Below are 72,089 nucleotides of genomic sequence, written 5' to 3'. Positions count from 1 at the left end.
GGGGTTGTTCACAGTGACCTTTCAGGGGCTCTTGGTCCATCAAACCACATTAGCCTGGAAGGATTTCCCACGTTCTCATCCTCTGTTGAAAGAAGTGCAGAACCTCTTTTCCAAAGCTGCATATCCTTAGACTCAAATTCTGAAGTCAAGATACTTTTATGTTGGTTTAATTAGCAGCCCATACAATGAAATGTCTCTCTGTACTTAACTCCTTCATAGTCAAAAAAATTCAAAGAAAACACAATAATATACATAATCCAGACTCTCTGTGTATATTCCATCTTTACATGGCTTATTTTTCTAATTCTATTACTTTTTATAAACTTAATATTTATTTTATTATCTTTCTTCCTTTAATATATGACTGTGCTCTTTCATATTACATTTACTGTCTCTTTACACTTTTTTTTTCTCTCTCCCAAGTCTACGTACATTTTTAAAACATACTGTGTCTCATTTACAGGTCTTTTATGTCTGAATCCATCCTATTGTGTATCTGCAATCCTTTTCTCTGTAGGAGCCTTTCTTAAAATGCTAAGTGTCATTCATTACTAGGACTAAAGCTGCTTTGCCTTTTGACTGCACCTAGTCCAACATGTTAGAAGTCTGTTCAGCATAAGCCAGGCTTACAGGCCCAATTTCAGGCACACAGCAGGTTTTTGTAGCTATAGAGATGTATATATATTATAGAAGGGAAAAGGTAAGTAGATAAATATATAGATGATTGATAGATAGCTAGATAGACAGACAGATAGATAGATAAACAAACAGAAGATAGGTCTTAGCAAATACAGTTATGATAAAGCAAAGGAAATCAACAGGTATGAATTAAATCTAACAGCAGTGTATAATTAGGAATATTTTTTCACAAATATAAACTATTTGGGGATTATTAGATATCTTCCCTAAATATAAGAACAATATTTTCCTGACTGTCTAGTCCATCTTGAATTGATAATGTCTATAATCAAGTCTCTGAAATTCTCACTTGCTGTTTGGCTTTGGATGAGTCCTTTTGTTTCCCAATGTCTCATGTTTAAGTTGTGGAATAGATTTAGCATGTCAATAAGTTATATTAAGCAGACTGTTTTTGTGGTACTTGAAATAAAGAAGGCATCCAAATAGTTAGAATTCCTATAAGCTCAGATATTCTCTTCAAAGCTGAGGACGTGATGTCTGGCTATCCTGGAAATGGCTCATTGTATCCTGTTGAGAAAGCTGCTTCTACAAGTCTAGCTCCATCTCCCCCCTCTTTTGAACATAAAAAGAGGTATGTTTTAGCAATTTTGCAAAGATTCTGTTAACATTAAGTGGAGTGCACATGACCCAGTAGAGCTTAGATTCTGTCTGTAGGAAACTAATTAGAAAGGTTCCTGTTGAAAGAGTTGTTGCTTTAGAGATATTGTCTGTCAGCAAGAGCTTTTGTTTTAAGGGTTTGTAAATATTTATATTTTCAAACTACTATGAAAGGAACAACAGCTATTCCACATGAATGGGTTAGGTTAAATGTACCCAGAGCCTGTAATTCAAGCTGTCAAATGTGAGGAAATACCAGACTTGAGGCTGCCATTCCAATCCACTCAGAATAAATAAGGACTTTGGGCAGAGCTCTCTAACAGAATGGCTCACAGACATATGGAAGATGTTACTAGGAAAAATGACTGAGGAAAAAAAAGGAAAAACTCATTAAATGAATTCAAGAAATACCTAGTCTTTTCTCAAGGGAGGGAAGGGACTGGAACTTGGGGGAGAAGGTTGTTGGCCTAGGAATTTCCTAGGAAATGGATTAACATTAACCCAAGAATGAGACGTGGCATGTAGAGGCCTTTTCTGTTCCTAAAATATTTGTCTGGTTTTCATTTATTGTTTTGGGGGTCTGGTGATATGACAACAATATAGGAGTTAAAATATGTGTTTTAACATGTCAGGTAAGAGCAGGGATTTTATTTATTATGGAGATTCTGCATTAAGACTGAGAGAGAATTTGCTGACACTCCACGCAATCAGAAGCTGTGTTCATTTAGTTGGAAAAAAACAATGTAATGCAAAGAGAACAAACAGCAGATCATGTAGATCTCATTCAGTTCTCTGCATGTGTGCTGGATTCTTAGGTTCTATCAGTCAAAGGCAAGGATGCTTTAGCGCAATTTGACTTAGTAGAAAAAAAGGTCAAGTTTTAGACCTTGCTCCAAGTATCATAAGGAAATTCCTTCCTCTTTCTAAAACTCAGCTTAGGGTATTAATCTTTCTTCTTTTTAATGAATACAGATTAAGTTGGGTTATTTGGCTTAGGTGAAGGGCTAAATTGCATTGCTAATTCATTGATATCTTTCACATTGTCTTCCACATGAGGGAGAGCTTAGGTGTACTATTGAGTTCATTAATATCTGGTGTCTTGGTCTGGTATACACTTCCAAACTCAGGTATGGGCAGATGACTTCTACCTAAAATTAGGAGGAAGCATCGAGGACATACCTAACTGGAAATTTCCAAGGCCAGCGAATGTTTTCACTATTTCTGCTTTTACCCTCTCTTCTGCCTGATGTCCAACAGTGGTCTAGATAGATCATAACACTCTGTCTGAATGAGAGTAACCCAGAATCATGGTACACACCATAAATGAGAAGTTGAAACTTATTCTCCAAAGTTGCTGAGATGTAGTGAGAAAGGGGGCAGTCTCTTTTCGCAGCAGTTATAGCTATTCTTACTGACTTGTACTCACAGGACAAGAGAACATTCTGTTCTGCACTGTGCAGATTTTTGCTTTGGAATGTGTTGAGTAACACTGTGCATTTATATCACACTAGCTCTTTGCACAGAGTGGAAGAATGTGCAACTAGTGTTTGCAGTCTTGTCTTTCTGAATTTTTACAAATGCATGTGTCTATGGTGTGTACACATGTGTGTACATAAATTCACATATATGTAGGCGGGCACATGTATGTGCAAGTTCTTGTGAAAATGTTTGTGCTTTGTGGAGGACTAAGGCTAACCTCAGGAACCCTCCTCAACTCTCCTTCATTTCAGGTATTGAGGCAGGGTCTCATTTCACTGAAGAAATTTTTTTTCTAAAGAGAATGAGTTGAAAATGGTAAATACTGCTTTGATTCTAGAATCTGTTTTAGAGTACCATTAGTCATATGGGCCTGTCTTTTACAAGCATGTTTACTCTATTCAAGATGCATCATAGAAGTGCCCATTTATGGCCCTTCTTGTAAGTTTGTGGGAATTTTACCAGAAGATAACATTCATGCTTCGTGGGAGGTGTCCACAGGCATGTGAAGAATCAAGGATTTGATCACATTTGTTCATTGTTTTGAGAAAGAAGGCTGTGCTTTTAGACAAATGTCTGGAGGAATTCAACAACGCTGAGTTCAAATTCTAGCACCACCATTTTCTTCCTGATTTGCTTGGAACAAGAAACTCAGACCTATGGGGTCTGTTTTCTCACTTTTAAAATTAGGTATAGTAATATCAACTTATAGAAAGTGTTATGATGATCCTAGGACTTAATCATTGTAGTCTGACTGGAGCAAAATGGATATAACAAAAGTTCAATTTTTCAGTCCCTTTTGTTCCCCACATACTACTTAAGTGGTGTGGAATGTGACTGCTTCTGCAGGACACTCTTGAATGATATTTTTTTTTTTTAACTGGTCAGTTCACCCTTTAATTTGGGGATTCCAAAAACAGTCTTTCATGGTAAGTCAAAGAGATTTTTACCACAGAAGAAAACAAAGGAGCCAAACATTCTGTTTTACTTCCCACTGAAAAGTAGCACGAGTTTGAAGGGCATTGTGCCTGGAGAACAAATGACTTAGATGAGTCTCTGTTCAGGGTAGGACCTGGCAACAGAATCCATTCTCACATATCATGTACTCTATTGTTGGGGAACGATGTGCTCTGTGGTCCAGACAAAAGAAATCTGACCAACAGATCAAAGCTAGCATGAGGTATTTCTCAATTCAATTCACTGGAGCTAATAGTTCCACATTGGCTTTTCAGAGGTTGTGAGTATTTGCACCAGACACAGTCAACATGAAGTTAGGCAAACACCAGCAAACTATTGACAAGCTGGTGTTTCCACACTAATGGATGCCTGTACCAGATGCATCTCAAAGCAACAAATATGATGATAGTCTACAAATAAAAAAATAACCTAATGTAAGAATAGATTCAAAAAAGAATCCATTACTACTGTTACATATACATATTGAACTTTATTTTGTTTCATTTTAGGCTAGATGACATGATTCAATTTCTCTCAAGTATTAGTAACCTCATTCCTTGGTTTGCAAATATTATTAATTGTCAATTCTGTGTACTGTTTATTCCAATCAATCTATTTACATAAAAATATCTAAGGAGTTTCCTTATGAAGTGGCCATGCAGGCTTGAGACTTGACAGAATCACATCTTCAGAGGAAACTGAAATTTAAGGAAATAAAGTCAAAGTAAAAATAATTTCAAAACATATTTAATAGAAAAGTGAGTTATACCATAAAGATAAGTTAAATATTGTATAACTTGGCTTCTAGAGTCGATTTAGACAAGAACTTGATGCCTAAATTTTGTGATCCTTTACCTTTCAATAAGTCTCAGTGGCATTGTCTGCAATATGGGATTGAAGTTGGAAGTTTCCAAGTTTCTTTTCTGTATCAAAAGCTATTATCATGTTAAACATATGTTGAATATGTACTAAATGTGTTTGTCCTATGTGGGCTGTTAAGACTTTCATTCCTGTGACAAATACTTGAAGAAAACAGAAAGGAAGGGAGGGGAGGGCTTGTTTTGGTTGGCAATTTCTATCCACAGTTACCAGACGTTTTTGGAGAAGAGGGATTGTAATGGGGCTGAACCTCGTGGTGGAAACAGTGGAAAGCTGTTTGTCTCATTACAACCTGGAATCAAAAAGCAAAGAAACAGCTAGGGTCAGATAATCCTAGACTCTCTCTCTCTCTCTCTCTCTCTCTCTCTCTCTCTCTCTCTGTGTGTGTGTGTGTGTGAGTGTGTGTGTGAGAGAGAGAGAGAGAGAGAGAGAGAGACTGAGGCTCCACCTGGGGCTGGTTAGGAACCCCACACACCACTCACTGTTAAATAGTACCTCCAGATAGACACAAAATCACAGGAATATATATTGTGTGTGTATGGGGGAATGATGATGCTAATACTTCAAACAGCAATATGTATGGCATATAATCTGAAAACATAAGAACAGAAAGCAACAAGACAAAGTGGAAGAATTTATTAACTCAGGGGTCCAAGGTCATTAAGTATATGGCAGTGATGGATGAGATAAAGACTTGTGTATGCCAGGTTCTATGGATGAAGATATAATTTGAGGAAAGCTCTTGGATAGGGTAGCATTAAGAATTTACATACCAGAATAAAGTAGAAAATCAAGTTGAAGCCCCTAAAAGACTCTTACATATATTTAAAGTGTATTTTTTAAAAGGTATGTAAATATGTAAGATAAATAATAGTCAAAACATATTTCATAGAAATGATTACTGAGTAACAACTTTTGTCATAAGTAGGATTTTATGCACTGTGTCTCATTTAGTTCTTTTCCAAAAATTAATAGGAGATGGTATCATTCTCATTTAACCTTTATGGGTCATGAAATGGGGTACTTAAATTGTTAAAATTACAATTCAACTGTCAAGAGAATGGGTAACTTAAAGATGGTATTAGGGAGGACTTTGAAGCTGTGTTTGGTGACAAGAAAGAATAAACAAGAGTGAGCACCATCAAAGTCTATTACTGAGCCATGTGGGAAATATTATAATAAAACACCATGTACAGCTAATATGTGCTAACAGAAATTTAGTAATTGATAAAGGTGAATTATAAGAATGAAAATAATATGCTTAATTATCCTTATAAAAAGTATCATTCTGTAATGTTTATATACCAGTGTGATGGAGGTGGGTCTTGTATTAATCTGTTGCTTTCATTGGTTAATTAATAAAGAAACTGCCTAGGCCCATTTGATAGCCAACCCTTAGGTGGGTGGAGTAAACAGAACAGAATGCTGGGAGAAAGAAAGCTGAGTCAGGAGTCGCCATGATTCTCCCACTCCAGACAGATGCAGGTTAAGATCTTTCCTGGTAAGCCAGCTCATGGTGCTACACAGAATATTAGAAATGGGTTAATCTAGATATGAGAGCTAGCCAGTAAGAGGCTGGAGCTAATGGGCCAAGCAGTGTTTAAAAGAATACAGTTTCCATGTAATTATTTCGGGGCATAAGCTAGCAATGTGGGCGGCTGGGTGCCGGGGAGGCAGCCCTGCCACTCATATTACAACAGAGTGGCACCCAACGTGCTAATGAACTCCACGTAAAACCTGAGAGGGCTTGAAAAGGAGAGAGAGAGAGAATTCAAGACAGCTTTTTGCTGTTTGTGGGTTGCATGCCGCAAAAAAATTGTCCTGACTCAGCAGCAGGAAAAAAACTGGCTGTTTTAAAATGCCGGCTTTCTGGGCTGTGCCGCCATCGCGATCTCTGTCTGGCTCCTGCTGGAGACAGAGCTTTTGAATGGAACATTTGGAGTAAAGTGCTACAGCTTGCTTGATGGCAATGTGGACTGCTGTGTGCCTGGAACTGTGTGTGGCTCAGGGGCACCAAATGGCTCTGAGGCAGGAGGGCTCAGCTCCACCATGCTGAACTGTGCTGGTCTCAGGCAGGAACTATCGTAATTACTGTAATAACAGCACAGTAAGGTTTCCACTGGGCAGGACTTAGGCAGTACCGTATTACCCCTACATGGTGCAACTTAAGTTTTTGAGAAGTGCTTAATATTTTAAGAAATGCTCCTGGATAGTAAAAAAATTACAGATTCACAATAGAACTGATTCAGACACTGTTGGATGAATGTTCGTAGGCTTGAGAGAGAGAAAAATATATATATGAAGAATAAATTTAATGTCTTAAAAAAGGGTAAAGTCTTTAAAGAGACAGAGTACAGATAGTTATAGATTAAAAGAAATAAAGAAAAATAAGCCACGTAAAAATGGAAAATTCACAGAGAGTCTGGATTCTTTGTATTATTGTGTTTTCTTTAAAATTTTTGACTGTAAAGGAGCTAAATGCAGAGAGACATTTCATTATATGGGCTGCCAAGCTAAACCAGAATGGATATAAGGGTATTATGATTTCAGAATATGGGTTTAAGGATATGATGCTTTAAAGAGGGTCTTCTTTTGTTTTCACAGAGGATAAGACTCTGTGGATTGCATCTATCCCAATATGGTATGATAGACCACGCCCTCCTGAAAGGTTGCTGTGAACACCTTCAGAAAATTACTTCACTCAACTGCTGACTGAGATGATCCTGACACACAGGTTACACCATGAAAGATCTGAATACAGCGCCCCCATTCAGCAGGAAGCAGTTTGGAGAAAAAAACTGCGCCCATGTTCCCAAATATGGTTTATAAATGTTCTTTTACATTTAAAGGGGGATATGATATAGATATAAATAATTTGCATTGGTATGGATTATAAGGTCAATTTTGTTATATGTATATGCATATTTCTAATCTTGATTAAGGTATTGTGATTGTATAGTTCATTTAAAAATGTAATGTATATAGGTTGTTAATGGATAATCATCGATAATTGTCAAGCTTTTAGTCATGCTAGTTAGATTTTCTAGATATGCATAGATATATTTCAGCTAGATAGGCATTCTTCATATCTTTTAAAGACTGCAGAATATGGCATTTAATGTTTTAATAACTTAGGGCTTTTCATGACAATGAGACATGTCTGCTCCTGGCAGCACCAATCTACTTCAAGAGGATGATGGGCATCGAAGAGGCTCCTTATGGAGTTTGATAGCCATTTGGGCATGAAACTGCTCATGCCTGGACTGTTGCATAAACTGGACACAGAGAACCCGCAGAAAAAGGACTGCTGAACTTGCCTAAAGGTGAGATGGTTTTTCGGGGTTCCTGACTCATGAAAGAGTCTGCAAGACATTCTGCAGGACACAGCAAAAAGTGACTGAACTGTCTTTGGAATTTTCCTGCTTCAGGGAAATGTCTGCTGAAAACTATGGGCCTGTAGGCTGAAGATGGATGCCCCAAGGGTACAGAGGAACTTTGGGTGACTGTCCAGGCAGCAAGATGTCTCTGTCATTTCTAGAGTTTTCTTATTTGTTGTTTACTAAGGTAATATTATATCCTTCTGGAGTCTTTGATGGAGTTGAAGAATAAATAGATAGTTATAGTTTTTCTTAGTTATGATAAAAGATAAAGTAGATATAAATATTGTAACTAATTCTTGCTTGATAACTGTTTTGTTATATGTAATCTTACTATGTTAAAGTGAAAGCCTTTATTTTTTGTTTAAACAGAAAAAGGGGAAATGATTGAGGTGGGTCTTGTACTAATCTGTTGCTTTCATTGGTTAATTAATAAAGAAACTGCCTAGGCCCATTTGATAGCCAACCCTTAGGTGGGTAGAGTAAACAGAACAGAATGCTGGGAGAAAGAAAGCTGAGTCAGGAGTCGCCATGATTCTCCCACTCCAGACAGACGCAGGTTAAGATCTTTCCTGGTAAGCCAGCTCATGGTGCTACACAGAATATTAGAAATGGGTTAATCTAGATATGAGAGCTAGCCAGTAAGAGGCTGGAGCTAATGGGCCAAGCAGTGTTTAAAAGAATACAGTTTCCATGTAATTATTTCGGGGCATAAGCTAGCCATGCGGGCGGCCGGGTGCCAGAGACGCAGCCCCGCCGCTCTTATTACAACACCAGTGCTTTCAAAAGTAGGTTCAGGTCCCTGCTCTTCTCCTATTAACAGTCTAGAGTAAAATGTGAGGAACAATAATTATGGAAGATCAATGAAAAATCCAGGTGTGCTGGCATGACTGTAAGCCCAGCCTTCAAGAAGCTAAGAAGGGAAGAGTACAGGTTCAAAGCCAATCTCGGTTTTATCATGAATCTCGCTTTGGAAAACAGCAAGGAAGTCAATCACCCTGCTAATAGGACTTGGCAAAGAAATGTGGAGAAGACAAAGAGTGCAGTTCCGGGTCTAAGTGAGTAGAGGTGATGCATGTTTAATGTAGTAAACCATGGTGGCCTTGAGGAAGAATTAACAGTTTTGTAGCCACAAGTATTTCAGAGTTAACATTGGCATAGAATGTAGACATGGAAACATTTGAGAAAGCATATCACTATATCAGTTTTCAAATTATGAATCTTTGTGACACTTTGCTTTAATAATAGAACTCTTTCAAAGAGACACAAAATTTGTGACTTCAGATCTTACTAGAACCATCTCAATCTGAAGAGATTTACATTTTCAAATTACAAGAATTTAAAAGTTCTCTACTCTTCTCAAGCATCTACTGACTCTTCCTGTCATGGTTTAATAGGTAAACTGTAGCAAAAAAGCCTGAGTGTATGTGCAGCTTGACATGGATGTGTGATCACTAATGAGATTCTTTTCACACACAAAATTCTTTTACAATAAATAAGTGATAAGTGGTGGGTGGTCTGCTGTGAAGAGTTGAACTCATCAGGCAGACAGGAAAGCTGCAAGACTCTTTGTATCGGTTCATTGTATGGTCTAGGAAAGTTCTTGCTCAAATACAGAGAGTTTGATTCTTTTAGGTTATTGAATTACCAGAAATCTATTTCTTTTCTCTTTCTTTTCCTTTTCTTTTATCTTATCATTTGTTTTCTTTTCTTCTCTCTTCTCTTTTCTTGCCTTCCTTTCTTTTTTCTTCTTTTCTTTTCTTTCTCTTCCTTTTTCTTTGTGGGCCCCAAGTCCTTAGTAATAGAAATTAGAATTTAGCATCTCTTCCTATAAACATGTATGTATGCTGTCACCGAAATTAAATTATTGCATTTTTCTAGGTGAAAAAGAAATATGAAATTTATGACTAATTGAACTAATTATATAATATGAGATAATTTTAAAATATGAAAAATAAGTGAACATAATTTGTAGATTGGTGTTAGTCTGCTCTCCAATACTCAAGTATTTAAAAACCCTTTTCCAAATACATTTGTGAAATCAAGAAATCTATATAAAGCTAATGGAAACAGTATTCATTGAAGAGCACAGAGAACAGTGTTCATAAAATTTTGCCTTAACTTTTTTATGTATATTATACATTGTTGCCTTACCCTTGCTGAGGAGTGGATTGAGGGGGGAACTAAAGGGGAGGGAGGTAGCTGTGGTTAGTATATAAAATGAATAAAAATATATTTTAAAGTAACATAAAAAAAGAAGTGGAGGAGAAGTGGATGCAGGACAGAGGGAAGGTGTGGGGGGGGACTGAGAGGAAAAGAGGGAGGGGAAACTATGGCCTTGATGTAAGATAAATAAATAAATTTATTTATTTATTTTAAAACAAGATTTCTTCTTATCATTTATATTTAGAACTGTTTCTTACCCAAACCATCACAATTGACTCATTATCAGCCTGACATAAAACACATCCCTTATTCAACTGTACCTTTCCTTTCTCATTTATCCCCAAAATGTCATATCAGTTTCAATATCTCCATATAAAACACACTTTGACTTTTAAAAGTCCCATAACATTTAAAACATTAGTCTTTTAAAAACATCCAAATTTTCTCTAAAATATTGATCACTTTAAAATATGCACTGCCTGCCTTCCAAAGTCCTACATAACAGTGCACTGAGTTCTCAGTACTCGGTGACTTTTCAAGCCCAAAGTTCCAAAGTCCTTTCCTATCATCTCCAAAACATGGTCTCTGTCATAGCAATGTCTCAGAACCTGGCTTGGTTATGATTTTTCTTGATGTGATGAAATACTACAACCAAAAGCAACTGGCAGAGGAAAGGGTTTCTTTGACTTACAGGTCACAGTCATTGTTAGGGAAATCTGGCTATTGTTAGGGAAATAGACTGGCTATTGAGAATCCTGCCCCCACAGGCCTCTTTCCAACTGAAAACACTAGAAATAAAAAAATCCTTAAAAACCATCCTTCTCAAACCTAACCCATCCAATGAAACAGTAAAGACCACAAAAGGACCATGACTTTGGTTTCCAAAGCCACAAGGCAATTCGGTGCATTGTTAGGAGCAGCCACAGGTCCCCACAATGCAGTGTGTGACCTGCATTACCTCCACAGTGATTAAATCTGACACCAGACCTCACAGAGAGTGGATGCTTTGTTTTTCTGTTCTATTGTGTTAGTCCAGAGCATAGAAGTTTTACTCTTTAATGGAAAAGGACCACTCTTATTAAAGAATAAGTAAAATGAAAAAGGCAGAATAATCATAGTACACCTGCAGATATTGGTATGTCAGGACACTGAGTGCATACAAAAAAAAATCTTCAATGCTGCTATAAACATAGTTGAGCATATACTTTTGTTGTATGATAGGGCATCTCTTGGGTATATTCCCAAGAGTGGTATTGCTGGGTCCAGGGGTAGGTTGATCCCGAATTTCCCGAGAAACTGCCACACTGCTTTCCAAAGTGGTTGCACAAGTTTGCATTCCCACCAGCAATGGATGAGTGTACCACATCCATTCCACAACCTCTCCAGCAAAGGCTATCATTGGTATTTTTTATTTTAGCCATTCTGACAGGTGTAAGATGGTATCTTAATGCTGTCTTGATTTGCATTTTCCTGATCGCTAAGGAAGTTGAGCATGACGTTAAGTGTCTTTTGGCCATTTGAACTTCTTCTGTTGAGAATTCTCTGTTCAGCTCCTTGCCCCATTTTATAATTGGGTTGATTAGCCTTTTACGGTCTAGTTTCTTGAGTTCTTTATATATTTTGGAGTATATGCTCAACTATGTTCATAGCAGCATTGTTTGTAATAACCAGAACCTGGAAACAACCTAGATGCCCTTCAATGGAAGAATAGATGAAGAAAGTATGGAATATGTACATATTAGAGTACTACTCAACAGTAAAAAACAATGACTTCTTGGATTTTGCATGCAAATGGACAGAAATAGAAAACACTATCTTGAGTGAGGTAAGCCAGATCCAAAAAGAGGAACATGGGATGTACTCACTCATATTTGGTTTCTAACCATAAATAAAGGACATTGAACCTATAATTCGTGATCTTAGAGAAGCTAAATAAGAAGGTGAACCCAAAGAAAAACATATAGACATCCTCCTGGATATTAACCTTCATCAGGAGATGAAAGGAAACAGAGACAGAGTCCCACATTGGAGCACCAGACTACAACCCCAAGGTCCAAACCAGGAGCAGAAAGAGGGAGAGCACGAGCAAGGAACTCAGGGCCATGAGGGGTACACCCACATACTGAGACAATGGGGATGTTCTTTAGGGAACTCACCAAGGCCAGCTGGACTGGGTCTGAAAAAGCATGGGATAATACCAGACTCACTAAACATAGCGGACATTGAGGACTGCTGAGAAGTCAAGAACAATGGCACTGGGTTTTGATCCTTCTGCACATACTGGCTTTGTGGGAGCCTAGGCTGTTTGGATGCTCACCTTAATAGACCTGGAAGGAAGTGGAAGCTCCTTGGACTCCCCACAGGGCAGGGAACCCTGACTGCTCTTAGGGCTGATGAGAGAGGGGGAGTTGATTGGGGGATGGGGAGGGATATGGGAGGCGGTGGCGGGGAAGAGACAGAAATCTTTAATAAATAAATAAATTTAAAAAAAATCTTCAAGGAAATTAGTTACTATCCAAAAATACCAAATGCTTTCACTTCCTTCCAAATAAATATATTCCATCAAAAATATTTAAGGTCTTCTTTGACCTGTATTATAATATTTGAAGAAAATGAGAGATCTTAACAATACTGAATATTTATGTGAATAGATGCTTATGGTCCAAATGGTAGAAACCTCTCTAGAATTATGTATTTTGTTTATCAAGGCTATTCTACATTCTGTTTTTTTTAAATGACAGGAAAGAAATTCATAAGATACGTGGATATAAAGTTATAAAATGTTATAGCAGACATGTATAAAGGAATCAAGAAAACCCAGGGCTGTGTGGAAATAAAAAATGTATAAGCACCCATTACTGTAGGAATTGGAAGACCCTCTTTGGGTTTCTGGTCTTCTTACTAAAAGAATTTGGAAACAGACTCAAAAGGATGACCAAGGAACATTTATATAAGAGAAAAACAGGGCTGGCAAGTTGCAAATCTCAGCAGTTGCCAGGAGAAAGGAGTAGAGGAAAAGTGAAAGACATGACCTTAGCAGTTGATGTTGTTAAGCCAATGCATGGTAAAATAACAGGTATTTCAGAAAAATGAAAAGCTCAAAGCATCAGCAAAAGCATACCCTGGCTATGGCCAGTATCCAGAAGAAAGAAGAAAAAGGAAAAATTACACTTCCACAAGTAACTCGAAATGTAAGCAAACTTTCTAAAGCTACATGATGAAAGCATTGTCCCCGTTGTCACCAAGGGAAAGGCTCATTAAGGGGATAATTAGTCCTTCCTTCTATCCAGTATGTCTTCAGAAGAATCACATTTCCTCTGCTGGTGAACTCAGCAACATAACTAACAAATCTAGTTCCGTTAATTTTTATAAGGGGAAATAGCATGTAATGCTTAGGATATCTTAGAATATCAAGGCCAGATGTAGAACTTAGATAACATTCCTTTGACTAAGTGCAAGTAGATTTCTTTTAATGTGCTTCAACAAAACCCAGATACTTCCACCATTTTATATTGTAATAAAAATTCTAAAGACAGGCAAGCTGATATTTACCCTTCTAGCTTTATCAGGAAAAGCAGGAGGTGGTGTCAAATTTCACCAAGGGTAAGTAGTTAGTTATCAATGAGCTCCAAGACTGTTAATATCTATAATAGTACTTACTTCTACTTGCCAAGGGAAATCCTTAGGAATTTGCCTGCTATACTTCTTATTATCACACTGTGGACTAACCATTAATGTCCATTACTCACAAACAATGAAGCTGAGATGTGGCAACAAAAATTTGGGTATCCATAGTCCTTCCTGCACACGTAGGAGACTGGAATTCAGAGCTCTAGTACTTTTTAAATATTATGTTTTTCTTCAGTTCTTATATTATTACCACTAAAGAAATAAGGAATGTTTATATTGAGAGGTTGAAACTGTCTATGGTAGAAGGAAATGCTTTCTTCTCTTCAAACTAAAGGTCGTCACATTGAGGAGATTTTTATCCCACTCCTTCTTTGTATTTCAGAATGTTGAGCAAGAAACAGAAATGGATGTAATTGTTTTAAAGGCGGCTTCCTAAAGGTAAGAAATGCATAATATCAGATCATTCTGCCCCAGAAACCATACACTTTAAATAAGTTTGGGCAAGAAGCTAAGAAAAGTCCTTAGGGAACCAGGGAAGACTGAAGTCTTATATGGGACTTTGGACTGAGAAATCTCTAGGAAGACATCAAACTATACATTTCTATGATTGATCATGCAATCTGTAGCACTTAGTTGCACATAAGAGGTACATTCAATTCCTGTAATTTTAGGTTACTACGTTTTGTCCAAATGCATATTTTTGCAAGGGGAAAAATGTCCTAGGCAGTGCTATATTATGGCTTTTGGCTGAAATTGCATGCCTCAAACGTGTGACTGAAATATGGTTTCATGGAGGAGCTCCAAGTATTTTCAGAATTATGTACTGTTTGAGAGGGGTCAACTGCAGATCCATACATCTCCAGCGTCTTCAAACATTGTGAATTGCTGAGGTCTGCTAAAGCAATTTGGAATCTTCTGGAATGGGAGGTCCTTTTGGCTTCCTCTCCTCAAACTGTTATCTAGGAGAATAGGAACCAGAAACAATACAGACTTACTCAAAGACACCAGATTGGAAACATACTAGCATTAGCAGCAGGTAGGCCCAGGAGGTCTGTCAAGTAGGTGAGATTCCTCTTTTATGCTCTGTAGCCTCCATAAAACCCAAAACTATTGGAAGTGAAAAGTCCTCAAAATATATGTTCCTTTTCTTTTTATTTCAGCTGTGAATATTAAACTGAGGCTCAGAAAGGGAAAGAAAATTGTTTAAGAAAATGCAGTGAGTTTATTCCTTGGCTTGTTTGGTGATCAAGGGTTTACAAAGTTTCAGAACTTGTTGCACCACTTGAACTCCTGTAATTAGTAAAAAGACTTCATCTTATAGGAGCTTTCATTGGTCAAGAAAATTTTGGAACAAGTGAATATGGTATTTAGGTCCTGTAGATTTGAAGAGAGACTGACCAATAATTTATTAAGGAATGCAATGGAAAAATAGATTCACAAATACAGAACAAGGTAGAAGCTGATGATGATTCAGCTGCCATTGTCCTGCCATTCTTCCCAAGGGTGATGAGGACCAATTGCAAGGTTTGCTCTTGCTCTGAACATGAAAAAGAGAGGGAGGGAAGAAGGGAGGGAGGGAGGGAGAGAGAGAGAGAGAGAGAGAGAGAGAGAGAGAGAGAGAGAGAGAGAGAGAGAGTTCTTTCGTGGTTTTATGTGCATGTATCCAAGGAAAACCATGCCCAGAGGGCTATTCAACCCAGATATCATTGGAAGAAAAGGATTGAATCCCCATTACACTTCCTCCTTTTTGTCTAATTAAGAAGGTTCTTTTCCTAACATAAAACTGTATGCAGTAAGAACAGCTATCAAGTATTGCTCAGAAGAAAGAAAAGGTAATAACTTAAACAAAAAAAAAATAGATTCAATTCTTATAACAGAGATTCATGGCATTTATTGTCAAAGCCGTGAGCTGTGTCACCGAAAACAAAGTTCATTTAAATTTTCACTCTTTCCCAAACTCATTCTGTCCTACTGACATGCTGAAAACACATGATATTTGCAAAACATGGTTTAGAAATATGAGGTTTGGGCATTCCAACTCAATGCCTGGTTTCTCTACCAGTTGAATCATCATTTAAATGTCATATTTGATGTTCACAATAACAGGATATTTACCTGTCTCTGCTTCCCCCCTTTCAAGTTGTAAACTATTTGAGCACATTATTGGGGTATGTCTACAATTTTATCTTCCATCTAAGAAAACAAGTTACTATAATCATTGCATATAATTCAATAGGCAAGCTTGGTCCACTTCAACAAGCTTATCAGAATGACATCTTACATGCTTCAGCTCCAGCGGGCTTGCTGCAGCCCAGTTCTATTCAGAACTGACATCATCTCTATATAGATTATGGCTCTGCAAAGATGGAAAATGCTTATTATCTTACTCCCCTTCTTTCATAGGCCACTTTGCTAGTCCTGTACAGATTTCATCTAGCATGATCTCAAGATTCTTGGCAGCTAATTCTAGTTATAGCCTCAAATTTTTGTATAATTCAGTGACTACCCTACTTGGTTTATGTGTAAAATTAATAAAAAGAATATATGGCTTTGTGAATTTCAAGCTTGCTACTTCCCCATGAAATATATGTGCTTCCTATATGTTTTGTAAAATGAACTCCATAAAACTGTAGTGAGAAAGAAAAAATAAAATATACTTGTGGTATATTTTTTTTTCTTTTTTTTTTTATTCTTTTTTAATAAAAATTTCCACCTGCTCCCCGTTTCCCATTTCCCTCCCCTCCTCCCAAATATTGCCCCCTCCCCCCACTTCCCTCCCCCTATCCCCACTCCTCTTCTCCTCCCCCCACACCATTCCCCCTCCCTCTCGATACAGAAGAGCAGTCCAAATTCTCTGCCCTGCAGGAAGACGAAGGTCTTCTATCTACTTCCAGGAAGGTGAGCGTCTAAACAGGCTAAGCTCCCACAAAGCCGGTTCATGTATTAGGATCGAAACCTAGTGCGATTGTCCTTGGCTTCTCATTTGCCTTCATTGTCCGCCATGCTCAGAGAGTCCGGAATCAACCCATGCTTATTCAGTCCCAGACCAGCTGGCCTTGGTGGGCTCCCAATAAATCAGTTCCACTGTCACAGTGGGTGGGTGCATCCCTCGTGGTCCTGAATTTTTGCTCATGTTCTCCCTCCTTCTGCTCCTCATTTGGACCGTAAGAGCTCAGACCGTTGCTCCAAATTGAGACTCTGTCTCTACCTCGATCCATCGCCAGATGAAGGTTCTAAGGTGATATGCAAGATATTCATCAGTATAGGATAGGGTCATTTCAGGTTCCCTCTCCTTAGTTGCCCAAGGTACCAGCTGGGGACATATTCCTGGACACCTGCGAACCCCTCAAGAGTCAAGTCTCTTGCCAACCCTAAGATGGTGCTCGTGTTATAATGCTGTTCCGTTATCCCATTGTCTTAAGTTCTTCAATCTTCCTAATTTATGGGTATCTACTCCAAAATGGCATAATTTATTCCTAACTATACTTCAAATAAGAAAGAATAGAAGGCACAGCCAGCAGAAGCAATTGGGTCCTTCTGTTTCTCACCACTTCCAAAGAACCAAGTTGAAGTTTCTCCACATCTTATGGAATTGAATTTGAATTTCATTTTTCTGTGAATAATTCACAGATGTTGTGAGACCATTCCTCAATAAACCCTTCCACATAAAAATCCACTTAAAATCCTTTTGCAAGATACAACACACAGAATATGAAGAAGCGTCATGAGGACCTGTGATGAGCGAGTGAATAAGGGATGAGATAGGTGATTTCACCTTCTGTAAATGAAGAAAATTTAATGACACAGGCATTCCTTAACCTTTGTTAATTTAGCACCTCTTCACATCAATTCTGTTTTTCCCCCCTGAGGATGTTGAAGTTTTGTGAACTTGTAGCTATAGATAAATGAAAGTAAGCACTCATTGACTTATTAGACCAATCCTATTTGTGTTTTGGGATCTGAATACCTCATCAATACAGTAGGAGACTCAAATCAGATATTTTCTGAAGGATTATGTGATTGTGTCCCTTGGAGGTCTTTTTGTGCAATTAATAAATAATTATGATAAACTACATGATTATTGTGAAGATATAACAGAAAGTTTGCCAGGAAAAGTCTTTAATTTCATAAATATTCCAACCTAAGTAGTATAATATATAATTATAAAAAATATGAAAATATGATGGATCCTTTCTACTAGAGAATGCCTGGTATTTTCAATGCAGTAGAAAGGGCTGGGCATGCAGGAAGTGACGCAAATATTCCACTGAGAATGTCCTTATTGCTGAGGAATGAAAAGTGAGCTATACCAAAAGAAAAGAAAAGAGATTTCAAAAAGAAACATGAGGCACAAAATTAGACTTCAGTATGACTAATTTGAGCAATTGAAGGCAATTATTGCAAAGGTGTTCCTTTTGTGTGGTAATTATGAAAATGGCAATGAGCATCAGAATTATCTGAGTCAATTTTCACTTACTCCAGAATAGTATGCACTGCTCGTAAGACACGTGCACCAGCATGTCTATATCACCTCCTACAAGTATAGATTGTTGTGCCCCTCCAAAAACATACTAAATCAGAATCCCACCAGTTAGGGACCAGAGCGTGCCTTGCAATAACCTCTCCAGCTCATTTTCATGCATTCTGGAGATTCAGAATCATTGTATTATATATTTCAGGAGTTTAAATGCCATTTCTAGAATATTTTATTCAAACCGTGCCATTTAAGGCTGTATTAACAGAGAGACAATCAAACACCTAGTCAGTAACATTTGTGCTGAGAAGCTTTGTGTGTAGAGCTTGAAACTCTTGCAATTCCCTAAAATTCTTGAACAAAACTGGACCTCACTGTAGTCTAAAATACAGCTCTTTAGAGAGCATGGTGTTTATAGGATTCAGGAATATCAATTATATGGCAAAGACACTATCCTCTCTGCAAACCATCAGCAATAGCTCTGTTCCTCCAGAAATGTCACTACCAAGGTGGGGCAAATATAATTTGGTTGGTGTTGCTCGATGAAATGCCTGTTATGCATCACTTTAAAAAAAAAAAAGGAAATGAAATAATTTAGCTTCAGCCTTATCTTTTTCATTAACATATTGGAACATAGGCCCAGATAAGAAAAACTGCCCTTCCTTGCTAAGAGGAATGTTAGCACCTCTTTAAGGCGATAAAGGGTAAGATAAATGGTAATGGAAAAAAAAAAAAAACAATTTCCATAGTGCTTTCAGCCATGACTGAAACCCTGGATCTTAACAGAGGCTTTTATTGAGAGATCATAACAAACAATGCATCATCCTCCCAATGACATCCAGGAAGGACAAACAGTGTGCAGGAACGAAATATCTACTCTCCTGAGGGACTTGGTCTGAAGGCTTCGAAGACCCTTGAGATAAGGAGAAATTAAACTAGAGATCTCAGCTATTGCTGCTTTTATCAAAGGCCTGATAAAATGTTTCTGCTTTTCTTGCTTCATTCATGTGGTCAAGAAGTTTTAAAAATGAAAGCAAAGTATTAGGGTTTTGATAAGTCTGTTACGGAAGGAAAGAGAAGCACCAGGGCAAACTGATGGTGTGAATGAGGGTCAGGGGAAGCTAAAAGTCATAAGATGCTCTGAATGACTCACATGTCTCTCATTTGACAGATCCCATTCATTTGATAAGATAATATGGGTTTTAAATACCAAAATTTGTATTCATCACACACCATAGAAAACTTATTCTTATAGACTGTTCCTTTATTTTAGAGCAATTTGTACTAATCTTGCCCAAACAAGATGAGCTATGTACTCGGTATCTCAGCCTTCCTTAAGCTCTCTGCCATTATGCCTGTAACACAGGCTCCAATTACTCTTATTTTCTTTGGTTTCATGCAAAATCATGTTCTTGCTTCACAATAAATAAAAACACACGTGGATTCAGAGGAAAATTCTCGAAGTATACAGTTGAGATGTGACTTTATTTACCTGATACTTTCGAAGAATGAAATTATATCAAACCTAAGATTTGGTTAAAAGCTCATTGGGATACTTGAGTAGTTACAGGAGGGTCAAACAATGTGGAGGTGTTTCCTATAACAAAGCTACCTCTCCATAGCCATGATAGAAGAACACAATGCCATTTTGTTGCATTCTGGGTAAACACTTTGGTCTCGAGCAGTTGCTCTCAACCTTCTTAATGCTGTGGTCTTTCAATACAGTTCTTGATGTTGTGGTGACCTCAGACCTTTAAAGGTACTTTGTTGCTACTTCATAACTATAATTTTGCAACTGAACAGTGTCTCAGTTCCTGAGATCTTTAGAATAGGTGTTTTCCTGTGTTTGCAACCCATAGGTTGAGAAACGCTGAGCTAGGCTGTTGCTGAGTTTACAGATGTGGTAATGGCAATAATTTCACAAGATAGGGAAGAAAAATCATCAGAATTTTTATCAGCACTTCCAGCTTTTACCTATGCTCCCCGTATGTGGCCATGTAAAGTTTGTTAAGTCACTTTCCCACACTAGGTTTCTATAGTATGTATCATTACTGTTGGCTGAAAGGAGTAAATGCCTTCCAAGCCCCTTTTAACCCTAAAAGCTTAAAGATCATTGTGTATTTTGAAATCACTTATTTGGAACTTCATCACTTTTACACCTGCTTTTACTGCCTTTTATAGGTCATGGAATGCTAAGTATTAAAGATGTAATGTGATGGATGTTTACATTTTCCATTAATAAGGTTATTTATCAAAAGCAGATTCTATTAGTATATCCACAAAAATAGAACACATGCTAATTCCAAAGCCTTGTGACAAAGAATGCTGATGGGCTAATGGAGAGGAACGCATACTATTACAAAACCCCTTACGTGAAGGAGAAAGGACTCGTAGTGAGTGAGGTGTAGACAAAAAGATAAAGTGAAAATATCTCCAAAAAATGGGAAACTGCTTTTATGTGGTGGAATGCAGGTAAGACTTGATGGGATAGGTAGTATTCTACATGATACCTGAAGAATAGTCAGAAATTTTATTTTCAAATACAAGAGTCTCTAAAGATATGGAAGCTATATAGAGCATGCACGTACATGCACATGGGTGTATGCAAGTGTGTGCATGTGTGTGTGTGTGCTTGTGTTTGTGTGTGTGTATGTGTGTGTAAATAAGCCTTATAGTGAAAGTCAAGCTTCTGTCCTAGTCAGGTATTATAGGAAAATTAGGATCTACTTTGCACAATTAAGGTGTGAAGAAAACGAGCACATCCAAATTTTGTAGTAGGTCAGTTATCAAAAATTGAATAACAGATGGCACTGAAGGTACCTTTCTGAAAGACACATCTAATGGGCTCCTTTTAAATTAAATACTGTTACTTCAGTATATTTTCTTCTTTATTACAGCATAAGTCATAAGAAAACATTTGTGCTATAAAAAAATCTTGTTGTAGGTCTGGGGCTGAAAGTATTTCCTGTTCTGCAGAGGAAGAGGTTAGTTTCAAGTACCTGCATCCAGCGGCCTAGCTCACAACCACCTAGAATTCCAGATCCAGAGGATTTGAATATGATTTTGGCCTTCACATGTACTTGTGTGCATGACTGTACACACACACGCACACACACACACACACACGAGTGAATGGATAAATGAATGAATAAATAAATAAACAATTCATTAAAATAATTTGGATTTGTCCAAATTTCTTGAGATGTTCATGAGCATAAACTTTGGTGTTAAGTTTTTCATGTAACTAAAGAGGTAACATACAACTTACACGGTGTAGTATAGGTTAGAGTCATATCCAAACTAGAATAACTTAGACTCTAAGACTTAGAGGATATTGCTGTATGTGAATGGGCCCCAGGACAAATGAAAAAACTAACTACAAATGCAAGTATCTTGCTTTCATGTCACATGTTGCCAATTCTGAGTGTGAAAGTTTTCTGTTCTAATACTTGAACCTGTACTATGGATGATTTGATCCAATTAGTTCAACTGTTTGAGGACCTGAGTTTGAAAAAGAATTATATAGAGGAGATAAAAAAGCAAGAGATACGGAGGCATGAAGGAGCACAGCATTGTAACAGAGCTGGTAGGGTGTCCTATTAGTTAAGACAAGGAAAAGAAGAAGATCGTGATGCAGGAATGGGTTTCATCATTACATGAAAAACAGCATGGTTAAAGAAAAAAATGAAGGTCATTTGAAGGATGTGAGTAATTCTACATACCCAGGCTTGACTAAAGACACAACAAATCAGCATTTTATTTTTCTGTCTCTTTTCTATTTCTGTCACCCTCTGGGACCAAGAGCTCTGGGCCTGATGAAGTTATGAATCAAAGTGTTCTAACATGTAACCAGTAAGGCATACAAGAGCTTTAAAATTAGAAGCTTAGTTCTGGGAGTATCCGTGACTTGATCCTTCATGCTGAGGATATCAGTGTCTCCTAATATGAGAGAAATGTGAAATGTTTGTAAACTTCCCAGGCTTTCTTATAATGACACCAATATCCTTTTAGAGACTTTTGTCTTTCTGGCTAGACCCACTCTACCTGGGAAACACCACAGTCATGAACTCCTACCAGCCTGATTCCTGAAACTCAGAAAGTCTTAAGTGAGGAAGTCTCCTTTTAGATTATATATACTTATGGTAATGAAAGCAACGTAAATCTGCATACTTATTTCAAATCTCTTTACATTCAAGCAGAAAATCTATATTTCCGAGCACTGTTTTTTGTCAAAAATTACCCAAGGCCTGTAAAAAAGAATGGAGTCTGTCCTACAAAAATGTAACTTAATTTTTGGATGAGGCAATCATTCTCAGTTTTATTTTGATTTCACAAAATACAAAGATACAACCACAAATAATTCAATATATTTAAAAACATTAAATAAAGACCCACTAAATAAAGAACCTCTATGTCCCATAAGTGATCATGTACATAAAGATGGGTTCCCATCCTGGATTTGCTATACTCCATTTTTGAGGGGGAGAAAAACCAGAATCAAAATTAATCTATATCATTGAGTAATTTTTTTTTACATTCATTTTTCAGAAGCCCGTGAATGTTTATTGATCACCTGATTTTCACCAGGCTTTTTGTTGAGTCCTATAACACCCAAGATTGTCTTATACAATCTTTTCTCCTTTAACAAATGGACATACTGTGACTTAGAGAGGTGAAGTGACCAGTTCAAAGTCATCTAATGAAGGACCCAGAGTTGAACTGTAGTGTGTAAGTTATGACTTTCATAGTAGCAGGAAGGGAGAGGGGAAAGGGTGCTCTCAGAAGTCACTGACTTCTCACCCATGACAGCACAAGACACAAGATAGGCTTCAACTTGTACCAGAGGATAAAGGAGATTCCTCCTATCAAGATCTGCATGATGAACTATATGATTTCCATAAATTCATCAATCCTCAGAACTGCTGTGAGAATAAAAGCAATATTGATTCTATTGATTACATTGACTATTGTTTGCTAAGTGAATATCATATCCTGTCAATTCATGGTTTTACTTAAGGGTAAATGTCTATTTAGGCAGATATTATCTATCTACTATACAAAAAAAAAAGGAAGAGAAAATCTTTAAACTATTTAGTACCAGAATCAGGGTTAACAACCAGAAAAGACTGTATATCCCATTTGGAATACATGTTTATACACACATAAGAATAGTTTATTTCCTCAATGGTCACTAAAATCTACTCACATGGAGGAATGAAATTGACCCAGACATTAGCATTTTATTTACAAGATTGAATAGTTCTTCATAGCCAAAGTCTTTCTCAACTCCCTCTTGAAACAAGCAGTTGTTCCAACATCTGCAACTGCATATTTTAAGTTAATATAAGTACCATCGCTTATATTGTTATGTTATTAATAATTTACCCGTAGAAAGCTGTTTCTGCTGTTGATAGTATGGAGTTAATAAGAACCAGTCCTATAAGTTTGTGAATATGTAAGTTACATAGTGAATTTTTCTCAAAGGTGTTAGAATATCAAATTAGATAATGTCATAAAATATCTTGGCATGGTATTTGGAACATAGTAAGTATTAAATAAGTATTAGTTGAGTCCAGTTCTTCTTTGATAGTTTTAAAGATGGACAATCCCAATCCTTTGTAAAGATGAAAAGGCTACCCAAATATGGGTAAAGGCCAACAGAGAGCCTTTAATAATCCACAATTTTAGGAACCACCTGGCCTTGATTGCAAGAACTGCCTCATTAATTTTCAACTGTCCTGGGCATTCTGCACCCAAACAAGACATCCTATGATGCAGGATTTAAAACTTGAGAATTTTATCTTAGGTAATGCCTCAGTCTAGCTCCACTTTAGGTGTCTGAATTGGTCAGTATTTTTAAGCCTACTTCCTTTACTATGTAACTAGAATTTACTTTTTAGTTTCATAAATGATGGTCCTTAGGAAACATTTTATTCCCAAAATTTCATATCACGGATTTCTTCAGAACATTTCCATATGCATCATAGACTTGTACGTACATTGACAAGAATGTTGGTGTGGAACTAAGCAATTGAGTTTTTTTGTGAAGGTTTATGTAGAGTGCCACACAATTTTAGGCATTTTAATAGTTTCACATACTTGGATAGAGCCTGAAAACTTGAGCCAAATAACCTTCCGGGTTCACCTGGTACTGAAATTTCATGCTATTTCTCTTCCACTATTTATCATCACTTCCTCCAGGAATCTCCCAGCTTTGTCTTTCTTTGCTTTCCAAGAGTATCCTGGTCTACAGCAGAAAGCTAGTCTTCCAATGGACTGCCATTCAGTTTTGTATGTCTGTTTTATCTACATGGTGTTTGGATCAAAGATTCTGTATTTCACATTAAAGTTACTTTTAGCTCCTGCTGCCTGGTCTGAAGTCTGGAAGGTATTAATAAGTGGGTACTCAATAAATAAATTCATGAGTTAATAGATGTTTTGGCATTTCCCTGACAAGAAATTATAAAATGAATGGTACACCATAATTCTCATTCCAATCATCATTTTCTTCAAGTAGGTAGAATATCATATAGTGAATATTAACTTGTTTTCAAATTAATTGATTCAAGACATAAACATAATGAAGGAACTAGCCCGGGAAATGAAGACATGTACAATATTTTAATCAACTGTCACAGTAGGTGCTGAAACATGAAAATGTCATTCTTTTTAACCAGGAATATCTCTTTTAAAAATGAAATTAATTTTTTTCTAATTTATTTTTTTCTCACAAAGAAGTAGGGATTAAGGAAACTAAAAATAATAAGTGTTGAGAGATAGTTGGACTTAACTAAGGCAGTCAGAGTTAGAAAAATTTATGAATAAAGAAAAATGAAATTTATTACCTGGTTATTACATTCCAGAACTATTCTAAGCCTTTTGAATATATAATATTTAATATTTTGTTTTACTATAAGAAATGTGACACTCATGTCATTTAATATTTTGTTCTTAATCCTACAAAAATGGTTATAGGTTTGGAAGTAAAAGCTCAGACATACTGACTACAATGAAAAACTGTCTCAACAATGAAACAGAGAATAAAAACTTGATCATAACCAATATATCAAGTCATCAATGGTTGTCAGGATAGATTTCAAAAGGGTAAAAAAATGGAGAGACAGACAAACATAGAGCAGAAGAAATACAGATAGCACAAAATCATATATTGTTTAGTAAATAAGAAGTTCTAGACTAAACAGGAAGATGGGCACCATGCCAAAGCCTATTTCCTGCCCATGAGGAACTTCTGGTATATAGTTTAAAAGATATAAATACATTTAAAAGTTAGTTGATGACTCAAGCAGTAAAGCGCTTGCTTTACAAGCATGGGAACCTGAACTTGAATCTGCAACACGCATGTAAAAGCTAAGCATCCAGCTGGTGTCTATAATCCCAAAGTAAGGGGAAGACTAGAGACAGGAGAATTCCAGAACTTATCTGTCAGACAATCTATCCCGTTAATGCTTCAAGTTTGGTGAGAAACCCTGCCTAAAAAACAAGTTGAAGAAATGATTGAGGGGGACAGTGGACAACCATGTCTTCTCTACACATGTGTGCCACCATGAATACACACATGGCAAATTGACTACCCAAGACAATAAGGAAGTGATATACACACTCCATAGTAAGTCCTGAGCTAAAAGCCTGTTAAATAGGAGTCAGAAAGACCACAAGGATGGTTTCTTTCTGCTACTACTAATCTGATAATGGATGCAATGATGCTCTGTTTCTCAGTCTATCTTAGTTGGAGGTTATTGTTACCAATATGAAATATCATGAGAAAAAAACTCAGGAAGGAATGTGTTTGTTTGACTTACACCTCCATATCATAGTTCATCATCAAAAGAAATCAGGACAAGAACTCAAATAGGGCAGAAACTTGAAGTCGGGAGTTGATGCAGTGGTCACGGAGGAGTGCTGCTTATTGGCTTGCTCTCAGGGCTCACTCAGCCTGCATCCTTATAAAATCAGGACCATTAGGGTAGAGCTGACCCCACCCACAATAGGCTGGTCCCTCCCCCACCAACTGCTAACTAAAAAGATGTTCTACGGACTAATCTTATGTAGGCATTTTATCAATTGAGGTTGATATTTTTTTTCAGATAGCTCTAGCTTGTGACAAGATGACATAAAACTAGTCAGCAAACCATTTTGTTCCTGTTATCTCTCCTTTTGGGGTCATGTAACCAATTCTTCATATGGTTTTTAGAGCAGACATTTTGAAAATACAGATCGCACTTATAACACTCCATAAGTTAGCCATTCACTAATCCAAGGAAGATTATCATTCTACAGAACTCTAGGTTTATTTTTTTACCTGTTTACTAGTAAAACCATTACTTATTTATTATGAGAGAAAATAAATAATGATAAAGAAAATAATATCCAGGATGTCCCATTTCAGAGACTAGTGTGTATCTTACTCTGGAAACTGATCTTAATTTTTCTAAAACTATACTTTCAGATATGAATGTTTGAGTCATATTGAAGTTACATGTTACTATATACATGTGTTCCATAAGCATTTTTAAAGATGGGGTATGTAAGATCTTATGAAGGAATCCTAGAAATAATAATTAACCCATGATTGCGATTAATTTCAAACAAAGGCTCATCCAGGAGAAAGGCTTTTTCATTAGGCTCAAAAGAAAAATGCAAGGTTATTTTAAAGGTGGAAGCTGTTCCAAGGGAGGGGGGCACAGAAAAACCAATCCTGTCTGTGAAGATTCCGCATATGGTTGTGTAATATCGATACACAGGTTTGTGTAATATAGATGCACAGGTTTGATTTCTTCTGCAGAGAAGGAATGCAGCACTGTGACATTTCTGAAATTCTAAACCAAACAGGGATCGAAGGGAGTCATTAGAGTCTGAGCACATAGGCCAAGGTTTGCTTTATGAATGCGAAAGCTGAAGGCTTCCTTTAAAGGATGTGTGTAGGTCTCTCTCCTGGCCACCCTGCATCTGGCAGTTCTGAAAAGGGTCTCCTTTGGAAAATAAAGTCAGTGATTCCTCCCCCAGTGAACTCACAAAACAGGAACAGATGTGACATAAGTGACCTCCACTTTATGCATACCTCAGAGAAAAATGACACGGACTGAAGCAGGGATCTGGTTCCAGGCCAGAGAGAAGGACAATTGGAGTTTGAGCTTCTAATGGCGTGGTTCATGTCAACTCGCTCTTTTGTGCTTGAATCAGGAGTGCAGGTAGAATAAGCTATGTCTACTTATTGCAAGAACAAATACAATACTTGAAAAAAAGCTGCCATTTTTCTCAGCTGTATGTTAACACTGGCACATCAGAATACCTATGCTATCTTATTCAACCATCTTTGTTTATTCATTATTTTTGAAAAGCACACATATCTGAAGAATAGTCACATTCAAACCTCAATTTCCATGCCTTATCTGCCCTTCTTAATTCTCACTTTCCCAAATAGTCCCACTTCTACCACCATGTCCTTATTTTGTGTATATATGCTGTTTCATACACGGAGTTATATTTACTGCGTGCTCGTGGTTGTGATGTCTAAGCCATATCTAGAAGACAGAGTTTCACGACTTTCCTTTCCACCCTTCAATTCAGAACTCCATCCTGGCTTCTTTCCCATGATGTGTTCAGGGGCTTGAATGGTTTAATGTACATACTTCCTTTAAAGTGAAGCAATCAACGTCTTTTATTTTTAGTGCATTGACCAGCTGTGAGTCTCCATTTTTCCAGTCACCTGCTGCAAAAAGAAGCTTCCATGACCCAAGCTAAGAGGTCATAACCCATGGGAGAAATAATCAATCAATGTGGTTATGATTGGGCTTTGCATTCTGACAGCTGCGATAGAAATCTGTCTGTGTAGCGTTAAAACATATACACACACACAATTTTCTTCATATAATTTTGATCCCTCATACCCCTGCCTGTTTCATTTTCTATTATAAAGCACCACCATTTTTTTCAAAAAATTGGTTAGCTATTATTAACAAACATAATAATGCCTGATATGTATTAATAAGTGTTTAATGAATGAAAAATGCATTGTGATTACTGAGAATCATTTGCTATCAAAGTGTATAGTGTTTGAGCTCATTTTTCATCATTTTTGTCTGATAATAAGTCCTCTGAGTGCAGAATGTATGGCAAATTCACCTTAATATAGTTGCTGTATCAACTAATTTTTTCCAGCACACTGAAAATTGTTCAAAAACCACTTCTTTAATCTAGGAACTTTGCATTTACATGTTTGCCTATTTCGGTGGTGTAAATATTCCCAACTGTCATTATCAAGGTACCAACATGATACAACTGACTCACAAAATTCTTCAAAATGTAGTAATGTTCTCTTGTACAGCAATACAATTTAGGTTCAGCATAGCACTAAAGGCTTCCACATCAGATTCCCATCAGAGCATCTCCAGTCTCAATGTTAGGAAGGAAACAGCATGCTGCTGTGTACTGGGATCTTGAACCCCTCGTCTAGAACTATCTGAAAGGACTATTTACTGAACTTTCTATAGCACAAAGACTCTCTGTTTTTCTTCAAGAAGAGAATATTCATCCTCAGATCTTAACTACTACCACATGCAAGTTTCCTGTGAAAATTCATAATGTACAAGAGTGAGTTAAAAACAATTAGAAATTGTATAATAAAGAAATCCATTATATATATGCATATATATATATATATATATATATGCATATTTCAGCATCCAAAATGTTTCTAAACTTCTGTCTTGGTAATTGGTAATATCATATGGAATTAATACCACTGAAGAAAACACTGTGAGGTAATAGAGATACTTCTTTTGATAATACAGAAATGTAAATAACTCCAGTAATTTTGAGAAACTTCATGTTTTAAAAACTTCGACTTATATATACCCTGAATATTTGTCAAAAGAAAAAAGTGTAATAGAAATAATTAAGACTTTCTGCTAGCATCTGTGCAATTCTGCAAGATAGATAAAGTTGTCTATATTATACAGGTCACAAAATGAAGACTGGTGAAATTTAATTTACTTAATGTCTATATATATATGTTCAAATCCAGACATTCTACCTTCTATGGCATGTCTATTCATCAGAGTTTTGTTGTGGGTTGCCTTTCCAAAATCATGACTGTAGTTTAAGTTTAGTATTCTAATTCACAAAGAAATTTCTTAATTTACCTTTCTTTTCATTCACAATGATACTAACATTTCTACCTACCCTCTGTAACCTCACTTGAAGAACATTAGTCCACTTCCTTTATCCAAGAATACATAAACATAACACTAAGTTTTTTAAATATTTATAACCTGTTTTGAAATTTAGCTTGTGTGTCGTCAGTGACCAGGTGGCAGTGGTGCAGAGTTGATGTCTTCAGAGGTGATCAGGGCAACCACAAGGATGGTACTCACAGAGCTGTATGTCTCTGAGTGAGAAGGAAATGATGCAACAGGAGATAGAACTAAGGAGAAGCCATTTAAAACAGACCTAAAGGCATTGGTGACAGTTGGAAAAGAGCCATTTCCCACCATTTATGTGGATTCACAAAAGGAAAATGAGAGGTGGGATGTCATTTCTAAGTCACAGATGAAGAACATTAAAAAGATGTGGCACAGAGAACAGATGAAGAATGACTCTCGGAGAAGAAAGAGGAAGAAGATAACTTATGAAGACTAAAGAACCTGGAGGAAGCAAAGAAAATTACCATTAAAAATTACCCATGCCTGACAAAGCAGGCCTGTGTAAAGATTTGTTCACTAGAATAATATAGAAGCTGAAGAGTGAAGGTATTTGGCTGAGTATACAGGTTGTGTCGGCAAGGAAAGAATTTGATGTTTCTGGTGTTGCAAGACAGTACAGATTATCTGCAGTGTGTCTTGTCAGATGACTTGTGCCAGGATTACAATGGAGTAGCCTTGTCCATTGAGAGCAGTGTGGCAGTATATGCAACACTAAACCTAACTCCAAAGGGCAAGTAGGCTCCAGGAGGCCACGAGCTGAGCTGTGACTTCTGGGAACTGCTGGGGCTGGCCCTATGGTGTAGATGTTCAGCTCAACAACCCACACACCATGATCCGTGGAGAGAACATGTCCAAAATCTTGGTCCATGATCACCAGGTGCCTTAGGGATCACTTCTTCGGCAGGGGCTTCTGTGAAGTTACTACCCCGACACTGGTACAAACGCAGGTGGAAGGTGGGGCTACTCTCTTCAAGTTTTACGATTTTGGGGAGGAAGCATCTTTGACCCAGACCTCGCAGTTGTACCTGGATATCTGCCTTCCAGCCCTGGGGGATGCTTTTTATATCACCCAGTCCTACAGGGCCGAACAGTCCAGAACACGAAGGAACCTGGCTGAATTCACGCATGTGGAAGCCGAGTGCCCCTTCCTGACATTTCAGCACCTCCTCAACCATTTGGAGGACCTAGTGTGCAATGTGGTAGACAGAGTCTTGAAGTCACCAATGGCAAGCGTAGTGTATGACCTCAACTCTGTTGTACTATGAGTGGCAGGGCTGCGTCCCCGGCACCCGGCCGCCGGCATGGCTTATGCACCAAAATAATTATACGGAAACTGTATTCTTTTAATCACTGCTTGGCCCATTAGCTCCAGCCTCTTATTGGCTAGCTCTTATATATTGATCTAACCCATTTTTAATATTCTGTGTAGTACCATGAGCTGGCTTACCAGGAAAGATCTTAACCTGTGTCTGTCTGGAATGGGAGAATCATGGCGACTCCCTGACTCGGCTTCTTTCTCCCAGCATTTTGTCTGTTTACTCCATCCACCTAAGGGCTGGCCTATAAACGGGCCAAGGCAGTTTCTTTATTAAATGAAAGTAACTCCTCCATCACAACCCGAGCTTTCAACCTCTTAAACGACCTTTCAGACGAATGAACTATTCAGATGCTATTGAGTAGCTAAGGGAGCACAATGCAAAGAAAGAAGACACGACCCTCTATGAATTTGGAGATGATATTCCTGAAGCTCCTGAGATACTGATGACAGATACCATTAATGAACTAATCTTGCTGTGTCGATATCCAGGGGAGATCAAGTCTTTCTATATGCAGAAATATCCTGAGGATCCTCAACTCACTGAATCTGTTGATGTGTTGATCCTCAATGTTGGTTAAATTGTGGGCTTCTTGATGCGCTCTTGAGATAGTAAAGAAATTCTGGAAGGCTATAAAAGGGGAGGAATTGACCCCGCTCCTTATTACTGATATACATATCAGAGAAAATATGGTACATGTCCTCATGAAGGCTATGGCTTGGGCCTGGAAAGATTAATAAGTTGTATTCTGAACAGATATCACATCCAAGATGTGTGCTTGTACCCTCGATTCCTCCAATGCTGCAAGCCATAACCAAGTGGCCCTGAAACATGAAGGAAGGGAAAATGTTCATGAAAAGATAAGACTGCTTCTTCAAAAGAACAAAAATCCAAAACCATCCCTTGGTTTCCTGTTGGGTGTAGTAGCTTTGTTCTGTCTTTTTGTGTTTTCTTCCCTTTTATAGCCTTCCGGAATTTCTTTACTATCCTAATAACTGTATTAAATAAACCATATATGATAGTATAGTTTTAAAAAAAGAAATGTAGCTTGTGTACACCTGTGTCCTCATCTTTTCTGTATTAATCTAAAAACAAAAAGGCCATCACAAAAAAGAACACATTCTAAAACAAAGTGGTTATTTATATTTATAAACTACAATCTCTCCATTTATGTTCACTCTTTATCTGTAAACTTTACTATTCCTTTCTCTCTACTATACGTCTAGAGTTTGAATATGCTTGCCTAGGTTCACTTTAGTTAGATTGATTGTTCTATCCTTCTTCCATCCTCCTTTTTTATTTATACATTATTTCTCTTTTTCAACCATGCCTTTGGAAAATCTCATCTCCAGCAACTTGTTAGTATTCCCCTTTGCCAGGTACACTTCAAACCTTTCCAGTTAGATTTCTACCTCCACCCAATGAAGATCTCTCAAGATCTTCAATAATCTTATATTAAAATAACTTTTGTTTTCTTTGTAAAATATTCTATTCATTTTGGTTCACAAACATTCACTTGGTTTGTTTTTCTTCTGTTTATCTAAGGACTCTTTCTGAACTCCCATGAAGTCTTCTCTTCTGTTGTCTTCTCGGTGTTAAATGAAAGACAGATTCATCTCAGGCACATCTCAATGGTTGCCCCCTTGTGAGATCTTATCACTGCCATGGGTTCAGTGACAATTATTATTTCATCCCAGACCTACACCTAGTCTAGAAGATCTCATAATTTCAAATTCCCATCCTAATTCTCACATAGAATTTCAACTCTGGTGATCTACAAGTAGCTCAAATTTACAACTATTAGTAATTTACCCTCAACTTGTTCTGCCATACTATATGAATTCTTCCTTGAAATAAAATATTGTTCAGTCTTCTAAGTAAAAAATATGAATGAAATAATTTTAAACACTTGTCTTTGTCAGGGTCAGTATTAATCCACGCATAAGTCCTTTGGATTCCTGTACTTAATGCTACTAAAATCCATCTATTTGTCCCCAATATGACATAATCTACTATAAGTCAATAAATTCCTAGCCTCTTATAGCAGCTACCAGGCCCCATCATGTCTCTGCATGATTCATCCAGATTTTAGCATCAGAAATGAATCTCATACATTAAAGTCTTCAACATGCTCCAGTGTTTTTCTTAGTTCTCTATCTCTACTTAACATACAACAAAAGTATATGCTCAACTATGTTCATAGCAGCATTGTTTGTAATAGCCAGAACCTGGAAACAACCTAGATGTCCTCCAATGGAAGAATGGATGAAGAAAGTATGGAATATATACATATTAGAGTACACTCAGCAGTAAAAAACAATGACTTCTTGAATTTTGTATACAAATGGACGGAAATTGAAAACACTATCCTGAGTGAGGTAAGCCAGACCCAAAAAGAGGAACATGGGATGTACTCACTCATATTTGGTTTCTAGCCATAAATAAAGGACATTGAGACTATAATTCGTGATTCTAGAGAAGCTAAATAAGAAGGTGAACCCAAAGAAAAACATATAAGCATCCCCCTGAATATTAACCTTCATCAGGCGATGAAAGAAGACAGAGACAGAGACCAACATTGGAGCACTGGACTGAAGTCTCACGATCCAAAGGAGGAACAGAAGGAGAGTGAGCACGAGCAAGGAACTCAGGACTGCGAGGGGTGCACCCACACACTGAGGCAATGGAGATGTTCTTTCGGGAACTCACCAAGGCCAGCTGGCCGGGGACTGAAAAAGCATGGGACAAAACCGGTCTCGCTGAACATAATGGACAATGAGGACTACTGAGAACTGAAGAACAATGGCAATGGGTTCTTGATCCTATTGCACGTAATGGCTTTGTTGGAGCCCAGGTAGTTTGGATGCTCACCTTAATAGACCTGGATGGAGGTGGGTGGTCCTTGGACCTCCCACAGGGCAGAGAAACCTGCTTGCTCTTTGGGCTGAGGAGGAAGGAAGACTTGATTGGGGGAGGGGGAGGGAACGGGAGGTGGTGGCGGGGAAGAGGCAGAAATCTTTAATAATTAAATAAATTAATTAATAAAAAAAAGAAAAAAAAACATACTGCAGTTATTCCAAATGTACTGTTTTCAGAAACACTATTTTCCCTTGTCACTCTCTATACAACAAATCTGATGAATATCCACACACACACACGTGTGCACAAACATGCACCACATGCAACAATCCAGCTACTTTGATTAATTTTCATTTATATTCTGTCTTAAATCAAATGTTGTCTTTTCTGGAAAGCCTCCTTCAGTTCCCACGGATTCCTTTCTAATGGTCCCCAGATATCCCAAATTTCAACTTGCATGATATTCATAAACCATTTCTATACCACCATAAACTCGGTACTTCATATGTTTTAGTTATATGTTTTCAAAAAAAGTTCATGAAACTTCCTGCATAGAACACTTTCCTATTGAAAAAAAAAAGCAGTAAAGTAGCAAGTTTCTTAAATTCCATTGCATTCTTGAAAAGGTGCATTTATATAAGCCTACATTTAGTACTATTTTTAAAATAGTACTTAAGATGGTTTGAAAGAAAATGTGACCCCCAAAAGGACTGGTACTATTACAAGATGTAGCTTTGTTAGAGTGTGTATGGCCTTGTTGGAGAAAGTGTGTCACTGTGGGGGAGAGTTTTGAGGTTTCTGATGCTCAGTATACTGGCCAATCCCTCCGTTGACTTCCTTTTGCCTCTGAGTCAAGATGTAAGGACTCTCAGCTCCAGCCCCACATCTGCCTACCCACCACCATGGTCCCCATCATGTTAATAATGGACTGAACCTTTGAAAATGTAAGCAAGTCTCAATTTAATGTTTCCTTTATAAGAGTTGCCATTGTCATGGTTCTCTTCAAAGTGATAATATCCATGTAACTGACATTATGAAACTTTATGATACGGCATATAAAACAGAAAAAATGTGCTGAAAGTGTCTATCTTTCTTTCTTATTTAACATTTTATTGATTCTTTGTAGATTTCACATCATGCTTCTTGATCATACTCATCTCCCACTCCCTTCACATCTTCCCTCTACTCTTGCAACAACCCCCAAGGAAAAAAATATTAAAGAAAAGAAAAAAGATAGAGCTCATCATGGAAGTATGGTGTGGCACAATGAGTCACACAGTATATCCCTTAGTCCATACATTTTTACTAGCAAATGTTCATTGTAATGAATCAATAAACTGCTTCAAGGCCTTTAGTTTCACTACCAATAATAGGACCTCATTGGGACTCCTTTTGGTTTCCCCTGTTGTTACCTTGTATGTTCCACATTCTTCAGCTTTGGAACTTGTAGGACCAGTCGCTTCACATGCTCCAGTAGATCATAGGTGGGGTAGAGTAGGGAAAGGTCAACTCATAACCCTAGTTCTGGGCTTTAGTTGTTCTTGCCTCTCTCTCATTAGACCACCAGAGTGAACATTCTAGTATTGCCTGGGCTTGGTTCACCCTATCCAGTAAGAAGCAAGGGTCTGGGTCAGTTCTCCATGCTCTTGCTCTCTGGGTGACTCATTCACACCTACACCAACAGGGCCAGCTCTACTATGATGCCCAAACAAGGTAGTGGGCCTGCTGTCTAGAGTACTGCAGTTAGTGAGGCGCCAGGCCATTTCTTCCATTTTCATGACCTCGTGGCCAACTTTCCCACCTGTAATATGGTTATTTTAAAATGTGTTTTCCTGAATTTTCTTTTTGGTAACTGCCATAAAAAATGGTAATAGTGAAATTAAAATGTATGGATTCACAGAGGTGAAGAAACCCAGTAGCAAGATGAACTGGAAAAGAAAATAATCAGCAAATTCTCGGGAGATGGAAAGCAGTTAAGTTAGGAAAAATGGAGCTAACAGGCTAGGCAAATCCTGAAAGTTAATTGTCTCCCAAAAGTGATTCTGATAAATACCCAATCCTATTTTCATCATAGAATTCTAGAAAGCCAAAATGAAGGTGAAAGATTTATGAGATCTGAAGAGAAACCAGAGAATAAGACCAAAATGAAAAAATTGTCCTTGGTAGCTTGGAAAGTTGTATATACAGACAGCTAGTCAATCGTAGCAGATGTTCATGCATGCTACAGAGCTAGCGAACTTAAACTTTAAGACTGATAAATAATAACATAGAGTTTTCAGTGTTAAACACAGTGGTAACATTTATATTGTTCTTGTGAATATTTGTAGGCTTAAAAAATAATCCTTGAAAAGGAATTATTATTATCTTAAATGCAAAGGGAGACAAATAAATAAAATTAAAGAGAAAATTATGTCACATTTCAGGGCTCTGTTTTGAAAATGTTTACATAGTCTAATAATTTAAAGAATGAATATTGACTTAGTTTTTGAAATATGACAGGACTTTCCTGAGAAGCTCAGAAAATGAAAATATTTCTGCTTTGTTTTGGAATGAGGATGGACATGGGGCACAACACAAGTCAGCAACTAACATTCACCAGACCCAGCTAAAATGTAATAAAAAAAAATCCTCAACTAAGACAAAATGTATATGATTGAGTATACATAACTGTGTTGTAGGAGGGGGCTTGTTTGTTTCCTGGCCACCCAGACTCCTGAAATAACCACACAGAAACTGTATTAATTAAATCACTGCTTGGCCTATTAACTCTGACTTCTAATTGGCTAGCTTTTAAATTTTAATTTAACCATTATTTAATATTTTACCATGAGGCTTGTGCCCTACTAGCAAGGTTCTGGTGTGTCTGACTCTGGCAGCAGCTCCATGGGTTCTCCCTGACTCTGCCTTCTTCCTCTTAGCATTCAGTTTAGTTTTTTCCACCTAGCTCTACCCTGACCTATGAATAGACCAAAGCAGTTTCTTTATTTATCAGTGATATTCACAGCACACAGAGGGGAATCCCACATCATAACTGTATGATTCAATGTTCACTATGGTTATGGATTCATCTTGCATAAAGGATCTCCTTGAGAAAAATACAAAACAAACATTGCAAAATATTATTGTTGTAGTAGGAGTGGCGGGGCTGCGTCCCTGGCACCCTGCCGCCTACATGGCTTTACCCAAAATAATTACACGGGAACTGTATTCTTTTTTTTTTTTTTTTTTTTTTTGATTTTTCGAGACAGGGTTTCTCTGTGGTTTTGGAGCCTGTCCTGGAACTATCTCTGTAGACCAGGCTGGTCTCGAACTCACAGAGATCCGCCTGCCTCTGCCTCCCAAGTGCTGGGATTAAAGGCGTGCGCCACCACCGCCCGGCGAACTGTATTCTTTTAAACACTGCTTGGCCCATTAGTTCCAGCCTCTTATTGACTAGCTCTTACATATTGATCTAACCCATTTCTAATATTCTGTGTAGCACCACGAGCTGGCTTACCAGGAAAGATCCTAACCTGCGTCTGTCTGGAGTGGGAGAATCATGGCGACTCCCTGACTTGGCTTCTTTCTCCCAGCATTCTGTTCTGTTTACTCCACCCACCTAAGGGTTGGCCTATCAAATGGGCTAAGGCAGTTTTCTTTATTAGTTAACCAATGAAAGCAACAGATAGAAAGATGACCCTCCTCCATCATATTATAATTTGGTGCTTTATAAAAGTAGGAATAAATGAGAGGGGCAAATGGTGTTTACTTTTCTTAGCTGCTCTAATGCCATTCAACTTTAATAAAACAGCTTCAGTTATTTCTTTAATGAACGATAAAGCAAGGAGAAGAGATAGATCATATTCATGATCATACTGTTGATTTGGGTGCTAAACCCTAAAATGCTCTTTGTATTTTGGGTTTTGTAACATGAAACTTAAATTATTTAGTATGCATCAAATCCATAAAATGATTGTTTAATATTTAAAAGTTAGATAAAATCCTAGAAGAAAAACTCGAGACTAAGATAACTAACTCATCAGTGTAATTTGACATCTGAATTTTGAGACGGGTCAGATATGGTAGTGATATCTATCTACTATACCTGTATTCCTGATGACCCAGCATCTGAGAAGGATGGATCATGGAAGCCTCAGAACTCATAAATAGCTTGGGAAACATTGTAAGACCTCACTGTGTGTGATGACAACATACATGGAAGGAAAACTGGGGAAGGAAAATAGATTTTGCCAAACATCTAACAATTGCTAATTGTACTCACCCATATTCGATTTGAAAAATGAAAAGGTTAATTAGTCAATTTGGAATGTTTGGATAAATGTTCACAGATGAGTAGCTGTTGGCTGTGTCTGTTGAAAGGTGCTGATGTGAGGCCAGTAAATAGAGTCAGCAAGAGGAGGAAGGAGAGTCTCCACTACATCTGAGGGCTGCATTGCACAGTTTGGAGTTTACTGATAAGAAAAGTGGGGATGTAGATATATACATCAACCTTTTCATCTTTTAACAGATCTGAAAAGGGGTGGGTCTTGTACTTACCTAGTTGCTGGTCTACAAATTCCATGTCACTGTTTACTCTATTGTTTGTCACACCATGGAAACTAAATAAAGAAATCACAAATGAATGGATGATTCAACTATTAGTTACTGGTTCACTTTTACTATTGATTAGACTACTAAAAATCCCGTAAATTATAGCCAAGACCTTTTATTTATTTATTTATTTATTTTCTTTTTATTTATTTATTTATTTATTTTTATTAATTAATTAATTTAATTATTAAAGATTTCTGCCTCTTCCCCGCCACCACCTCCCGTTCCCTCCTCCTCCCCCAATCAAGTCTTCCTTCCTCCTCAGCCCAAAGAGCAAGCAGGTTTCTCTGCCCTGTGGGAGGTCCAAGGACCACCCACCTCCATCCAGGTCTATTAAGGTGAGCATCCAAACTACCTGGGCTCCCAAAAAGCCATTACATGCAATAGGATCAAGAACCCATTGCCATTGTTCTTCAGTTCTCAGTAGTCCTCATTGTCCATTATGTTCAGCGAGACCGGTTTTGTCCCATGCTTTTTCAGTCCCCGGCCAGCTGGCCTTGGTGAGTTCCCGATAGATCATCCCCATTGCCTCAGTGTGTGGGTGCACCCCTCGCCGTCCTGAGTTCCTTGCTCGTGCTCACTCTCCTTCTGCTCCTCCTTTGGATCGTGAGACTTCAGTCCAGTGCTCCAATGTTGGTCTCTGTCTCTGTCTTCTTTCATCGCCTGATGAAGGTTAATATTCAGGGGGATGCTTATATGTTTTTCTTTGGGTTCACCTTCTTATTTAGCTTCTCTAGAGTCACGAATTATAGTCTCAATGTCCTTTATTTATGGCTAGAAACCAAATATGAGTGAGTACATCCCATGTTCCTCTTTTTGGGTCTGGCTTACCTCACTCAGGATAGTGTTTTCAATTTCCGTCCATTTGTATGCAAAATTCAAGAAGTCATTGTTTTTTACTGCTGAGTAGTACTCTAATATGTATATATTCCATACTTTCTTCATCCATTCTTCCATTGAAGGACATCTAGGTTGTTTCCAGGTTCTGGCAATTACAAACAATGCTGCTATGAACATAGTTGAGCATATACTTTTGTTGTATGTTTGGGCATCTCTTGGGTATATTCCCAATAGTGGTATTGCTGGGTCAAGAGGTAGGTTGAACCCGACTTTCCTGAGAAACCGCCACACTGCTTTCCAAAGTGGTTGCACAAGTTTGCATTCCCACCAGCAATGGATGAGAGTGTCCCTTTCTCCACAACCTCTCCAGCAGAGGCTATCATTGGTGTTTTTGATTTTAGCCATTCTGACCGGTGTAAGATGGTATCTTAATGTTGTCTTGATTTGCATTTCCCTGATTGCTAAGGAAGTTGAGCATGATCTTAAGTGACTTTTGGCCATTTGAACTTCTTCTGTTGAAAAGTCTCTGTTCAGCTCAGTGCCCCATTTTATAATTGGATTGATTAACCTTTTACGGTCTAATTTCTTGAGTTCTTTGTATATTTTGGATATCAGACCTTTGTCAGTTGCGGGGTTGGTGAAGATCTTCTCCCAGTCAGTGGGTTGCCTTTCTGTCTTAGTGACAGTGTCCTTTGCTTTACAGAAGCTTCTCAGTCTCAGGAGGTCCCATTTATTCAATGATGTCCTTAGTGTTTGTGCTGCTGGGGTTGTACATAGGAAGTGTTCTCCTGTGCCCATGTGTTGTAGAGTACTTCCCACTTTCTCTTCTATCAGATTCAGTGTGTTTGGACTGATATTGAGGTCTTTAATCCATTTGGACTTGAGTTTTGTGCATGGTGATATATATGGATCTATTTTCATTCTTCTACAGATTGACTTCCAGTTTTGCCAGCACAATTTGTTGAAGATGCTCTCTTTTTTCCATTGTATACTTTTAGCTCCTTTATCGAAAATCAGGTGTTCATAGGTTTGTGGGCTAAAGTCAGGGTCTTCTATTCTATTCCATTGGTCGACTTCTCTGTTTTTATGCCAGTACCAAGCCGTTTTCAGTACTGTAGCTCTGTAATAGAGTTTGAAGTCAGGGATGGTAATGTCTCCAGACAATCATTTATTGTATAAGATTGTTTTGGCTATCCTGGGTTTTTTGTTTTTCCATATAAAGTTGATTATTGTCTTCTCCAGATCTGTGAAGAATTTTGATGGGATTTTGATGGGGATTGCGTTGAATCTATAGATTGCTTTTGGTAGAATTGCCATTTTTACTATGTTGATCCTCCCAATCCAAGAGCAAGGGAGGTCCTTCCATTTTCTGGTGTCCTCTTCAATTTCTTTCTTCAAAGACTTAAAGTTCTTGCCAAATAGATCTTTCACTTCCTTGGTCAGAGTTACCCCAAGGTATTTTATGCTATTTGTGGCTATCGTGAAAGGTGATGCTTCTCTGATTTCCCTCTCTGCTTCCTTATCCTTAGTGTATAGGAAGGCAACTGATTTTTTGGAGTTGATTTTGTATCCTGCCACATTCCCAAAGGTGTTTATCAGCTGTAGGAGTTCTTTGGTAGAGTTTTTGGGGTCGCTTATGTATACTATCATATCATCTGCAAATAATGAAAGCTTAACTTCTTCCTTTCCAATACAGATCCCCTTGATCCCCTTATGTTGTCTTATTGCTATTGCTAGAACTTCAAGCACTATATTGAAGAGGTATGGAGAGAGTGGACATCCTTGTCGTGTTCCTGATTTTAGTGGGATGGCTTTGAGCTTTTCTCCATTTAATTTAATGTTAGCTGTCGGCTTGCTGTAAATAGCTTTTATTATATTTAGGTATGCCCCTTGTATCCCTAATCTCTCCAAGACCTTTATCATAAAGGAGTGTTGAATTTTGTCGAATGCTTTTTCAGCATCTAATGAAATGATCATATGGTTTTTTTCTTTCAGTTTATTTATATGGTTGATTACATTGATAGATTTGCGTATGTTGAACCAGCCCTGCATCTCTGGAATGAAGCCTACTTGATCATAATGGATAACTTTTCTAATGTGTTCTTGGATTCGGTTTGCCAGTATTTTATTGAGAATTTTTGCGTCGATGTTCATGAGTGAGATAGGCCTGTAATTCTCTTTCTTGGTTGGGTCTTTGTGTGGTTTTGGTATCAGGGTAACTGTAGCTTCATAAAAGGAATTTGGCAATGACTCTTCTGTTTCTATATTGTGAAATACATTAAGAAGTATAGGTATTAGCTCTTCTTGGAAGTTCTGGTAGAATTCTGCATTGAAACCATCTGGCCCTGGGCTTTTTTTGGAAGGGAGATTTTTGATAACTGTTTCTAATTCTTCGCGACTAACAGGTCTATTTAGATCGTTCACCTGGTCTTGGTTTAGGTTTGGTATATGGTACTTATCTAAAAAAGTGTCCATTTCTTTTGCATTTTCCAGTTTTGTGGCATACAGGCTTTTGTAGTAAGATCTAATGATTCTCTGAATTTCCTCTGTGTCTGTGGTTATGTCCCCCTTTTCATTTCTGATCTTATTTATTTGCGTGTTCTCTCTCTGTCGTTTAATTAGTTTGGATAGGGGTTTGTCAATCTTGTTGATTTTCTCCAAGAACCAACTTTTTGTTTCATTGATTCTTTGGACTGTTTTCTGTGTTTCTATTTTGTTGATTTCTGCCCTCAGTTTGATTATTTCCAGTCTTCTACTCCTCCTGGGCGCGTCTGCTTCTTTTTTTTCTAGAGCTTTCAGGTGTGCTGTTAAGTCCCCAATGTATGCTTTCTCCGTTTTCTTTAAGTGGGCACTTAGTGCTATGAACTTTCCTCTTAGCACTGCTTTCATCGTGTCCCATAGGTTTGAGTATGTTGTCTCTTTGTTTTCATTAAATTCAAGGAAGACTTTAATTTCTTTCTTAATTTCTTCCTTGACCCAGGTGTGGTTCAGTAGTTGACTGTTCAGTTTCCATGAGTTTGTCAGCTTTCTGGGGGTAGCTTTGTTGGTGGCTTCTAACTTTAATCCGTGGTGATCTGATAAGACACAGGTGGACACTGATATTTTTTTGTATCTGTGGAGGTTTCCTTTGTTTCCAAGTATGTGGTCAATTTTCGAGAAGGTTCCATGAGCTGCAGAGAAGAAGGTGTATTCTTTCCTATTTGGGTGGAGTGTTCTATAGATGTCTGTTAAGTCCATTTGATTCATTACCTCCAACAATTCTCTTAATTCTCTATTAGTTTTCTGTCTGATTGACCTGTCCATTGGTGAGAGAGGTGTGTTGAAGTCTCCTACTACTAGTGTGTGTGATTTGATGTCTGCCTTGAGTTTTAGCAATATTTCTTTTACATAAGTGGGTGCTTTTATATTAGGGGCATAGATATTCAGGATTGAGACTTCATCCTGCTGAATCGTTCCTGTTATGAGTATAAAGTGTCCCTGTCGATCTCTTCTGATTGATTTTAGTTTGAAGTCAGTTTTGTTACAAATTAGTATGGCCACACCTGCTTTTTTCTTAGGACCATTTGCTTGAAAAACCTTTTCCCAACCCTTTACTCTGAGTAGATGCCTGTCTTTGTGGTTGAGATGAGTTTCTTGCAAACAGCAGACTGTTGGATCCTGTTTTCGTATCCAATCTCTTAGCCTGTGCCTTTTTATTGGTGAATTGAGACCATTAATATTAAGTGATATTAATGACCAGTGGTTGTTAACTCCGGTTATTCTTACTGCTTTTGGTAGAAGAGTTTGTGTGTCTCCCTTCTTTGAGTTGTGCTGTTGAAGGGTCGCTAGATGCCTGGGTTATTGTAGGCAGTGTTGGCAATGTTGGATTCCTTGGGTTGTGATTTTCCTTCCATTACTTTCTGTAGGGCTGGATTTGTGGCAACGTATTGTTTAAATTTGTTCTTATCCTGGAATGTCTTGTTTTCTCCATTGATAGTGAACGATAGCTTGGCTGGGTATAGTAGTTTGGGTTTGCATCCATGGTCTCTTAGTTTCTGTAGTACCTCTATCCAGGACCTTCTGGCTTTCATGGTTTCCATAGAGAAGTCAGGTGTAAGTCTGATCGGTTTACCTTTATAAGTTACTTGGCCTTTTTCCTTTGCAGCTCTTAATATTCTTTCTTTAATCTGTATATTTTGTGTTTTGATTATTATATGGCGAGGGGACTTTTTTTTTGATCCAGTCTGTTTGGTGTTCTGTATGCTTCTTGAATATTCAAAGGAATATCTTTCTTTATGTTGGGGAAGTTTTCTTCCATAATTTTGTTAAAAATGTTTTCTGGACCTTTGAGCTGTGCCTCTTCTCCTTCTTCTATCCTATTATTCTTAGGTTTGGTCTTTTTATTGTGTCCCATATTTCCTGAATGTTTTGTGATGAGAATTTGTTGGTTTTGGTGTTTTCTTTGATCAGTCCGTTTATTTTCTCTATGTTGTCTTCAGAGTCTGAGATTCTTTCTTCTATCTCTTGTATTCTGTTGATTATGCTTGTTTCTGTAGTCTCTGCTCGTTGGCCTATATTTGCCATATCCAGCTGGTCCTCAGTTTGTGTTTTCTTCCTTGCTTCCATTTCAGTTTTCAATTCTTGGACTGTTTCCATTACCTGTTTGATCGTTTTTTCTTGGCTTCCCAGGGTATCATTTACGTATTTACTCATTTCTTCAAACTTTTTGTTATACTTCTCATCCATTTCTATGAGGGCGTTTTTTACATGTTGTTTAAGGGACTCTATTGCTTTCAAAAAGTCAGTTTTTTCCTCTTCTCCTGTGATAGGGTGTTCAAGTCCTTGTGTTGTAAGGTCATTGGGTTCTGGTGTTTTCATGTTGTTTTTCAGATTGTTGGGTGAATTCTTGCCTTGGCGTCTGCCCATCTCCTCTTACCGATGCTATCTATTGGGTTTGATTTAATTGTAGCGGGGCAATCTGTTCTCAGCGCAGGCTTCACTGTTTCTTGCCCGCACTATCCTGTATCCAATGCCTCCGCCGCCCGGGCCTGCCTGCCGGTGCCTCCACCGCCCGGAACTGTCTGTGCGCGGGTGCTTCCGCCGCCTAGGCCTGCCTGCCGGTGCCTCCGCCACCTGGGCCTGCCTGCGCGCCGGTGCTTCCGCCGCCTAGGCCTGCCTGCCGGGCCTGACTGTCGGTGCCTCCGCCACCCGGGCCTGCCTGCGCGCCGTTGCTTCCGCCGCCTAGGCCTGCCTGCCGGTGCCTCCGCCACCCGGAACTGTCTGTGCCAGCCAAGACCTTTTAAAAGGGTTTATTTATCTGTTTCCTTCTAATGAAGCAAAAGCACTAAATTTAAAGTTAGAAGATTCCAGTATAAATCTTGGCATGGTCCCTTATTGAGTCTCTATTTTGAACATCCCTCTGTGGCTCTTTGAGCCTAAATTCTTTCATTCGTAAATGTTGATAATAAGATAGTCCTCATAAGATTGTTATAAGAAAGGAATGACCCAATAAGCAGGTATTTTATAGACTGTAAAATAACATAAAATGACAGTTGTATCTTTGATTGCAGTCCCCTTGATATATATTTTTCCATGTATTGTGACAATTTTTTCCTCTCTGTTTCTTTTTTTAAAAATGGATTTACAAATGGGAAGTTATAGCACAGGCTAGTAGGTATGGATTTATATTAAGAATCATTTATGCAGAAATTGTCACAGGTATTCATATCTGTCTCCTTGGGTCATAAAGGCTCAAATGGGTGAATAATCTGTATTCATTCAAGGGACTCGTCCTTTAATTTCTTGATGAATTTACAAAATTAATTAATACTATTATAATTAGCCATTAAGATAGAGGAAAATATTGAATCATGTTTCTCTTTTTTAACTATCTGTTTTGAAAAAGAATGAGCGACATAAAGATGCAGATATAGTTCAATTGATTTTGCCCATCAAGATAGCTATTACTATTTAATCACAATTAGTTCATTATTAGATTCACATATATAGAGAGACGGTATAACAAGTCTGGGTAGATTTTGATGCTACTTTTTTATAAGAAAATGTGTAGGAATTAGCACAAAGTTTTGTTATTTTATAACAATGTGCCCTGAATTTAAATACTAATTCATGTATTTAATCTCAAGAAGCTTCCATTTCCTTTTATGAAAAAAAGCACTTTTAAAATATTGTACAGAATGGTACCAGGTTGTTGTTAAATGACTGCTAGCAATTGTGATTTTTGTGTTAGATTTTAGATATTTGAATCCCAGATGTTAGTCTTGGATTGTGTTTCGGAGGAGGAGAAAGACAGGGAGAAGTAGCGGAATATGATGGGGAGAAGCCCTCACCCTGCAGTCTAGCTGATAGACAAGATTCCTTTCAGATATACATATCTTATGATAAAACAGTAAAGATCCAGGTAACTCCTGCATACGTATATGAGTGTGGTTTACAGCGAGGATACCCTAGCTTCCTGCATCACTGTGACACCCATCTTTACCTTATCAATTGTAAACCGGAGTGATTCCTCTCAGGAGCCACCCAATGACCTCCTTTAAGCTCTTTGACAATCTTTTTTGTTTTTGTTTTTGCTTTTATTGAAAATAGATTCTTTTCTCATACAACATACCTTGATTATAGTTTGCCCTCTTTTTATCCCTCCCAGTTCCTCTTTACGTTCCTTCTCTCCCCTCCAGATCCACTCCCTTTAAATCTCTCATTGGAAAAGAACAGACTTCCAGGAGACAACAACCAAACAAAGTAAAATAAAATTATAATAAGAAGCAAAAAGTATCATATTGATGTTGGACACTGATGTGGGATTTCACTCTATGTGTGAAGACACAGTAGTCAGAGACCCACTTGTTCTCACAAGCAAGAGTCCCATAAAAACACTAAGCTAATATCTACCATATATGTAGAGGACAGGGTGTAGAGTGATGGAGGCTCTGTAATTACAGCTTCAGTTTCTGTAAGTTTGTACCCAGTCCCACAGCTGTTCAATACCAAGGAAACACAAAGAGGTTTGTATTAATTGCAAACTGTTTGGCCTATTAGCTCTGGCTTATTAACTAGCTCTTACATCTTTCATTAACCCATAATTCTTATCTATGTTTAGCCACATGTCTTGGTACCTTTTCTCAGTAAGGTATTTCCATCTTCTTTACTCTGCATCTGGCTGGTGACTCACACTCTGCCTTTCCTCTTCCCAGAATTCTCTTAGTCTGATTGTCCCACCTATACTTCCTGTCTGATTCCTGGCCAATCAGTGTTTTATTCAACTAATGTGAGTGACGACTCTGTACAGTGTACAAAACCATTATCCCACAGCAGTGAAAGCTGCCAGACAAGAGCCTTTGGATATACATGACTGACATTAAAACACACAGACAGCTTCAGTGTCTTTGTATTCGGGTGCAGAGCACTTGGAAGATAGAAAGGGTGAGAGAAAAGTAAAAGAGACAAATCTGAGCAGCAGAGAGCCTTGTGACAGCACATGCCTGTCAGCCTTTCAGAGAAGCCTCTCACATTTGAAGTCTAGTCCACCAGTTCTAGGGTGGACTGAACAATTTCACTGTCATTGTCATATAAATTTAAGGAGAAATAATACCTAAAGCAGGGCAGTGACAAGGAGGTGCTGAGTCCTGTGCCCAATATCAGCATATTACATCCCAAGGAAATCTGTGTGTGTGTGTGTCTGTCTGTTTGTGTGTGATCTGTGTGTGTGTCTGTGTTGTGTCTGTGTGTGTGTCTGTGTATGTGTCTGTGTGTGTCTGCATGTGTGTCTGCGTGTGTGTCTGTGCGTGTATATGTATATGTACTACACATTCTCATCTTGTCTAGGAGATTCTTAGTCAACTTTGAGGTTATCTACAAAGCGTATGTTGTTTGCTAAAAGGGTTTGAAGGTGGACAACATTGTCTGAGATCCTGTAGCTAAGTATATGAAGGGCTGACACAGTAACCTAAGTGTGTCCATCGCCCAAAGCACAGTAGTTTGTTACCATACATGATGAGTACTATTGATTATAAATATGACAGGCCTTATAATCATCAAAGAGATGTGCATGGCTGAAAAGGATTATTTGGATTAGGATAACTGAGGTAAGAAATCCCATTTTCAATGCAGGTAGCATTACATCGTTCTTTGGAGCAAAGTGTGTACTGAATGAAAAAGACAAATCTCACTAAACACGGGTATTGAAATGTCTGTTTTCCTGGCTGTTCTCACTAAACACTGGTATTGAAATGTCTGTTTTCCTGACTGTAGAGGCATTGTGGTCAGTAGCCTTACCCTTCTTATCCATGCCTTTCCCACCATCTTAGATTTTGCCTCAGATTATAAACTAAAATAAATCATTTCTTCCTTAAGTCACTTTGGTTAGGTCTGTTTTATTTTTTCCAGTATGATTAAAAGTAACTAATATACTAGGTTACTTAAGACCATTTTGTGGGCCATCTATAATGGGGTGACTGCATTGCAAACTAAATTAAAGGTTCTGGATACAGCAAACAAATGAGATTCAGCTGTGTATATTTTGATTAATTAAGTTTAAAGACAAAAGACTAACTGTCTATAGTTTTGGAAATTTCACCAGACAGTTTAAATTGGAATTCATGCTGAAAATATTCAAAGTATTTTAGTCTCTTACCATACATATGGTAAGCTTTGATCTTTGTGGGAGTTCTATAGAAAAAGAAGCCTCCAGAGCAAGAGGGATGGTTCAGTGATTAAGAATGTCTGCTGTGGCTTCAGCGGGCATGGATTTGGTTCCCAGCACCCCTGTCAGCATCTCACTACTATCCATAATTTCAGCTCCAAAGAATCTACCATTTAAACCTGTTCTCAGTAGACAGATACACACATGTTACGCATACACACATATATGCATGCGCACATGCACACACACACTCACTCACTCACTCACACACACATACAAACAGAGAGAGAGAGAGAGAGAGAGAGAGAGAGATCAAAATAAAATAAAAAGAAAGACAATCCTTGAAATCTTGGAATCTTGGCCTTAGTAAAGGTGGGGGTAGAATCCAAATTCTTTAGAATTGACATCTACTAGGAATACATACAAACACAAACTAAACATTAATAATTCGAAGGGCACAGTGACAAAAATGATTTAAACAAAGACCTTTTCTTTGTACATAAACTCACTAGAAAGTCTAGCAACTCTTCCATAATTTTTTGAAGATACCAATTTAAAAAAGTAAGAAATACTACTGTTATGTGGCCAAACTGAAAAAGCCATAAGCAGGAAATGATTTGAGTAATTCTACAGGAATCCTAAATAGAAACCAGGATCAAAATGCAGTTCTATTGCATTAATAAGAAAGACAACACATTTGGTAAACAACACTTTTCTTTTTGGAGTGTGTGTGCATTTCAGGAGATGCTCTTAAGTTTGTAAAAACAGGATAATCTTGTGTGTAATAAGAATTCCGCTAAAGCTCATTCCCAGCCACTATTGTGTAATCTTTAGTCCTTACTTGGGGAGGTTGCCCAAGAAGGACACTAAGCTCACCTAGAACTTCCTTTTCCTGTTAGAAACAATTTGAAAATATGGAAAGATCCCAAAGGTTCTGAAAAACAGCTCTTATGGGACAGGATTCAATTTTCATTCAAGCAAGGATTATGGTCTAAGGGTGGAGGATCCAACTTGGAAAATACATAGCAAAACTGCTTGAGATAAGTTTGGTTCATTGTTCTTTACTGGATCCAATAAGATTGATAATATCTGTATCCCTATGATTTGCCAACTATGGTCCAATTTTGGCTTCAGAATATCTTTGTAGTTATAACAAAATAGAAACACTTATATTTTCTTCCTCCCTCTTAACTCACTTTTTTTGTGTTTTATTTGCTATTCATGAACATGCAAAGAAGATGGAAGTTGGTCTGAGAAGAACATATGGACATTGGTGTACTCAACTGGAACAGAAGTGTTGATGCCTATGGAGTGTGTCTGAAAGGAGGGAGTGGAACACTTAACAGACAAGAAACTAAAAACTTCTAGAAGAGTAAGCCTTGTGGCTAGGAAGTCACTTCATTAAGCAAATAAGTCAAGTGGTTGAGCAAACGAGTAAATATTTTGGATATATGAGAAACAGTTTTGTTGCTGTTGGAAAAATGATTTACAAACATAAAAAAAAGTAGGAACTCTAGAAAGTTCACTGAAGTGTTAAATTGGAATGGGGAGTTGACCTAGTATTTTATTACTAAATGCTAAATCATCTCAAAATCTAGTTGCACATGTCCTGTACATCAGGGATCTAGGTGAATATAGCAGGCACAGACTGTCCCTGCTTGATGATGTCTTTGCCTCAGCTATGAAGATGGGATGAATAGGAATGAGGCACTAGAGCAGTGAGCTGGAACCCTCTAGAGTCTTCAGGGCTGTTGATGTTCATGCATGCCTATCCTAGGACTTCTGTAACTCCTGATGAGCAAGATGGAAGCTGCCTTGCGTGTTTTAGCTTGGACCCTATAATCATGCGCTGTCATTGCCACACATTTTATAGACTGGCTGTGAGTCACAAGTTTACTTAGATTCAGGAGAATGGATTGTCTTAGTTTCTTTTCTGTTGCTGTGGTAGAAATGTTCCCACAAACCAACTTAATGAGGGACATGGCACAGGTCAGGGTTACTCAAAGTTCAAGATTACAGTTAATCACTGCAGGAGATAGAAGAGAAGAAGGAACATGAGGCAGTCAGAATCACATTAAATCTGCAGAAAATCAGCAACTGTACCAGATAATTGCTGCTCAGCTTCCTTTCTCCTTTTCATTCAATCTAAGGCCCAGATCATGAAACACTGTTACCCAAATTCAAGGTAAATTTTTCTTCAACTCCTTTAAGAAAATCCCGCACAGACGTGATCCGAGGACCATTTGCCAAGGAGTGATAGATTTTTGTCAGGTTGACAATTAACACTGACTTTCAAAGCTCTACTCCTCATCTACTTTACAGCCAAACACACCATGTTTGTGCTACAGTCTTCTACTACTTATCTACAAAGTCTCATGCTGGTCTCATCATGTAAAATACAGGCCAACTTTCTGAGTCTTTATGGCCATTTATAATTCCCGTATTTTAAAAGTTCAAAACTTTTGTGTGGATTCATATAAAATAAAATCAAGTTATATATTTCCAACATATAATAACACAAAGTAAACATTCTTATTCCAAAAAGGAAGAATAAAGACCTCATAGGGAATGATCAAGTCAAAATACAACTAAACAAATGTGAAACTCTGCTTTCTGTCAGGAAGACCTGACCTGTTTCTCCTCACAGGGAAGGTTGAGATAGACTCTGATTGAAAGTTGTTCTATATAAATATATGCATCACATTCCTAAAAATTGTCAAAAGGGTTGCTGAGATAGCTCAGGGATTAAGAGTGCTTACTATTCTTCCAGAGGACCAAGTTTCTGTTTCTATATCAGGTAGCTCACAGTGGCATGAAACTGTTGCTTTATAGGATTTGATGTTCTTTGTTGGCCTCTATAGATGAATGCTTGTGACATACATACACATATACATTTAAAATGATGATAATGTATTTAAAAATGTTAAAAATCCATAAGCCCAAGAAAGAATATTTTGAACTTAAAGGGAGGCCAAAAAACAACACACACACACAGACACACACACACATGAGATCCTTGTTGCAGGAACAGCAAATGACACCCTGTTAAGATAGTGTGTGAAATTTGCAGGGGGCACACAAGAAGATGTTCATGTTACATTAAGCCAATATCTGCTTTGGCGATCCATATGGTATGTAATACAAGAGAAGATGTTTGGCTGGGGGAAATGCACACTGGAGAGTTATGGTGTCATGGTGACATCATACCATTACTGTTCTCAAATGGCTAAATGATGAATGGCAATAATGAGGAGTGAAGAGGGGAATATATGTCAAGGAACCATGTGTTCTAAGTAGCATTATGAGCTAAAATCCTAAATTCCTGTGACTCAAAGTGTGACCTTATTTGTGGTTGGGGTCTTCTCAGAGGTTCGAATTAAAGTGAGGCTATTGGGATCAGATTTATTGTATTATGCCCTCCATTCTCATAAGAAGAGAAAATGTGGACACAGGGTCATGAAAAGGGGAAGAAAGAATGTGAAGAAATGCAGGGAAAGCTATGGTTTACAAACCAAGGACAGAGGCCAGAAGCAAGCCTCCCTCCCTCATAACACTTAGAAAGAATGAGCCCTACTTGTATCTTTCCTTCACCTTGATTTCAAATTCATGTTTACATTTCAGACACGTCAGAACTTTGTAAGTCATCTAGTTATAGATGCTTTCTTACATCAGGAATAAATAAGTAATATACTAAATAAAAGGGCAAGAAAATTCTTTATTTCATGCTTGCAACTTTCCTTTGAGCTTGAAAGTAGTGAGAAATGCAATATATTTGATAATCTGATAATATGCTGTATACCTAAAATTAACAATAATAGATTTTAAGTATTTTGACAAAGAAATAAGACAAGGATATGAGGTAACACATGCACTGACCAACTCATCTCGGTCCTTGCAAACATGTACATATGGGTACCTATATGTCGAAGAACTGTGCTCCATACCACGAATACAGACAATTTTACTTGTCAATAAACATAAACATAATGATAAACTGCAATTCATATGCAAACGTATAACAGAGTAACATCTTCTTGAGCTTCACCCCACTTACTTCCACAGGAAGCATGTGCATTGCTGATACATTGCACAGTCCAGGAATTTTTGTTTACATCAGTTGTTCATGGTTCACCCTAGGTGATAGACGACAAAGGAAAAGAGAACTTAGAGAGGGGTGTTCTTTTAGCTTTCGCTTGTCAGAGAAAGGAATATCTTGTGTGAATACTTTGTCTTCAGCTGAAAACTGGCATACAGGCAGATAGCAATCAGTACATCTTCTCTGAGGCAAATGATTGTTCACCCCCACTTCTGACCTTAAGTTTATTCTTTAACCACAATACCACTTCCCACACATTCTTATTTGATTCTATTTATCTCTTGTCTATTATAGCCTGATACTTTCCAGATTTTTTTACTTATCGATTATGGAAACTTGAGTAAAGTTGTCAGAATAACCCAATTATTTACTATATTTCATATGGTCTCATATGATCAGTGGCTCCTTGTCATACTTCATAATCTCACTTGAGACTGCTGAGTATCCGTAAGTCTTTCAAACTCACCAAAGCATTCTAGTCTAAGTTTACTCTTGCCTCAATGTGATTGCTTCAGATATCCTTAATACCAGTCTTGAAAGTCTCCACCATGGGCAGTCCTTCCTAATATCTAAATACCACTAAGTATTACAGTGACTCCTTCTCTTTCCCCCATTTAACTGCTGTCCTTCATTAGAAATGTAGCAAATTATAGATTCTGTTAGTTATTATTCTTTTTTTAAAAAAAACTATTTTATTCTATACATATTGGTATTTTGCCTGCATGCATATCTGTATGATGATGGCAGATCTGGAACTGAAGTTACAGGCAGTTGTGAGCTGCCATGTGGGTGCTGGGAATTGAATTTAGGTCCTCTGGAAGAACAGCCAGTGTTCTTAACCTTAACCACAAGCCATTTCTCTAGCCCCTATTATATATATATATATATATATATATATATATATATATATATATATATATATATAGCTTATAAAATATATTTTACAAACCAGATTGTACTTTTTCTTTATGGCTAAACTCATGTATTATACTCACTAAGTGTTTATTGAATGTATATATGAAATTACTTGATAATCCTATGCATTGTTCCAATGATCAAAAATAGCATATATAGTAAAAGCCAATTCTAGTGATGCTTGAAGAAAATCATCATTCATGTACCCAGTAATAAAAATCTAAAATGTCATAGGCACCATGGAAAACAGTTTGCAGTTGCTTCTCTAGACTAAATATGTGATTATCATATGACTCAGCAGGTGTACCTCAGGACAAGTGAAAGGTATTTTTTCATAAAAATCTGTCTATGAATGTTCACTGTTTATAATAGCTGAAAATCAAAACCAATCCAGGTGCCCTTTAATGGATATTAAGGTAAACAGATGGTAGAGTACCACTATGATGGAACATTTCTTATTATTAATAGCATAAAATGCCCATAGAGAATTTTATAAAGTCATTTTGTTGACTTCACTGGATTTTCCAAACTATATTTGCAGTAACATTACAGGAAATAATAACACACAGAGAGAAAGATGCAGTTATATGAAAATTTTGATGATTTGAGCAGTATCTATGAATTTTATTTGTTTTAGCTACTGTTGCTGAAAAAAAAAACACAGTCTGACAAAGGCGACCTAATAAAACAAGGATTTATTTCGTCTTGTAGTTCAAGGGTCTTGTCTATTATGGCAAGAGGATCAAGGTCCCAGGAGTTTGAAGCAACTGTTTCCACTGCATTCACTACCAGAAAGCAGAGAACAATGAATGCTTGTGCTCAGCAAACTTTCTTTACTTTCTATAGTTTAGGACCAACACCTTGGAATGGTTCCTCTTACTTTCACAATAGATATTTCTACCTCAATTTACCTAATATTCATAGTACTTCATGGGGTGCTCACAGGCTAACCTAATCAAGAAAACGCTTCACACTCATGTCCAGAGGCTTGTCTTCTGGGTTATTTTAGATTCTGTTGACAACAACAACCATCATAGCTCTACAAGTTGTCAATTTAACAACCAAACCCATCACTTTCCTTTTTTAAAAATAATACTAGATTGAAAATTCTTTCCCCGCCTCATAACTCTGTAACAATTTAATGTATATATAGTGTATTCTGGTACCCCTTCATCCCACCCTTTCTTATGTTCACCCCATCTCTCTTCACCTCTACTCCTCAATGCTTATTTGTGTGTGTCCTGTTTAATCAGGACCATGTGTATAGCTGTTGGATTAGTGCTATCTACTGGAGACTAGAGTGACCACCAATGGATACATAATTGAAGACAATGCTACCCACTTTTCTAAATCTGTCTGTAGAAAGTAGTTAAACAGTGACAGTTACAACGCCTGAATCCCTCTTTCATCCTGTCTAGCTGTTGACAGGCCCAGTGCAGTCATCTGCTGTTGCTATTTTTTTTTGCTTGCAATCAACAACTATTTCCCAAAAGATGGCATTTTATACTCACCTCTCCCCTTCCAGTTATTACTGCCTTCCCAGTCCCACATCCTCAGTGTTCACTGGACCTTGGACAGGATGGCAAAAATGTCTTATTTGAGGGGATACTCAATCATTACTTATTTTTAGAGCTTTTACATCTCTGTCTTCTTTGCAGTTCATTGGTAAGGGAAGCTTCTCTGGTTAAGGCTAAGAGTAGAACTAATATGTGAGTATAGACATTACATTTAGAAGGAGATTTGACACTCTAGTAACTCAGCTAAATAATAACATAAAGTACCCCCAGAGTTATTGTGTCCTCACATGGGCTTTTGAGCCAGTTATAGATAAAGTATAAATTCCTTGCTGTGGACTGGGTTTAGATCCAGTAAGATCTTCCATAACAATTGTGATCCTATTGTACAAGTGGGTACATCTTGTCTGACAAGTTGGTATCATAATTGGTAGTACTTATCTAGGTAAGATAATTGATACCTTTTCTCTGTCAGTGGCCAGAATAGCATATTCTTATACTGGGAAAACTAACTGATAGGAGAGAAACTCCCAGATTTTTACCAACTGGATGTCATTATACCTTGCAAACAAAATATGTACTACCTTCAGCAACAGGCTTTTTACCAGCTAGTTTTGGTGTTCTGTGTATCTCTGGGGTCTCCATCACCATCAATTCAAAAGGAGTTATACCACATTTTGCATTGGGGGTTTAAGTTAATAAACCGTAGTGTCAAAGAGGCATCTTTTACCAGTCAAGCAGAGTTCAGGGTATCTTACTTTCAAATTCTGTTTTTTAGTTTGGTTGCAATATTATAACTTTCCATATGGAAAAATTTTTCACACTCCCATTTTTGCCCTCCCTCTGTGACTCTTTATCCCTATATCCTCTCCCTACTTACTCCATGCATAGTGTTCCCCACTTCATTCTCTTATTACCTATGACTTATTATCCAACATTCTGTAAGACATTCCCTGCTAATAGCTTTTCTCTTGATTTCTGCCTTCTTCAAGAACTCCAATTTAAACACACTTGTTTTTCTGCTTAAGGGTATCTCATCTCTCATCTAGTATAATTTTTTTCATTTGAACCTATTTCACTGTAACTTTAACTTTTCTTTATAGCTAAATAAAACTTCATTTCTTTTTTTTTGAATTTTCTTAGAAATACATTCTTTTTTTTTATTGAAAAAAAATTTTCCCACTTCCTCCTCGCCTCACATTTCCCTCCCCCTCCTCCCGCCCCTCTCCCTCTCACCCCACTCCTCTTCTCCTCCCTCTCCAGTCCCAAGAGCAGTCAGGGTTCCCTGCCCTGTGGAAAGTCCAAGGTCCTCCCACCTCCATCCAGGTCTAGGAAGGTGACCATCCAAACTCTCTAGACTCCCACAAAGCCAGAACATGAAGTAGGATCAAAACCCCGTGCCATTCTCCTTGGCCTCTCGTCAGCTCTCATTGTCCGCCATGTTCGGAGAGTCCGGTTTTATCCCATGCTTTTTCAGTCGCAGTCCAGCTGGCCTTGGTGAGCTCCCAATAGATCGGCCCCACTGTCTCAGTGGGTGGGTGCACCCCTCGTGGTCCTGCCTTCCTTGTTCATGTTCTCCGTCCTTCTGCTCCACATTAGAACCTTGGGAGCTCAGTCCGGTGCTCCAGTGTGGGTCTCTGTCTCTATCTCCATCCATCGCTAGATGAAGGTTCTATAACCATACTGATGAATATCTTGCATATCACCATAGAAAACTTCATTTCTTATATATACCACATTTACATTATCCATTCACCAATTGGTGAATATCTACACTAACTCAATTTCCTAGCCATTGCAAATAGACTGGCAATAAACAATGATGAGCAAGTATCTTGGTAAGATGTAAATTTTTCTGCGTATTCACTAAGGAATGGATTATCTGGGTCATATGATACTTCTATTCCTATCTTCATGAGTAATCTTCATACGGATTCTGTAGGAGCTGTATCAGTTGGTACTTAAACTAACAGTGAATAAAGCTCACTCTTTCACACATCTGCACCAGTGTGCATTATCATTTGACTTCTTGCTGATGGACATTCTAAGTGGAGTGAGATGGAATCTCAAAGTAATTCTGATTTGCATTCCCTGACAGCTACTGAACTTAAACCCTTTATTGGCCCTTTTCTACCTCTTTTTTTAAAGAATTCTTTCTTTGTATCTGTACCCCAATTTTTGACTGTGATATAGATATTATTGATGCCAAGTCATCACTTTAAAGCCACAAAGTTAAACTTCTTGTCTCTCCAATCTCACAACCATCTCAGAATGAAAAAAGTGTAATTAGTCTAATTTCAAAAGTTCTCAGAGTCTTTAGCAATTCTAGCTGTTTAAAAGTCTAAAGTCTAAGTCTCATCTGAGATGTAAGGCCATCTCTTAACTTTTAACTCCTATACAGTGAAACGTGAAATATAATGTCAAAGAGTAAATTTCCTATACTAAAATGGAAGAATGAAGACATTGCAAGGAAAGATAGAAATAACCACAGCAAAACCAAAACAGGACAGAAATATATCAGGAAAGCATCAACCCTGTACTTCACTCCTGCCTCCTGGTGCTTATGATACAATCATCTAGGTTCCAAAAGGGTTAGGCAACTCCACTCCTCTATGGTTGTTCTCTGAAGTCTACTCTAGGCATGTAGCTTTCCTTAGCCAAGTTCCATGGTTGTGTCCTTTCTGAGAGCCTTGCATCTCTTCTATAACTTAGACTTCACCTTGGCAACTTCACATAAAGGGCATTTCGTGTCTTTTTGAAATGACCTGCATACATTGTCTGGCCTCCACTATCATACATACCATGGAGCCAAATTCCATGATCCCAGCTCCTGCATCTTTCATGTCTGTGAAACAATACAACACTATAGCGTTGCTGTGTGCTTCCCTTGGATTGCAGGCATATCAGTATCTGATTGCTGACCTTGAGGTACAAAACACTTTCCTAGAATGTTTTTGAGGATCAGAGAACTCCATCTTCTGCATTCTCAATTCAGTTTCTCTCCTTTCAAATAAGTTTGCATTTTCACAGGTTGGAGTCTTTGATGGATGATAATCACTCTTCACAGAATAAATAGTTCCCTTTCTCCCAGCACAGAACAAAGTGTTTAGGAACCACTGTTTCTTTTCAGGCACACCCTGGATGCAAAATTCAGTTTGTTCAAGTTCTTTTCCTCTTTAACAACCTTCACATTTTCTATAGCTTTCCACCAGCATTTTGCTCTTCTTGTCTCTCAGTCGAGAAACAGTGAGCTGTAAGCATGCCCTCATCTGCATGCTCTCGAGCTTTGAAAGTTCTTCTGGCAAACAAACTAATACATTATCCCTCGAGGTTAGCCTAACCAATGCTCTTAGGATACAGGCAAATGAAGCCATATTCTCGGCCAAAATATATTATGAATGCCCCAATCCTGTTCCTAATGGCATTCTTGTTCCTCTCTGAAACTTTTTGAGCCAAGAGCCGCTGCTCTCTATATCTCAGCATTGCTGCAAGCTCCCACAGAAGTGTCCCATCTAATTCTGGTTCCAGTATTCTAGAATTTTTCTAGGCCAGAGTACTGAATTCTACCTCAAACACTCTTAGAGACCCAAGAGTCTCTCACCAGGTTTATCAGAACAATGGCTTTATTCTAGCCAGTTTATGACTTAGTTACTTTCACGGCTACTCCAGAAACAATTCTGAGGAAAGTGAAAGCTGATCTGGCTGTGGTTTAAGGGTATGGCTCACCATGCTGAGTGGATCATATAGGAGGTGCTTAAAGCAATTTGTCATTTGGCATCAAAAGTTAAGAAGCTGAGAGCAATACATGCCTATGTTCAGCCAGGCTTCCACTTTTATGCAGTCCTGAATGTAAATCCACGGAATGATGCCACCCTCTTTCATGGTGGGTCTCCCCACCTCAATTAATCCTATCTATATAATTCCTTTCAGGCATATGTAAAGCTTTGTTTCCTAGATGATTGCTGATCCTGTTTAAGTTGACTATCCAAACACCCATCATACTATTCATTATTGGTTATGATATTCTGAGATTCTGTCATTGAAGGAAACCAGCTGAAAGGTACCTGAGATTTCTCTGTTATATTTCTAGCCAGTACATACAAATTATCTTACAGAACACAAAAGGTTTAGTTTGAACAGTGTACTTTTATCTAATTCTAAACTTATGCAGTAAAGATGCTATGCATATTGTAGTTTCAAGACAGCAGCAAGCATTGAGCAAGCATAAATGTAAACATTATATAGATGTGTATGCATATATTATATAGGATATTGTGTAATATGTTACCTTGTTTGTGTATAAAATGATATGTACACAAATATTTTATAGACATATGATTCCCATATTTGATTTTATTATATTTTAATTAAATTTATTTATTTATTTTACATCCTGACAACATTTTTGCCTCCCTCCTCTCTTTCCTTTTGTTCCTCCCACCTACTCTCCATTTATTCCTGCTCTGTTTCTGTTCAGAAGAGAGCAGCCTTCACATGGGTATCAAAAAGCATGACATGCAGTAGTACTAAGGTCTTAAGGCTGGGAGAGGCAACCCAGTATGAGGAACAGGACTCAAAAGCTAGTCAAAATATGAGGGTCAGTCCTTACTCCCATTATTGGGAGTCACTGCTCCTACTTGGTCTCACAAGTAGATCAAGCTACATAACTGTAAGATATACATAGAAGACCTAGGTTGGTCCCATGCAGGCTTCCTGGATGTTGGTTTAGACTCTGTGAGCTCCTATGGGCCAGGTCAGTTGATTCTGTGGGATTTCTTGTGATGTCCTCGACCCCTCTGGCTTGTACAAATCTTCCTTCCTCTCTTCAACAGGATTCTCTAAACTCAGCCTAGTATTTGGCTGTGAGTCCATGCATCTGTTTCTGTCAGGTACTGAATAGAGGCTCCCTGATGACAACAGGGATAGTCATTATGTGCATAGCATTATGACAATATCATTAGACATCATTACATTGACTTTTTTTTCCAAACATGTTTGGTTCTATTTTAGGTCTCTGGGCCATCCATCCTCTGGATCCTGGCACTCCAGACAGTGTTGGGGTGGGCTCACTCTTGTGGCATGAGTCTGATGCTGGATCATCGTTGGTTGGCCACTCCTATGACCAGGGAAGATTTCCAGTAGAGGGATTGGCACACCAACCCAGTAGACACAACCTTTGACCTATACTGTGCCCCGTATTTGTATATTTGCAGAACACCAGAATGCCCCTCAACCCCTTACCTAATTTGTTCTAATTCTTTGGAATCCTCCATATTGACTTTATACATATTGCTAATATTAGTTTGTGTGATCTAAATCCATAACTTACTTAATTCTTGCATCAACCTTCAGAGACTCTGAGTCAGTGATAGTGGTGATGTCAGTGGATAACTATAATTATCTAGAGCACCACATAGCGAGATGACAAGATAACATAGACGCTGGGTCACCACTTTGAAAACCAGAAACACTGGGGCTCAGATCCCTCTTTGTACAAGGATAAGTTTGAATGACATTATTTCTCAAGGGAATTTTTCAACACTTCAATTTTTAGTTTTGAAAATTTCATGCAGATATACTATATATTATGATCATGTTTTATCCTGTTATTGTTCTATCATATCCCTATCATTTTTCTCTGTTTTTTCAACTCTCATCTTTTCTATTTGACTCAAAAATGACTATGACTTGGTATTTTAGAAGCATGAAGATTTAATATTCTTGAAACTTGAACATCAGAATGTGATTCCAAATCAAGTTATTGATTTATCCTCAAATACTAGCTTTAATTTACATATGAAACCAGTAGAATTGTTTCTGATCTCTATTACAGGAAGGTTATTGACATATGATTTTTACCCTTACAGTTCTTTTAGGTACATGGTATGCTAAATATTTATAGATGGTAATAAGCCAGGATTCTAAATCTTTGGAGGATAATAACTTGTAGACATTTAAGATACAGTTATAGGATCATTCACTATCATTGTATCATCCTACAAAGTCAAGGGGTGCTAAAATTGAAATAGTAAGGCTTCCATGAAAAAAAACCAGCTTGTTTACTGTAATATTTATGATGCAACTTAATGTATCCATGTCATGTGTTTGAGAGGACTCCTGAGAAATGTCCCATCCCAAGGTTAGCCAGAGCTGATAGATGTCAGATTACTCAAAACGCCAGCATTTGTACTGCTCTGAACACTCCATGAAATTGTTTGTTCAGTTTCTTGGACGAAGAATCTCTTGTAATTTCAGACTTGAAGTTGTTTTAGATTTTTCAACTAATTAACTCTTACTTCCTTGAATATCCGATTATTAGTGCCTAATGACCACCAGACATGGACTCAAATGCACAGAGACATTGCTCTAAAACATGAACTTCTCCACTAGCAATGAATACAGTTTTCTGAGTAAGTACCAAGAATGATCACACAACTTGCATTTCTACAACTAACTTAACTCTCACAAGCAGCGTCTCCACAGAGACAACCAATAGAATCAGATGGGATATGCTGAATGGTGCCATAACACAAGAAAGAATCCCTATTACTCTAAACCCAAAGAGCTTTCCTATGCTTCCAGCTGTTTCAATTATAAAACTAAAAGTCAAATGTAAAATGTGTGGATCACAACATAAATGACAATGACAGTGTATAGAAGACAAGTAGAGTGGTGAAGCAATGGGAGGAATATTTTCTAAGTGTTGAAATAAAACAGTAAGTTTGTGTAACCCACAAAACTGTCTTCAGAGAATGATGCTGAAATACAAACATGAATACAAACATAAAATCTGGAGTGTGAAGTTTCTCATAAAAGGATCTTTCTAAGGCAATTAATTAGAAGGAAAAAATAAAGTGCCACATTTAAAGAGGATGATGCAAAGAAGTTGTAGACATTCAAACATGTCTGCAAAACAACTAATTATGCACACTTTGTGATTTAAAACTGAAAATCATACAAATTGCAACCAAAGCTCTAGGCAGCAACAGTGTATCCAGTGAGAAAATGAGAAGTAAAAGTGTTTTAAAGCCTACTTTGTTGTTCAACCTGAAAATAAATATTCTGATAAACTGAGGAATTTATTAATTGTGTATGTCATTTCAGTATAAGCACTGGAACACTACAAAGAGGAGATTTAATGAGAATACATGTATTCAAGACCCAAACCAGGCAAACAATATCTATAAAAAAGAGAGAAAATTTCTAGGCCAGCACAAGTTTAAATAAATCAAAAAGATGTCCAGAGAGAGTAATCTACCCCAAAGAAGAGAGGTCAACGTGTCTTATATAAAAAACACTGGAAAATGGATCCTTTAAAGTTCCTTTGCTATGGACTGTTCTCAAAGTCATACCAAATCTTACCAGTAGAGTCTAGACAGTAGGATCTGCCCATATCCGTTTCCAAGGGCAGAGTTCTTACAAATAGGTCTGAATTAGAGGTCCCAAGAAATAATGAAGTGGTGACCTAAATCCCACATAGCTCTGTATGTCAGTATACACCAATTCTAAATAACTTGATTCATATGCCAATCTCTGGGGGAGTGTGATAATGAAAGGGAGACTGTGTGTTAGTTTTTACAAGGTTACTGCTCATAGTAATAAAATGATTCTTGTCTTAAAGAGCCTAAGTCCAGATATTTGTATACTCTTTAGTTAATGCTTAGTTCACTGCCTAGAGATGTTCTAATCTTACCTTTCCTGGTGACATTTGTTCCACAGTCACTACCATAATTCTCATTGTTTGCCATTATTTTTCAGTTAACCAGAGACATATTAAATAATGGTTTGGATAAGTTGAGGCCATTTATTTCCACTTTTACTGACTATAATTGCTCATTGAAACAATCTCTTCTTGAGCAGGGAGGACTTTTCAAAATTAATTGCCTTGATGGAGGTTAAAAGGTATTACTTCTAAGTCCCAATTTCTACCAATGCAGGGTCTAATAAACTTTGATTCTGTAAATCTAAATTTTTAAATGTTTTTTGGAGATCAGTCTTCTGTCTGATATGGGGTTGGTGAAGATCTTTTCTCATTCAATAGGCTGCCTTTTTGTATTATTAACTGTGTCCTTTGCTTTACAGAAGATTCTCAGTTTCAGGAGGTACCATTTATTTATTGTTGCTCTCAGTGTCTGTGCTACTGCTGTTATATTTAGGAAGTGGTCTCCTGTGTTGATGTGTTGAAGGCTACTTTCCACTTTCTCTTCTATCAGGTTTAGTGTGTCTAAATTTATACTGAGGTCTTCAATCCTTTTGGGCTTAAGTTTTATGGATGTGGATAGACATAGATCTATTTGCATTTTTCTACATGCTGACATCCAGGTATGCCAGCATCATTTGTTAAGGATGCTTTCTTTTTTCCACTGTATAATTTTAACTTCTTTGTCAAAAATCAGGTATTGTGGATTAATATCCAGGTCTTCAATTAGATTCCATTGGTCAACTTGTCTGCTTTTATGCCAATACCTCTCCAAAATATATAAAGAACTCAAGAAGCTCAACATCAAAATACTAAATATTTCAATTAAAAAATGGGGTACTGATCTAAACAGAGAATTCTCAGCAGAAGAATCTCAAGTGGCTGAAAGACACTTAAGGAAAAGTTCAACATTTTTAGTCATCAGAGAAATGCAAATCAAAATGACTGAGATACCATCTTACACAAGTCAGAACAGTTAAGATTAAAAACACCAGTGAGAGCTTATGCTGAAGAAAATGTGGAGTAAGGGGAACTCCTCCACTGCTGGTGGGCATGCAAATTTATATAACTACTTTGGAAATCAGTATGGCAGTTTCTCAGAAAATTGGGAATCAACCTGCCTCAAGACCTAGCCAATAGCACTCTTAGGCATATACTAAAAGGATGCTCAGTCATACTACAAAGACATTTGCTCAACTATATTCATAGTAGCATTATTTGTAATAGCCAGAATCTGAAAACAACCTAGGTACTCCTCACCTGAAGAATAAATAGAGAAAATGTGGTACATTTACACAATGGAGTACTATTCAGCCATTAAAAACCATGGCATCTTGAAATTTGCATGCAAATGGATGGAACTAGATAAAACCATCCTGAGTGAAGTAACCTAGACCCAGAAACACAAGTATGATATCTACTCACTCATAAGTGGAAACTAGCTATAAAACAAAGAATAATAATCCTATAGTCCTTGACCCCAGAGAAACTAAGTAACAAAGAAAACCCTATGAGAAACATACATAGATCTTCATAGGAAAGCAAAATAGACAAGATCTCCTGAGAAAATTGAGAGCATGGGGGTGGAGAGATAAGAGAGGATAGAAGGGAGGAGAAGGGAAAAAGGTGAGCAGGGAAGAAATTTGAGGAAATGAATGATTACAACGGGGGAAGTTAACAGAGGGAGACAAGGAAAGATATATCTGATTGAGGGAGCCTTTATGGGGCTACCAAGAAACCTGGCACTAGAGAAATTCCCAGGAATTCACAAAGATGATCCCAGCTAAGACCCTAAGCAACAGTGGAGAGGGTGCCTGAACTGGTCTTGCCCTGTGTTCAGTTTGATGACTATCTTAAATGTCATCATGGCCTGGATCTGAAAAAGCATGGGATAAAACCGGACTCGCTGAACATAGCAGACAATGAGGACTACTGAGAACTCAAGAACAATGGCAATGGGTTTTTGATCCTACTGCACATACTGGCTTTATGGGAGCCTAGGCAGTTTGGATGCTCACCTTACTAGACCTGGATGGAGGTGGGTGGTCCTTGGACTTCCCACAGGGAAGGGAACCCTGATTGCTCTTAGGGCTGATGAGGGAGGGGGACTTGATCGGGTGACGGGGAGGGAAATGGGAGGCGGTGGTGGGGAGGAGGCAGAAATCTTAAATAAATAAATAAATAAATAAATAAATAAATAAATAAATAAGAGCCTTCATCCAGCAACTGATGGAAGCAGATGCAGAGATGAGCAGAGGAGCATTGGACTGAGCTTCCAAAGTCCAGTTGAAGAGTGAGAGGAGTGAGAATACAACCAAAGAAGTCAAGACCATGATGGGGACACCCATTGAAACTGCTTACTTGGAGCTAATGGGAGCTCACCAGTTCTGACTGGACAGCAAGGGAACCAGCATAAGACTGAACTAGGCTCTCTGAATGTGGGTAACAGTTGTACGGCTGGGACAGACTGGGGGGTCACTTGCAGTAAGACCAGGATTTATCCCTATTACTTGCACTGGGTTTTTGGAACCCTTTCTCTTTGGGTGGATACCTTGCTCAGCCTAGATATAGTGGGGAGGCCTTGGTCCTGTGTCAAAGCAATGTGCTAGACTTGATTGCCTCCCCAGAGAGTCTTAAACTCTCTGAGGAGTAGATGGGGAATGGAATGGGGAAAAGGTGGTGAAAGTGGGAAGAGTGGAGAAAGTAGGAACTGGGATTGGTGTGTAAAATGAAAAAAGATAGTTTATTTAAAAATTACTTAAAAAAACAAATTTTTTGTATTATCCATCAGTTGTGCCATAGTCACATTGTCTTCTGTAGCTACTCATTCCAATTTGTCACTCTTCACTGCGTTTGTTATTAACGTATATTTGTGACTATTACTGACTTCATCGTTCACCTCTGCATTAGAGTTCTCATATTGCCTCTGATAGCTGTCTAGCACTGTGATTCTCTGATTCAAGTGTTTCTTCGTTCACTCTTTTAAAGCATCCCCACATACACATTGTTTACCCTTCTTGGAGGCTTCTTCTGTTCTTGAGCCTCAGTCAGCGACTGGCTGGGAACTCATAAAACCACCTCAGAGACCCTGAATTATCCTCTTTGCCGCTACCAGGTCTGTATCTGTTAAGTAAGGTCATTAGTTCCTGCACAAGGGCAGCATTGTCCAGAAGTTTCCAATTCCCAGCCTTGATGTGCTTGAAGTAAACTTTGCTTCTTACGGTAGAGCAAAAATCTACGTCTTCACAGAGTTAGACTCACTATGATAGTTAATATTGAGAACTTGACAGGCTCCAGACTCACTCATAAGGTAAGTCTCTGACGTGCTTGTGCAGGAATATTTAGATTATGTTACTCTCTGGAAATTCCTGTGAGGGACTTTCTTTTTTCCCTCAAAATGGTCATCCAGTTTGGTCATCCAAGTGGTCAGCACTGAAATCGTATACATAAAAGTAACATTATATGGACTGGATATTTTTCATATTTCAATAATTAAAGAAAAGTCATCGTGGAATTCCATTCACTGAAGTGCCAAACACCAAACCTGATAATAAGAAGAACACAGACACATTTACCTGCCTGTCTTTGTATCTCTAGGTGAGCTCATCCACTGTGTTCATCACCCTGTTACTGCTGCCAGGGCTGGCACTGTCCTCTCTTAAGAACAGCACTCAGACTCTTTGGTCTTCTAATCTGAACTGATTACCAATATCTCTCTGGCATCTTCCAGTAATTCATTTCAGATTGGTGATGATGAAGCATTTAGTCTGATGGACCAGGTGATACAGGGAGAATCTCAGTCTTCCTAGTTGAGGACAGCATCTTTAGAGTATCCATACGAAGTCCTTCAAGCCAATCTAATAAATACCCTTTAACATATGCTCATTCTATGAGTGCACACTCTAAAACCTCTGAAAACCTTGACTTATACATACACCTTCAGGACTCTTAGACTCCAAATTCTCAATCAAATAAATTGAGTTTTTTCTTTTTCTCATTTTTTATTAAACACTTTTTGAGATTTTGATATAATTATATGATTTTCTTCTTTTTTCCTTATTCCAACCCCTCTGATGTATTCCCTTGCTCTCTCTCAAATTTGTGACCTCGTTTTCTTGGTTTACTTAAACACACACACACACCTAAATATATAAATACAACCTTCTCAGTAAATATAATGGTGTGTGTGTGTGTGTGTGTGTGTGTGTGTGTGAGAGAGAGAGAGAGAGAGAGAGAGAGAGAGAGAGAGAGAGAGAATTTCAGGCTGACCACTTGGTATTAGGTACCAATTTGGAGGCCTTGGGGAATACTTCTTTCTCCCTCTCTCAACATTCCTTAGTTGTCTATAGCTCTTTGTTTGGGGTTGGTACTCCAATAATAGACAAAAGAATGGATTTTAATTATAGTCTCTATATACTTGCATTTCTTTTTGTTGTCTTATTTTTAGGAATAATAATAATTATAATCATTATTTTATATTCTAATCATAGTTTCCCTTTCCTCCCAGTCCCTCTCCCTACATCCTCTTTGCTCTTTTCCCAACCCCACATCCACCTCTCCTCAATTTTTGTTCAAAAAAGGCCAGGTCTCCAAAGGTTTTCAACAAAACATATTAAGTTTCAGTAAGACTAACCATTTCCCCTTACATTAAGGCTGGGAAAAGCAGCCCAGTATGAGGAATAGGCTCCAAAACATCAGCAAAAAAGTTAGCGATATCTCCTCCTCCTACTATTAGGAGTCCCATAAGAAGAAGGTACTATTCTATCCTTCTGAAGTCTTTGATAGAGTTGAAGAACAGATAGTTATAATTACAGATTTCCTTAGTTAAGATGAAAGATAAAGTAGATATAAATGTTGTAACTGCAATTCTTGCTTGATGCCTGTTTTGTTATATGGAATTTTACTATGTTAAAGTTAAAAACTTCATTGTTATTTAAACAGAAAAGGGGAAACGCTGTGGGAAATCCTTCTGTATATGTGTTGCTTTTATTGGCTAATGAATAAAGAAGCTGTTTTGGCCTGTGGTAGAACAGAGTAGAGTTCGGCAGGAAAACTAAACTGAATGCTGTGAGAAAAAAGGCAGTGTATCAAGAAGTATGTAGCCTGCCAGGGACAGATGCTGGGTGCCAGATGGAACTTTATCTGGTAGGCCACAGCAACTTGGCAATACACAGATTAATAGAAATGGGTTAACCAAAGATATAACAGCTAGCTATCAATACACTTAAGTGATTGGCCTAGCAGTGATTCAAATAATATAGTTTCTAAGTGGTTATTTCTAATCTGGGCAGTTGAGAACCAACAGGCAGCCTCCTACAACAGCCTTTGTGGGTCTTCTTGTGGTGTCCTTGACCCCTCTATAACCAACCTTTTCTCCACTTTTCAGCATATCTGCATTTCTTCTGTTCTAGTGTTCCATTAGCTTCTAGTTTGTCTATGATCACAATATGAATTTTTACACATTTGGTCCTTTCTCCATGTTTACAGTTATATTATAATCCAATTTGGGTGACCTGTGCCTTGGTTAAACTTAAGGACTATATTTCCATGTTAAAGCATTGCATTACCATATAGACATCTGGCCACCCTTAGTCATGTTTAGTTCTAAGAGCCGAATTCTATGACAGTGGCAAATTATACAGTGATTTCTATAAGTACATCTGAGCTCCTGGTATGCTTTGATGCTTAATTAATGCTTGCTAACAGAAATAAATATGTCATGTGCTGTCATTGATTCTGTGCAAAGGGCCTAATGTGAAAAGACACTAAATGAGGTCTGTCTTTGAGTGGTGGAACTGGATGTAGAAGATTCAGCAAAAGACATGATATTTCATTTGTGGTTTGAGCATGAGTAGAATTTGCAAAGCAAAAACATGCGTGTGAATGTGTGTGTGTGTGTATGTGTGTGTGTGCATGTCTGTGTGTGTTCCACAGTCAAGGAACGTTTGCTGGTGTGGCTTGTATGGCTTGAGTCCCAGAATCCTGAACTAAGGACAATGAGAGGATGAACAATAAACACAAGTGCACAGAAAAGCTGGGACTGAATGGCCTGGGCTCTGAAGGAGAAACTGAATTGCCTATAAGATAGGCCTGTTTAAATTGTATGCAGCTGAACAGGAAGGCAGAGTTATTGCCTACAACTAAGCAAGAGACAGGTTTACCTAACTGTAGTAAAGAACATTCTGAAGGTGTGTGGTCTTCAGGTTATAAACTTTGGGTAAATGCTCTGATGAGAATTTTCTGTATGTACTGTTAACAATATTTGCACCAGAGAAAAGAAAAGGCCTTAGCATCACTGTGAACCTCACCTGTGGAAGGCTTTGACACTCCTGTGGAGCTGAGGCACTGGCTCTTGAGAAGGCCATGTCTATGTCAACAATGCTTGTCCACCCAGGACTTCATATTCATCTTGGTCTTCATTTGCTACCTACTATTTGGAAAGACACAGCAGAGTAACTAAATGGAATTTCTGAGTAGGTATAACAGCATGAGGGAGATGGAATTGGAAGTAGAGAAAAGTAGGGAAATTATACTGGGAAGGTCTCATCTTGTAGTGTAACAGTTGCTAAGAATTAATCCTAAACAGTTCTGAGAACAATTGGGGGAAAATTGTGATTCACATCTGAAAGCAACCTAGAAGCAGAATTATTTTCCCTCTGTTGATTGAAGATAAAGAGTTCTTATTACCAAAGAAATAAACTCATGGGTGATGCACAGGATACAGATATATCTATATATCTATTTCTATATATGTATATAAACAAGGACACTTTCTCAACTGTGTTCATATCAGCTTTACTCATAATATCTGGAACCTGGGAACAACCTAGATGCCCTTCAACCAAACAATGAATAAAGAAAATGTGGTACATTTACACAACGGTGTATACTCAGTTCAAATACTCAGTTCATTGCTGTTCAAAACAATGACATCAGGAAATTTGATGACAAATAAATGGAATTAGAAAAACTCATCCTGAGTGAGGTAACCCACCCGAGAAAGACAAACATGGTATGTACTCACTCATAAGTGGGTATTGACTATAAGTAAAGCATAGCCATTTTACAATCCACAGACCCAGAGAGGTATCAAGAAGGTTCATTGGAGGGGGGGATTACTCTATCTTCCTAGGAGGGGAAATAGAAGAGATTTCGTGATTGGACTCAGGGTTGAGGGTTGGTGGGGTTGGAAACATGAGCAATCAGGTTGATCAAGTTAAGGGGGTGCAAGACAGGAGAGTACTGAAAGAGATTACTGGAAGGGGGTGGGGCATTTCCTGGTCAGGTAAAAACCTGGCACAAGGGAATCTCCAAGGAATCTACAAGGATGACTCCAGCTAAAGACTCCTAGCAATAACAGATACATTTAGGCCATCTTCTGTAACCAGATTGGTGCCTAGCCCAATTGTCATCAGAGAGGCTTCATCCAGTAACTGATGGAAACAGATGCAGACCACAGCCTAAAATTAGGTGGAGTTCAGGGAGAAAGAGGAAGAGAAAGAATTGTAGGAGCCAGAGGGGTCAAGGATACCTCAAGAAAACTCACAGAATCAACTGACCTGGGCTCAAAGGAACTCACAGAGACAAAACTGGCAATCAAGGATCTTGAATGTTACTGACCCAGGCCATCTGCATATATGTTAGTTACAGCTGTGTTGTCTGGTTCTCTTGTGGGACTTTTGACAGTGGAAGCAGGGGCTGTCTCCATCTTATTATTTTACTGGAAATTGGGACCCTACTCCTCATACTGGCTCACTTTGCCTAGCCTTAATACAAGGGGGAGGTACTTAGTCTTCCTGCAATTTGATATGCCATGTTTTGTTGAAACTCATGGGAGACCTGCCTTTCCTAAACAAAAAAGGAGGAGGGGTGGATTCAGGGTGGGAACAGAAAGGGGCTGTGTGGGAGGAATCTGGTGGAGAGGAGGGAGAGAAAACTGCAGCCAGCTTGTTAAGATGTAATAAAATGAATAAATGAATTTATTAAAAGATAATAATTTATTAAAAGATAATAATAATAATAAAGAATATATATATATATATATGAACCCACATTCCTAATCTGAACTTCTGAAACCATCCCTTATCTTTCTGTTAGTTCCTACATCTTTTCCACCAGAATGTTCCCCTTTTTCCTTGGCACTGGGGTTACCAGTAGTATTTTGTTGAAAGCAATCTTCACTTTAAAGTTACTAAAAGGGTGAAATTCAATTCTATTGCATAGTGTTTAGGAGTAGGCTTTGGGGAGAAGGCTAGATTAAATAAGAACATAAAGACAGAGCCCCATCATTGAGTTTTGGTATCTAGAGAAGAAGAGCTGAGGACATAGATACAGAAACACTCTCCCTCTGTACTGCTATGCCATGCTCTATACTACCTCAGGACTGTACCAGCAAACAGCTTTCAGTAGAGTCTGTCCTGTCCTTCAAAACTGTGAAATAAGTAAATCTCTTTTTTCTATATAAAAGAAAGATACCTCAACTATCTAATTATAATAACAAACAAAAGATTAATAGAATAAACCTTCTAAATGGCTTATTCATAGTTTAATATTTTCCAATTGCTTAAAAGCAATCAAGATTAAATGCAAACTCCACAACATGATGTCATCTCAGGTAGCTCCTCTAATTTCCATTATTTCATTAGTGAATATTCAGTAAGTATTTTGAAGCTCTTAAACTGGAAATTTTATAGTCTATTACAAGAAATGATCATTTCTTCTTGTGATTGCAGTATAAAGAGTACTATTAATACATGCATTTTTAATTTTGATATATCACAGATATTTGCACTGATTTTTGCAGGCAGAGTTACAGTAACCCCTCACTTTTACTTAGAAGGCTGTGCAGACACTGATATCCATGCATGCATTCGGGCTTTACTCACTAACTCTATTAACCTTGGAGATATAAATGATATTTTGAATGTTTTCGAGTTGATAAATCATCTGATTAAACATAAATTTCTTTTTCCACAATTTTAAATTCCTAAATATGTGAACAAAGAAAGAAAAGAATTAAAAGCAATGATTTTAAATTTAGAAGAGGATCAGCTTCAACCGTGATATAAAATAATTCTGTATTCTGTCATCTTGGAGCATATTTACATTCTTTACTTCCTGAGAAAGTACAGCTATGCCTTTGCTCACCATTGTTCATCTATTAGGAGTTCATCATTATAGATGTGGTATGCAGAGTTTAGCACTGGTAAACTATAAGCATTGATTGTACCTAGGGAGGAACTGACTCACAGTGTTTCCAACTGTGATGCTAAGAATGTGGTCTGCTTGGATGATCACTAGGCTTAGTCCTAGAAGAGCCAAGAATCCAAATATCTTTTCTATACTTCATATTTTCTTGCGAGTCTACTGAGAGCTATTTGGGTCCATCCCAGGCAATGCAAATAGAGTATTTTCAGTAACTCTTTCAATTTATTTATGAACTATCTCTGGAGATGAGATTGATATGAAACCAGTATACCCCAAACTTATATAAGAAAAGCATGTAATTTATGGATACTTTAAATACTTAGCTTTTAATTAAAAAGCTATAACAAATCAACTCATATAGTTTATAGACAAAAAAAACTGTAAGCTCACAGAGATTAATTAATTTTTCACAAAACACTAACCAAAAATAAAATAAAATAAAAAACTCTGGATACAGAACTTCAACATGTTGAGATCAATAAAATCTCAGTTGCATTTGATTCATTTTCTTAACAGGCAATGTTTCTAACCTACTCTCAGTCCCTAGTGTTTGCCCAGTCTGAGAAATGTGTTGCAAATTGTCCCACATGTAGGTGACTGAGAGACAATATAAGTGACCATCTGTTCAAAGAGGATTTTTTGACTTAACTCATAGAGCATTAGCAAGCATTTGACTGGAGGGTCCTCACCCTGAATCTTCTGGAAGGATTGGGCCAGTGTAGAGTTTTAGAAGCATGAATATATGCAATATATACCTGGCACTTGAAAGAAATTTTGACAAAAAAGCCCAGTAAAAACTCAATTTTAAAATCAATTGTAAATAGTGTATCATCCATCAATCATATTTTCTTTTTTTAAGAAAAATCCTTGATGTGAAGGTATTCACCACAAACACCGAAGAAGCACTCTGGGTGAGTGGTTTTCGGCTAGGCCCT

The 72,089-nt window shown here is 37.8% G+C and overlaps 1 pseudogene; it reads left to right on the top strand.

The window, feature by feature from the left end:
* The first annotated feature begins 29,637 nt into the window (after positions 1-29,637).
* On the top strand, positions 29,638-31,607 carry LOC130884224 (asparagine--tRNA ligase, cytoplasmic-like; annotated as a pseudogene).
* The last annotated feature ends 40,482 nt before the right edge of the window (positions 31,608-72,089 follow it).

Source organism: Chionomys nivalis, chromosome 11 (genome assembly GCF_950005125.1).
Source record: "Chionomys nivalis chromosome 11, mChiNiv1.1, whole genome shotgun sequence".
NCBI classification, from domain to species: Eukaryota; Metazoa; Chordata; class Mammalia; order Rodentia; family Cricetidae; genus Chionomys; species Chionomys nivalis.
Note: the sequence above shows the minus strand (reverse complement) of the source record. Positions and strands in the feature narration are given on the sequence as shown.